Genomic DNA, 72089 nt, shown 5'->3' with positions numbered 1-72089 from the left:
CCTACTTTTGTTCCACACTTTGAACTGATAAAACTATGGGTTGCACCAGAATCAAAAAGTACAATCACGGGTTGATGGTTTATGGAGAAAGTACCCATCATTATTGGCGCACCCTCGGGAAGTTCGGAGAGAGTTGTGAAGTTCACCCTCCCCTGGCGGACTTGTACCATCTGCTTCTTGCCCTTGCCCTTGTTGTTCGGGTTGGATGTTTGCCCTTAGAAAGATCTTCTGGGTTGGGGGCAATCCTTAATGAAATGGGACGCGTTGCCGCAATTGAAACAACGATAGTTGTTGTTTCCTTGATTGGATGGTGGAAAGCTCGGCCACGGGCCTTGCTGCTGTTGTTGCTAGGGTTGTGGTGTCGGTGGCCGATTGAATCAAGCCTAATGGGGTGGCCTAGCTACCCATCTGCCTGGTAGATTGTTTTGGGGCGGTACTCGGGTAGCAGGGTTCTGGACCAACCGATACCTTGGCGGTTGCGCAGTTGAGGGTCTTGTGGGTGTCTTCCGTTTCTTTTCTGCCCTATGGGCTGATATGCAGTCTTCTTAGGTAATGGCCATATTGACCAATTCATTGAAGTTATCGGCCCTTACCAGGTTCAACCGTTCTTTAAGCTTTGTGTTTAGGCCTCGACGGAAGCGGTCTCGCTTACGAACTTCAGTGTCCGCATGATAACTCGCGTATTGGCACAGGTGATTGAAGACCTGTGCATATTGAGGAACCATGCAGGTTCCCTGAGTCAAGGTCAGGAATTCATTGAGCTTTCGCTCAATGAGTCCCTCTGGAATGTGGTGCGCTCTGAAAGCGGTCCGGAATTCATCCTAGGTAACAACATGACCAACCGGCTGCATGGCATGGTAATGGTCCCACCATATGCGGGCAGTGCCGTGAAGTTGTTGGGCTGCGAAAAGTGCCTTATTTGCATCTGAGCATGGTGCAGATAACAATGCGAACTTGGACTCTACAGTGCGGAGCCATGCATCAGCATCAAGGGGCTCGTCTGCTTTATGGAACAGTGGGGGCTGGGTGCTGAGAAAGTCTTGGTAACTAGCCGATGGGGGTTCATCACGACCTCGGGACTGGTGATGAAATTAGCCCATCTAAGCCTGTACTAGCTGGTTCAAAAGTTCCATCTGTCGGGCCATGACTTCCGCTAGATTTGGCGGGGCTGGTGGCGGTTGTTGGGAACCGCTAGCTTGGTCTGCCCGGAAACCTTCCGGGGTTCCACGAGTAGCTCCAACCATCTGAAACAAAGGATATGTCCATTATTAACACCATGTCCTTACTCCCATTTTTAGAAGATGTACTGCCGCTAACAGGTTTGTAAGGCACATATTCTGTTCAACCAACTCATCCCAGGTGCAAAGATATTGAAACAAGATAACAGAGCACAAGGCTTAGATTACAAAGCAGACACTGGTTGTCCTTAACATATTACATCCAGGTGGTTCGATTACTACGGGTCAAGCCATATGTACACATGCCACATATAGTACAACAAGTGGCTCTGGGTCCAATAGACTACCCACTACCTATGTCACAACAGTTTAAACTAGTTACATCTAAAAAGATTGACGATTTGGAGGGACTAGAAATCGTCGAGGTCGCCTACGGAGGACTGGCTGCCGGAAGAGGAATGATCTGGCTGAGGATTAGGCTCTAGGTTTCCGTGCTCGGAGTCGAGATCAGAAACTCCCTCGATTTCCTCTGGGTCTTCTTCTTCGCCTTCAGGTGCTACGGGTATAGCAGGAGGTACTGGTTGTTGCTGATGTTCATCGATGTGAGCATGGGCGTCGTCAACCTCAAGGATAAGGTCGTGGACTTGCTCCTGGAGGAACTCGATAATTGTGTCATGTTGAGTGATTATGGCATCACTCTCATTGATCTGATCCTCCCGGTGAATAATGGTCTCCTCTCGCTCTGCGATGATTTCCTCCTTCTCCGTGACCAATGCTTGAAGCTCTACTATTTGAGTGACCTGTCGATCCACATTTCGATAGTGATCTTGAGCTATACCAGTCAACTGACCCATACCGCGGCGTAGCAGAATCTGATAGTGGTGCTGAACATTCATGAATCTGATAGTACCACGGAGTGTTTCTTCGGCTAAATCTCCTAGAATATGATCATAATGGGCTATCCTAAAATTCCACTCAGGATCACTGGAATCTATTGCAGGGAATAGGCCGATAGGATGCCCTGCAACTTCCATGGGATGCTGGTTGCAGAAGATGTGGATGGCCTCAAGAGCTGCAGTCTCAATGGTGTAGACGAGATGATAACCAACCACATCAACCTTGATGGGCTGCCACTGAGAACGAAAAGGGTGCTGAGGAATAGTCATCTTGACTCTGCACCGGGGAACACCCTCCTCTCTATACTCCACTCCATCATACTAGGGAGGCTCGGTGTAGAAGAATAGACTAAGTGATTCCCATAAAAGACGGGAAAAACCCTCCCAGTGCAAGGCATTAGTATGGAGATGCCCTGCATGATCCCAAAAGATGTGTGAAGGAGCCGCCATCTGAAACAAGAATTCTGATGGTGAGATTTTGAAGGATGCTAAAAACCCAACTAAGACTACCACAAGAATCCTATTGAAACCACACTAATATAGACAACACTCTATTTGTCCTTAAAAGAACAACACATTTAATGCACTCATTTTAATTATGGATGGATTATGCATGCACGTACTATTCGACCTCACAACCAAAATAATTGTCGAATATCTTCAGACTTATGTGGTTAATTTTGGTGGCATAACACATACGTCTCTCACTAATAACTAATCGATAAGTCCTATCCATCTTAACTTCTTACTCGTGGTTAGTGTACCTGCAGAAGACCACATTTATATAATATGAACCTTTCATGGTAGCACGACATGAAAAGCGTTCCCAAACAGTACTGTTCACTATAGAAACAATATCCGTACAATTCCGCCATACGAACGACGTTAGCATACGTTACCTCTGCAACGTATTCACGGGGGTACCATTTGAAATGGGGGTATGAACAGCGATCACCATACCCTACGCCGAACTATATACTCCCAATATATTCAACCTAAGTTGATATATTGGCAGCATCTCAAGTATGCCACTACTTGAGAAACAGCGTTCGGTTCGCATCACCGACCGGAAGGCCAATCTCCCTCAGTTGGCTGAGGATCCTTACCTTCTTACCTTCTTGTCTCGACATTGAGGAACGGATAATACCAATAGATATCTAGGGTTGGTTGTGCTCGAAAGTAAGTTTTAACAGAAAGTAGTGCTGCAAGTTAGAACTGACTATATATATATATATATATATATATATATATATATATATATATACTAGTAGCCACCTGATTACTCCCATATAAACCCTTAGGGCTTTACGATCTAAGCACCATCCTTAACGAATCCAACGCGATTTGTAAACTCTTTTGTTAAGCCAATTTTATCCTGAAAACAGTTTTAGGAGCTGCTGCGGTGTAAGAGTAAACCTACAGCTCTGATACCAGCTGTGGCAGAACCGCCTGAATTATTCTGGCTCAAGTGCGCTAGTCATCGCTATCCAGACGATACTAACTCAATGCACTTCAGGCGGAACAACCCATTGGTCTGTCGAGTCTCCACCTGATACAACCACAGTTCAACAGGATCGAAGCAGGTTTACCTCGCACGAAGATGAGTTTACAAACGCACAATAGCTCAACAACTTTTAATTTACAGAATAGTAAACATTATTACAAATGTTTTAAACTTAAGTATACTTATACAAACATTGTTTGAAAACCATAAGCTATGCAAGCTTGTGTAGAGTCACAGCTGAAGAAATTAACACGCGAGTACTACGTCGTGAAGGTTGACACCATGTCCAGCCTGAAACCTGGTGTCATTCCGAAGGGTCACTGCCAGCCGGGGACGGATCCCATTCCACGGACTAGCCAAACGGAACAGAGGTTGGCCATGCTGGACCATCCGTGGGGTTCTCAAAGGTTATACCTGAAAAATAGACTAGCAAGACTGAGTATACTAATACTCAGCAAGACTTAACCAAAATCGGGTATACTTAGCCCATAACTAGACCATGAAGAATTTGAGAGGCTCTGGTTTTCTTTTGCTGAAAAGCAACAAAGAGTATGATCTAACTTTCATGTTTTAGCTTTCAAATTCTAGTTTCATAACCATTCTAGGTAAGCACCTATACTAGACAAACAAGGTAGAGATTAGCATCCATCAAGATTATTCCAACAATGGTTACTGTTCTTACTCTATGTGGCAGAAGGAATAAGAAGTCTCAATCTCCGCGAGAAATGAACGATTCTGAATCGAATTTTCAAAACCTTGCAAGGCAAACCTAACTCACACGCTTGGAACATCTAATGATCATTCCGAAGCAACCGTTTGCCTTTCATTCCGACTCGTGGAACAGGGCCACCACAAGAGACTGTAGGACCATACGCACATCCAATGTGCAGGACGTACGTCTGTAGCGTGACTACATGACCGTACTCCTGATCGCTATGCGGAACGTACTCCCGCACGTCGATGCGTGTGAAAAACCAAATTACGAGTGGTGGGAGGTATGTCCACTCCTCGGGCCGATTGGTTACTAGGCTTACCGCTTACTATATTTCACGGCATGTGGCTAGTACTTTCAAACGCTTAGCCACCACTACCACACACTGCGACCTTAGCAACTTTTATCAACACAGACGGGGTAATCTTCCAAGTGATGATACCGCACATGACCCCGTCCATCATTCTTATAGTGATTGCAGAATAGTAAGCATTCAACTCCTATATCGTGAGTGACAGGAAATCAGTCGACTTATGCCGGTCCTATTAGCAGAGCATCTATTCGATACGGACTCAGGCACGTTACATAGGTTCCTAGTATCAATGCATCTAGGGTTCCATTTCAACTCCTAGACTTAATGCAAGATATAATATATACATATAGGATTGCATAAATGTAGTAATTTGAAATACTGGGTTATACACCGGGGCTTGCCTTCTTGAGCGGGGCTGGGGGCAAGAGTGTCAAGGATTTCCGAACTTTGGCTCGGAGCTTCAGTTAGGGTCTCGATAATGCTCACTGGGTCTTCAGAAAATCCCTGTTCTCGTTCCGAGACTAGCTCGTAGTCTCCGTCGTCGAGTGTCGTTGATTCTATATGATATGCAATGATTCGACTTAGATGGTACTCGAGTTAAGAGTTTTACTTCACAATAAAGTTGCAATCTAATAGATTAAGACACACAATTTCATAAAGTAAGAGGTTCAAATATAAACCTACTATTGGTATCCTAACTCAATTATCCTAATTAGTTGAATTAATTGAATTAGGTTGGCAAGTTTGATTTTTAATTTGAAATCCCTAAAGGTTATGGTCTTGAATTTCTATGGACAAGCTTATTCCTAATGGATGAATTTACTATGAATTTCTCATAATTTTCTGAAAACAACTACTAAACCATTTGAATTTAGTTCAAACGTCCAGTTTAAATTCAAAGCTTAGGTAAAACAGTTCTATAAATTCTTGAAATATTTATTATGAGCTACTCAAATACAGATCATCACATGGTAAAAATATCTAAGAAACCTTAGCAACATGCTTAATTTAATTTAAACCCTTTCAAGCTTGGTTTGTATAAGTTTAGATTAATTCAAGCTAGGGTTCAGTATTATAGGTGAATTTTTCACACAAGATCAATTTTATTCTAAAAAATCTACTCACCAAAATTCATAGGAAATAAAGTTAATATGCAAAAGTTATACTCAAGATACCCTTTTGCTAGACTTTAAAATAACTCTAAAAGTATTTGGTTGCAAACGGAACTTCATTAATAACAGTTGTAGAGTTAGATTTCAGGAGTACAACAAAATTGGTTTGGCTATTTTTGGATTTTTCTACAATTTCCTATGGATTTTACAAGTTGACTGATTTGAATTGGGGGTATTGATTTTCTACAGAAAGGCCCCTGGAAAGATTTGAATCGTTACAAATAGGTCCTTGGCCGGGTTTTACAGAGGGGGCAGATCGACGGTGACCAAATCCGGCGAGGGGGCTCACCGGCGATGAGGGAAAAGTGGGGGAAAAGATTCAGGAGCTCACGGCGGTCACGGGGGTGGCCGGTGTTGAGGAAGAGAAGGGCCAAGGCGGCGTATCGACGGCGAACAGGGGTGGCGGCGGAGCTCTGAGGGATGGCGTCGGCGTTCCGGTGGCCGGAGGGCAGGAGAGCGGCGGAGGATTAGCTAGAAAGCTTCCCCAGGATGATGTGGTGCTGATGGTGGGCTTGGCCGGGGCTAGGGGCAGTGGATCACCGGGACGACGGCGAGGCCGAGCGGCGGCGGAAGCTCGAGCTCACCGGCGTAGTGGTCCGGTCATTCCGGTGCACGAGAGTGAAATTGGGCAGGCTGGGGAGCACCAGTGGGTCACCGGTGCTCTAGGAGCACTGGATCGGGGATGGGAGGCGGCAGCGGTGGCTGTCGACGGCGAGCAGAAGCTGCGGCGGAGGTCCGGCGAGGTGTGGTGCTCGGGAGAGGAAATGGCAGTGGAAATGCAGATGCGTGAAAGCAAGAGGGAGTGCGTGGGAAGCTCTAGGACGTGCTCGGGGTCCAGAAGAAGGTGTGGTCGCGCGGGAGCAGGATCTGGCAAGCCGGCGGGAGTCGTGGCGGCTCGGACGGCGGCGCGCGAGGTGGGAAGCGGTAGCACTGGTGCTGGGGCGGCACGTGGCACGAGGAAAGGCGGCGCGGGGGCGGCAGGTGCGTGGCACATGGCCAGCGAGGGCGGCGGGGTTGGGAAGAGAAGAAAACAGAGGAGGAGGACTGGAGGTAGATGAAGGGGGACTTAGTTGCAAATTTCCAAAAGTACAGGGACTCCACTGTAAAGCCTAGTTAACTTTCAAACCATAGCTCAAATGGAAATGTGCCCAAAAGCAAAAGTGTAGAGTCCAACAAGATCTACAACTTTGCTTAAGGTTCAGTGGCAAAAGAGCTAAGGTTTTGAATATACTTTAAAACTTGGCTAAGTTTTAAACTTTAATTAAATCCTATTTAAAATCTACACCACACTTGCATCCTTTGGGTAGTTTCACCTATATTTGTGGTTTAAAAGCAAGTTCTTGAATTTTGCAAAACAACCTTCGTATATTTTGATTTTAGCTCCCATTCTCACCCATTTAACACTAAAAGACCTAAATTTTCCAGAATTACACAAATACACTTTTCCCTTTGCATTCAAGTTTTAGCACACATACAAAAGATCAAACATACACACTTTATACTAGAATCTAGTGTGTTTTAACCCGAATGTCACAGGAGGTCCCCATCTCGTTCTCCTGCAACGATCAGTGGACGAGCTTCTCGGAGCCCAGTAAGTTCCCCCTGGTCTTGGATCCAGTCAGGCTCACCAAGGTGCTCATCGATGGTGGGAGTGGTCTCAACCTCATCTTCGCCAGCACTCTAAGGAAGATGGGTCTGGACTTCATGGACATGCTGGTTTCGAGCAAGTTCCCTTTCTATGGCATCGTCCCAGGTAACACGGCGCACCCACCTGGTACAGTAGTTCTTCCAGTCACCTTCGGCACGAGGGAGAACTACCGCACCGATTCATTAAATTTGAAGTGGCTAACTTCGAATCTTCTTATCATGCCATACTGGGCCATCCGGCACTCGCCAAATTCATGGCAGTGCCGCATTATGTTTATCTGCTTCTCAAGATGCCAGGACTAAGTGGAGTTCTCACTCTCCGAGGTGACTTGAAAAAGTCGTATGATTGCAATCAGGAGGCGATCCAGTATGCTTCGACTACTCGTGTGCCAGATGCTTCAGGGGAAGTACTCGCAGCCACGCAGCAGCTCTCTCAGTCTGGGCTGGAGATCCCTTCAAGAAAGGCCAGCAAGTCGAGCATCCAATCGACTGACGACGTGGCCCTCAAGTCGATCCAGCTCCAGGAGGGTGACTCATCTAAGACCACCGTCATCGGCGCGAGTTTCGGGCTAACCGAGACATATTCGCGTGGAAACCAGCGGACATGCCAGGGGTGCCCAGGGAACTGATCGAGCATAGTCTGAATGTACACCCATAGGCCATGCCCAAAAAGCAACGCCTGCGAAGGTTTGCTCACGACAAGCGTGAGGCAATTAAATGGGAAATAGCTAAACTCCTCGCGGCTGCATTCATTAAAGAAGTAATCCACCCAGAGTGGTTAGCTAATCCCGTCCTTGTAAAGAAAAAGAATAATGAATGGAGAATGTGCGTTGATTACACCGATCTCAACAAGCATTGCCCAAAGGATCACTTCGGGCTACCGCACATTGATCAAGTCGTCAACTCGACGGTGGGTTGTGTTCTCCTCTGCTTCCTCCATTGTTACTCAAGATATCACTAGATTGCGCTCAAGGAGGAAGATCAAATCAAGACTGCGTTCATCACCCCGTACGGGACATATGCTTACAAAACTATGTCCTTTGGGTTGAAAAATGCAAGAGCAACCTACCAGCACGCGATCCAGATGTGCTTTGCTGATCAGCTACATCAGAACGTTGAAGCCTACGTGGATGACGTGGTCATCAAGACTAGGAATTCCGATGACTTGATCGCAGACTTGGAAGAGACGTTTAGCAGCCTGCGTAGATTTCGGTGGAAGCTCAACCCAACTAAATGCATTTTCGGAGTACCATCAGGGAAATTGCTCGGGTTCATCATCAGCAATCGGGGAATTGAAGCCAATCCTGTGAAGATCACGGCCATCACTGATATGGAGGCTCCTGCCACAATCAAAGATGTGCAGAAGCTAACAGGATGTATGGCAACTCTGAACAGGTTCATCTCTCAACTCAGGAAGAGAGGACTACCCTTCTTCAAGCTCGTGAAATGCCAAGATAAGTTCCAATGGACAGAGGAGGCCGAGCAGGACCTGCAAGATCTGAAACATCACCTTCAGCCTCTGTCAGTCCTTACAGCACCATTGCCGGGGGAAGATCTGCTACTCTACATCACGGCAACAATTCATGTTGTTAGCAGTGCTATTGTAGTTGAGTGAGGCGAAGAAGGCCATGCATTTGGAATGCAGAGGCCTATATATTTCGTCAGCAAGGTACTCTCCAAATCCAAGGGATGATACCCAGCAGTTCAGAAACTTTTATATGCAATTCTGATTGCATTAAGAAAGTTGCGCCATTATTTCGATGAATACAAGATCACTGTGATTACGGATTTCCTTTTGGCGGATATTCTTTATAATCAAGACGCCACGGGGTGTATATCAAAGTGGGCAGTGGAACTGGGGCTTTGTCAATCGACTTTAAGCCACGTACTGTCGGTGTTTAACCGGCTGCCCACCGAGGGATAGACCCAAGGTGGTAAGTTTTGGGTGAGGGAACGCCGAGATCAGGAACTCGAAGGTGCAAGGAACACAAGACTTAGACAGGTTCGGGCCGCACGGAGCGTAACACCCTATGTCCTGTATGATGGTTTGTATTCCTTTTGGTGTAGAATGACCTAATGATCTCCCGTTTTGAAGGGGTCCCTGACCTCCCTTATATACCCGAGAGGTCAGAGTTACAAAGATGCTAACCACCCCCACCGAGGGATCACACCAGAACTAATCTCGAGTAGATCCTCTCCGTGTTGGTTAGCTCTATCTCCTATTTAAACGGGATAAACAAGAGATAAACAAAATGAATAAGAGATAAGACGGACTTAATCCCTTAAACCTCCGTAGACTACGCTACATGCCCAGCCCGGTAGCCCCGGGTCTGACAAGCCCCCGAGCTCTTCGTAGCTGAGTACTGCAGGCTTATCGAGTACTTTCGAAGCAGTCTTCGACTTCTTCTGAAGCTTCATCTTGAAGTCCTTCTTCGAGTACTTGCTTGGCTGCATCGAAGCTATGAGGTGCTCATGCCCCGAATTTTATTTTTGATATGGTGTGCGATTTGAAAAATCGCACTCCATATGGAGTAGCCCCCGAGCCTTAGGATGAATCGGAGAATCAGGCTGAGGGTCCCATTAGTCTGTAATCCTCCTTATCCTTTAAAGAAATTTGAAAAATAAGCAGTCGATGCCACGTACCCCGCAGCCCCCGAGCCTTAAATCGAAATCCCACAAATATGGAGATAAGGATCTAAAAACCGTGGCATTGGTATTACTCTGGAATTCTGAGAAAAACTCTTCGCCTCTGCATAGTGAAATTAAGCCTCCCGCTGGTTTATTTAACCGTGCGGTGGCTTAGAGTTTCTTCTGCACTCTCAGTCTTCATATGAGTCGTCTTCGAGTAGTTTTACGGCGTCCAGCCCCCGAGCTTACAAGCCAGGAGAGCCGAATGAGTCATGTCGAGTAGTGCGCATCGCCCGGCCCCCGAGCCTGGGAACTAGCGAAACTGCGATGGCACGCCGCGCTGCCTGGAGGGTTGTTGCTGAATCTTGACCTGAAAAAAATGCACACATTATGTAGCATAATGCGAAAATACCGAGTAGTACTCAGTAATAATATAAATATACCAAAATTTATTCGGTGTAAAAATTTCGCATCTTGCTCTTGCTAGGCCATGTAATTTCCCCGGTCAGTTAGCCTGTTACGTTTAAGCACCTGATCCCTGATGGCCGTAGACCATAGCGTAGGGAGCTTAGCCGCATGCACGCGTAGGAGCATAGGCTTACAGAAGAGTCGAGGTTTCACGGATTAAGGCGTGTGCTACCCGAGTACTTTAGCAACCGTTAAGAGAAGACAAAGAAGTCGTCATGCGACAAAGAGGATGCGCAGTGCGCAAAGATAGTCGGCGAAGTGTAGCTCTGGAGGGTTTCATGCCCATCGAGAGTCGTACACGGACAAGTAATCGATCATGGTGTAGCCCTCGAGGGTTTCATGCCCGTTGAGAGGCGTACCAAAAAAGGTAGCCGATCTTGTGAATAACAAGTCGGAAAAGGTATAAATCACTTAGCTTGATTCGTGGATGAATGTCGACGAAGCCGTGGAGCTCGTTGATGAAGCTGCGACGATTTGTTGATGAAGCTCGACTAGTTGGAACCGATTCCGACTAGTTTTCAAGTCGAGACGAGTAGTTGATGTAGTCGTCGGCGAGCTGCCGATCGTCCTCGCGAAGTCGAAGTAGTCGAACACGTTGCTGCCGCGCGCGGACATTGCGGCACAAGCCGAAGTTGAGCCGGGTCGTCGACGGACATTGCAATCAAGTCTCAAGCTCTAGTCGATTTTATGGCTGAGTGGAGAGAGAACCAGATTCCAACTCCAGTCGACAAGCCAGAGCATTGGACCATGTATTTCGATGGATCTCTCAAGCTCGATGGCGGTGGCGCTAGAGTCCTATTTATTTCTCCACGGGGCGAACAGTTGAACTATGTCCTTCAGATTCTTTGGGAGGTATCCAATAATGAAGCCGAGTACGAAGCCTTGCTTCACGGACTACGTTTGGCGATATCACTAGGGATGAAGCGACTACTTCTATATGGCGATTCTCTTCTTGTCATTCAGCAAGTCAACAAAGAATGGGACCACAATAAGAAGACGATGGACACCTATGTACAAGAAGTACGCAAGCTGGAGAATAAATTTTCCGGCCTAGAGGTTCATCATGTGGTACGGGAACATAACATTGGTGCGAGTATGCTGTCCAAGCTAGGATCTACCCGTGCACAAGTTCCAGCGGGAGTTTTCATCCAGGAGCTGAAACAGCCATCCATTAAGTCCTCACCTCAGGTAACCACTGATGCTGGCCCTCAACAGCCGGATCGGGAGATTATGATGCTTGGAGAGGACTGGAGAGAGGCTTATATTGACTTCATCCGGGATCAAAAACTTCCAGCGGGGATAGATGCCAGAAGCGCAGAGGTAGCTCGTGTCATGCGCAGAAGCAAGGGTTTCGTCCTAGTCGACAGCAAGCTCTACCGGCTTGGCGCACGATCAGGGGTGCTCATGAAGTGCATCACGAAAGAAGATGGCTACGACATACTGCAGGAGATACATAAGGGTGTTTGCGGCAACCACGCAGCTTCAAGAACACTGGTGGGGAAAGCATACAGGGCTGGTTTCTAGTGGCCCACCGCAGTGTCCGATGCTGAGGATCTCGTGCGGAGATGTCAAAACTGCCAATTCTTCGGCAAGCAGTCTCATGTCCCAGCCCACAGTCTCATCACCATACCGCCATCCTAGCCATTTGCTTGCTGGAGCCTCGATATGATTGGGCCCTTCACAATGGCGCCAGGCGGTTTCACCCATGTATTGGTAGCTATCGACAACTTCACCAAGTGGATTGAGTACAAGCCGATAGCCAATCTCACACCAGATCGAGTTGTTGATTTCATCTACGATATCTTGCATCAATTCGGCTTCCCGAATACCATCATCACGAACTTGGGATCAAACTTCACGGCCAACCAGTTCTGGGAGTTCTATGAAAATGTGTGCATTAAGGTTAAGTATGTCTCTGTTGCACACCCAAGGGCCAATGGTCAAGTCGAGAGGGCGAACGGCATGATAATTGACAGCCTCAAGAAAAGACTCTATGATGAAAATAGCAAGAAAGGAGGCAAGTGGATATACGAGTTGCCACATGTCGTCTGGGGGCTCTGGACTCAGCCATCCAAAGCCATAGGACAAACACCATTCTTCCTCGTATATGGTTCTGAAGCTATCTTGCCGGCCGACATCATGTGAAAATCCCCTCGGGTGGAAATGTGCGTTTGAAGAAGGAGAACATAACGGACGCACCGGTCACTCCCATCAGCTTATGAGCTGCTATGGTGTCTAGCAATTCCTCAACTTGATCCATGTCCCCCCTGGGAAGCTCAATATTCCACTCCAGCCTCACAACAGGTGGACTATTTGATTTCTCTAGGAGTTTGGGGGGTATGATTTTCGATATAAAACCAGTGATTTTTCCACCCGGGAATGTTGGAGGGGAATTTGTACGATAGGTACTTGTCGCCGGCTTGTTGCCTCAGTTGGATGCCAGCGCCCCCTACAACAGATGGATTTTTCGAGGTGGGTTGTGGTTTGATTCGGAAGAGGAAGCGGAAAAGATCCCAGTGGGGTTCAATTCCAAGAAATGCTTCGCAAAAGTGAATAAAGATGGAAATGTGGCAAATGGAGTTCAGGTTGAGGTGATGGAGCTCAAGCCTGTAATAGTAAAGAAGGCCATTGAAAAAAGAGCAAGAGGGGAGGGCCAAACCCCGTTCGGCAAAATGGTAAAATATGACGATTTCGTCAACATTTTCCATGGGGAAAGGTTCACGGAATGAGGGGCGCCAACTGAAAAGATTCTTGTCTTGGAGCAATGTGACGCCCTGAAAATTCACCAAATTAAATTACGCGCTAGAGTGCTTCGTTTAAAAACTGTTCGTCGTCAAAACCCTAGCCCTAACCCCTTCTGACCGACACCGAACTTGACCACTGTCCCATCCCGCACCACTCGGCGGCTGACGACCACGCGTGACCGCCTTTCCGCGATCAGCGCCGGCGCGATTCTTTTCTTCTCGCGCAGCGCGCGGATGACGCGCGCGCGTGGCCGACCGGCCGCGGTCGCCGCCGCTATCGGCGTCGACGCGACCCTCTCTCTCTCCCTCTCCTTCTTCTTTTCCCCTTTTCTTTTCCTTTTTTCCTTTTTCCTCTCTTTCTTTTCCTTCTTCCTTTTCTTTCTTCCTATCCCCTCTTCCCTCCTGCTTGGCTCCTGCACGCGCGCCTGGCCGCACCCCGCCGCGCCGGCCGCCGGCCGCCTCCCTCCCCTCACGCGCACGCGCGCCCCTGTGCTCAGCCGCCCGTACCCACGCGCGCGCCCGCGCGTGCACCACGTGCCGCGCCGCCCGCCGTGCCGCCCGTCGCTTACGCGCGCACGGCCGAGCCGCGACATCGCGCCGCCCGCTGCTGCCGCATCCCGCCCCGCCGCGCGCGCCGTCACATCCTCGCCCCTGTGCCGCGCAGCACCCGGCCCCTCGGCGCCCACGCCGCACGACGACGACCGAAGCAACTGGAGCGCCATTAATGGCGCCCCGCACTGCCCGCCGGCCGCCACCATCCCGTTCCCCTCCGCCCCACCGCCCTCTCCCTCTATAAATTGGCCCCCGCGCAGCTCACCCTCCCCACGGCCTCCACCACCGCTTCCAGCCCCTCCCACAGCTTGCAGCGCCGCCGCCGCCTGCGGTTCTACCGCCGCCCGCCGCTCGCCGCCCGCCGTGGGCACGCCTCCTCGCGCCGCCCCGGCCCGAGGTGAGGCCGGGGATCGAATCCCCTCCCCTCCCTCTCCCTTTTCCCCCCATCCCGAGCCACCGCCGCGCCCTGGGCCGCCAGAATCGGCCGGCGCAGGGGCTTCCCTCCCCCTCCTCTGTTTCCTGTGGGGAGAGGAGGAAGAAAGGGGATTTTTGCCCAAAGACCCCCCCTTCTCTCTAATTCCCATGAACACCCCCCTATTCACTCCCTTTTGCAAAAGAAGCCTCGCTCTTTCTATTATTTCAAACCGAACCCTCCATTACATAAACCTGGATACACTCGACACCCGTTAGCATGCCCCGAGTATTTCTAGGGTTCGCAAAAAGGTCCTTACTCCCTCCGGATAATTGCGAATGAGCCCCTGGACCCCTGTTTAGCCCCTGAAACCCCCTTTACCTCGTCATTTTATGCGCCAAACGGTCTCCGATCGACCGAAACTTTACCACGCCCTTTCTAGTATAGTTTTGACCATGCCATTAAGAAACCACCCAAAAATATTACCCCTACCTCCGTAACTAAATTATTTCCGATTCAAGCTCAACGATAAAAGCTTTTAGTTCCTTCGCTTGATTGTGTGCCTGTTTGCTTGCGTCGTAGGACACGGAGTGAATGAGGAAGGTCCCGACTATGACCAAGTGAACGAGGACCAGTTCTGCGACCCCGAACCTGAGGGACAGTGCTTCGATCAGGACCTCCCGCAAGGATTTGATGATGGCAAGTTCAATCCTGCCCTTTGATGCATGTCTCTGTCCTAGTTTTTATAAACACAACCCCGTGGCCTGTTTTATAAAATTGCATGATTTTGCTTGCTGAAAACATGGTAGGATAGCCATCCTTGTTTGTGATAACCATACCTTGACCACCTAGTTTTATAACGAAAATGTGTGTGTGTGGGACGGGATAAAATGTGGTTTTGAAAGACGAGTCAGACGGGATGGATGGCATTTCTGTGTGAATTGCCGTTGGTGTGCTCGTACCTGTGTGGTTGAGCGAGGAAGGGAGATATCCATCTTGTCACCCCTAAGGACCGAGTTGATGTGTCATCTCACCTAGCTTCCTGTCGTGCAAACCACTTGACCGTTGTATGGGCAACGGCTTAGCATAAATCCCACTAGTTAGTCTGATAGCCATCAGGAGAGTTGAGAGCAACGGGTGATCAAGGAGAAGGGATAAGCTCTGTGTGACTTATGCCCTGGTTAAACCTCGGAGATAGGTCGAATGACCCCTTGATGGATCCCGTGGTGGCTAGTCAGGTCTAGCTAAGGTGGGTAATGGCTTTGTTGGGATCTGCACTGACACTAAGGTGATCGTGCTGTGGTACCCCACCTGTGGGTAAAGTTGCACACCTCTGCAGAGTTAAAATCTATTCGAATAGCCGTGCCCACGGTATTGGGTAAGTTATGGTGTGGTCACATAACTAGTGTTTCTCTCTAGGAATGGTTGGACTGGTGTGGGTTGTTTGGAAAGTATCCGGCAGTTGTGCCATGTGCTACGGCGGACGGGGAGTCCGGTAGCAGCTTAAAACCTGGATCCTGTGTGGATCAACACCATGTGCTCCTTGATATTTGAAAACTTGTTTGAAAATTGTTTAAAACGAACCTGTGCATGTAACTGAGTTTTTCGTAAATAAACCCTAACCTTATCCTTGGACTGTCCTGTGCATTGATTTCTGATATACCCCCCCCCCCCCCGTGGGTGTGCTTGGACTTGCTGAGTACGTTGGTACTCACCCCATTCTTACTTTTTACAGCAGAAGACCCAGACTACCTCCCCGAAGACGTCGAGTAGGGTTTCGTCCTGCACCCAGTCTTGCCTGTGGTTAGGGCCACCGCCGGAGTTCCGCATGGCGCAAGACTCTGATGACTCTCTTTTCGTAGCCAGTGTAGTAGTGTGGGTTTTAGTTGTAATTCTCGCGATAGTGGCGCTTCACTGCCCATTACCGCGTAGAGTTGTACGGTGATGTACCATCTGATGTAATAAAAGTGTTATCAGCCTCCTGGGACTGATAAAGTAACACTTTTAAGTCTTCCCTGATGGGGGGACGCTTCAGGTGGTATCAGAGCCGTAGGCTGGCCGTAGGACGTGACCCTAGAATCGAGACCCTTTTTCAAGCCCCAGGACTTGTTTTGACTTAGCTCTTTTCCTGCACAAACACTCACCACTGGTCTTTGCCCTGTTCCAGATGGCTGACAATGGATGGGTTGACGGAATCTGCCACGCAGAGCCCGGCCTTCCTAAATTATTAATACTCAGCCTGGAACACATCGGAGTTATGTAACCACCGAAGTATGCCTACCGAGAATACACCTCCAAGGGCATCCTTCGGTGCGACATGATGGTCTTTGTGGGAAAAAGCATCGTTACCCTGATGTGGACCCTTGGTTCATCTCCACCTCTGACTTTCGCTTCCCTGACACCTACCGAAAGGCCGCCGATAAAGCCCTGCGACGACTGCGTGTAATCTATAGGCACCACCTTCAGCGGACTCCTATGGGATTTTTCCCGCCTACTGAAGGAAGAGGACGCACTTGGATTGCCCGGATGAGAGGGCTCGGAAGAGAAGAAGAAGACCTAGAAGATACGGTCTCCCATCTATCCATCTACCTTACTGGCTTGGATGCGCTCTACCGCGAACAGGCGGCACAACTGAAGCATCTAATCCATGGGGCAGAAAAGGCAACCCAGGAACTGGAAGAACAACAGATAAGAGCCGCACGCGCCGAGTATTCCTTAGCCGCCCTCCAAGCCCAGATGCAGGAATACGAAAACCGCAGAGGAATAGGTGGATGGATAGAGGAAGAAGAGGAACCCGAGGAAACCCATTGGGATAAAGGTACTCAGACCGAAGATGAGGTGATGGATCGGTGCCTCCCAATAAAGAAGCGCCCTATCAGAATCGAGGAAGAATCCCCATGATAGGAGTAGCACTTCAAGCTAGAACCCTACCCTAATAACCACGTATCCATGGAAACTGTACCCCCATGTTGCAATAATAAATGTTATCTACTCCTTTTTGTACCTGAGCTAGATTGTTTACTCTATCCTTGTTTCAGATGGCTGAGGAAGGATGGACCCAAGGCAATTGCCAAGCTGCACCTGGCTTTCCCAGCCTTTTGATCAACGCTCTGGAAAGCCTTGGCGTTACGGAACGCCCAAGGTACTACAGCAGAGAGTACGAACACCATGGTACCCTCCGCTGCAGGGTGATCCTGGTCATCGCCAAGAGCAACCGCTACCCCCACATCCAGCCATGGCAAGTGACTGCCATAGGGTTTAGGCACCAAGACACCTACCCCTTGACCGTTAGAAAAGCACTCCGTTATTTATGCCGGATTTTTGAAGGACACCTCGCCGCCACACCAGTAAGGTTCTTCCCGCCGGCCATCAGAACCCCAGTTTGGGAAGCACGCATGAGAAGCCTGGAACGTCGTCGCTAGGAAGAAGGCCCTCTGTACCAAGTGGCTACTTATCTAGCCGCCCTGGACCAACTCTTCGATGAGCAAGCCAACCTTCTGAGGGAGCAGACCCATCGGGCCGAGCAAGCGGAGCTCGCAGTGAGACTGCAGCAGATCCGAGCAGCCCAAGCCGAGGCAAGAGCCGCAGCCGCGGTCAGCAGCGAAGCGGTCGCCCAAGAGAGCCTCAGGCAGGCCCGAGACCGGCGTATGCAAGAATGGACCCGAAGTGGAACACCAGTCCCGGCAATTGGAGAAGACCATGTTTTACTCGGGACACCCGTCATAGGATGGGGACCACTCTTTGGAAACTCACCAGCCCCATCCGAGAACCCCGAAGGTTTTGCTACCGCTGTGGAAAGAGATGGTGCTGCACAACCTTTGGCAAATGGAAATCCAGAGAACGGCGAGCAAGGATTACTCACGCTCCCCACCCCAGAAGGAGGCACGCCCCGTGAGTAAAATAACCGTCGCCACCCTAGCGATGTGTCCCCAGCCGCTTTTGTTTAAGCCTCGCCCTTAGGCCTGACCCCGGACAAGTAGTACGAGACCTAGTCTTACCCCAAGCTGTACCCCCTTGCAGTAATGAAGTTGTTTGTGCTTGTTGTTTGTGATGTTGTGTGCTGGTTTGTTGCGTGCTGCTTGTTTATGTGACTACTGGCAGGAGATAGATTCTGCCTTATATACGAATTAAACAACTTAAACATCACATAATTGTAACCCCACTCTACCCAATCAACAGATGGCTCCCCGGAGCGTCGCGAGGGCCTCCCGTAGCCGGAACCCCGCCGCCGCTGGTGCCGAAGCGTAGCCGGTTGGACAAAATCTTCCTCAAGGAGAATAGGAAGTAAGCCAGAACCGAGGAGAAAATCAAGGAGGAGAGCAACTACCACCACCCCCACCCCTCGGAGACCTGCAGCCTTTTTGAGGACCAAGCCGCCCACCTTTGCCAGATCCTGCAACCCTTTGGATGCAGACGACTGGTTATGAGTAATACAGAGGAAACTCGAACCATTCGAATGCCAGGACCGAGACAAAGTCCTTCTGGCAGCCCACCAACTCACCGGAACAGCATTATCCTGGTGGGAAAATTATTGTGCCGCAGCCGAGGATGCCTCTACCATCACTTGGGAGGAATTCGTGAAGGAGTTCCGCCGTTATCACATCCCTTCGGCCACCATGAAGCGCAAGGCGGATGAATTCCGCGCACTGCAGCAGGGAAGCATGACGGTGGAAGAGTACACCCACCGGTTCATTGAGTTGGCCCGATATGCACCGGAGGAAGTGAACGACGATGACAAGAAACAAGACATGTTCAAGAAGGGGCTAAACCCAGAACTCCGGACCCTGCTTACCCCTCAGATCTACCCTGACTTCAATACCCTGATGAACAAGGCCATCCTTACGGAAAGGGCCAAAGTCGAAGAGAGGAAGGACAACAAACGCAAATTCCTGGAAAGTAAGGCCCGCCAACAGGACCGTTTCCAAAAGCCGAGAAACTTCAGCTATACTGCACCAAGATCCCAGGCCCCAATGCAGTATAGGACTCAGTCCCAAGTGACAGGACCACGGGCCCCTAACACACAGCCTAGGAGCCAGAGTACCATGAAGGCCCCGCAGAGTAATGCCAGCCTAGTCGCATCCGACAACACCAATGTTAGGGCCTGTTTCAACTGTCGTGAGACAGGGCATTTCATTGCCAATTGCCCTTATGCCAAGAATAAGCCGGCCACATCAGCCTTCTCCAACATGGTGAATGGACCCAGACCAGCCCTGACCGGCGCCAACCGAGTACCCATCCGCAACAATGACAACAGTCAGCAGACGAAGCAGCCCCAGCAATCATTTGGACGAGCCCGCGTCAATCACATCGACGCGCAGGAAGCTCAAGGAGCTCAGGGCGTAGGACTTGGTGAGTACCTAGTCAACTTAGCTCTAGCAACAGTATTATTTGATTCTGGAGCATCACACTCGTTCATATCCTCAAGTTTTGTGGAACAACACCGAATACCTATAGTACTACTGAAAACACCCCTATTAACCCGGACGCCTGGAGGCGACATCAAATGTCAACTAGGTTGTCCACGGGTAAGGATCAATTTAGGTGGGGTAGAATTTCTAGCAGATTTGGTAGTACTTAAGTCTAGGGGGATAGACGTGATCCTTGGAATGGACTGGTTAAGCCGACACAATGGCCTCATAGGCTGTGCTGACAAAGTGGTACACTTAACAAACCCCGAAGGAGTACGAGTAACCTACCATACCAAGGAAAGTGGGTCTAGCCCAATGGTTCTTAGAAGAAGTCCCGGTAGTAAATGAATACCCAGATGTCTTCCCTGAAGAACTTCCCGATATGCCACCGGATAGGGATATAGAGTTCGTCATAGACCTTATCCCTGGAACCTCCCCTATAGCCAAGAGACCTTATAGGATGGCAGCCTCTGAGTTGATGGAGTTAAAGAAGCAACTAGAAGAACTGCAACGGATTGGCTTCATCAGACCAAGCTCGTCACCTTGAGGAGCCCCAGTTCTGTTTGTCAAGAAGAAAGATGGGAGTATGAGGTTGTGTGTAGATTACCGGGCATTGAACGAGGTTACCATTAAAAATAAGTACCCCCTCCCTAGGATTGATGACCTTTTCGATCAGCTAAAAGGAGCCAAGTACTTTTCCAAGATCGATCTAAGGTCAGGATATTTTTAGCTCAAGATTAGGGAAAGTGACATCCCTAAGACAGCTTTTGTCACCCGCTACGGGCAGTTTGAGTTCACCGTAATGTCCTTCGGACTAACCAATGCCCCTGCCTATTTTATGAACCTCATGAACAAAGTATTTATGGATGAGCTGGATAAGTTTGTCGTAGTCTTTATCGACGACATACTTATCTACTCCAAGAGTATTCAGGAACATGAGCAACATCTGCGGGTAGTATTGGAAAAGCCGGGGCACTACGCCAACGTCTGTCCCCGGAAGGCGTAGGCAGGACAGCAGGGCCATGCAGCACCGCCCAAGGCCCCAGCTCAGGGCAGGGTGAACCACGTGACGGCCGAGTCAGCGGCCGAGGCTCCCAACGTGGTTATTGGTACGTTCATGGTCAATACCCACCCTGCTACAGTGCTTTTCGATACTGGTGCTACGCATTCTTTCATCACTCAGTCTTTTGTTGAGCATCATGGCATTCCTACTAGCACATTAAAGAGGTGCATGTTAGTATCTTCACCGGGAGGACAGTTGAGGTCTCATGTCTTCTGTCCCAGAGTCAGTGTGGCCATAAGGGGGGTAGAGTTCAGTGCTAATCTAATGGTGCTAGACAGCAAGGGTATTGATGTGATCCTCGGGATGGAGACTCTTGCTAAGTGGGGAGTCCGGATTGATTGTGCTCAGAGGACGGTTCTTCTGTCAGCACCGGATGGTCAGGAGGTCACTGTTGGAGCTACAGGACCTTCTGGATTTCTTCATCAGATGGAGGCTAGACCCACGGATGGTATTCGCGTGGTGTCTGAATTCCCGGATGTCTTTCCGGATGATTTGCCAGGTATGCCGCCTGATCGTGACATTGAGTTTTCTATTGATCTCTTGCCTGGCACAGCTCCTATTGCTAAGCGGCCCTATCGTATGGCTCCCGTTGAGCATGAGGAAGTTAAGAAGACCATCGACGAGTTGCTAGCCAAGGGCTATATCCGTCGCAGTTTCTCTCCTTGGGTGAAGCGTCCCCCCATCAGGGAAGACTTAAAAGTGTTGATTTATCAGTCCCAGGAGGCTGATAACACTTTTATTACATCAGATGGTACATCACCGTACAACTCTACGCGGTAATGGGCAGTGAAGCGCCACTATCGCGAGGATTACAACCAGAACCCACACAACTACACTAGCTACGAACAAAGGGTCATCAGAGTCTTGCGCCATGCGGAATCCAACGGTGGCCTCAACCACAGGCAAGACTGGGTGCAGGACGAAACCCTAGTCGTTGTCTTCGGGGATGTAGTCTGGGTCTTCCACTGTAAAAGTAAGAGAGGGGTGAGTACGAACGTACTCAGCAAGTCCAATCACACCCACGGAGGGGGTATAACAGTAATCGTATGCACAGGACAATCCAAGGATAGGTTATGGTTCATTTGTGAAAAACTCACTGTATGCAAGGGTTCGTTTAAAAACGATTTCCAAAATGAGTTTTCTAATACCAAGGAGCACACGATTTTGATCCACACAGGATCCAAGTTTTAAACTGCTACCGGACTCCCCGTCCGCCGTAGCACACGGCACAACTGCCGGACACTTTCCAAACAACTCACGCCAGCCCATTCATTCCCAGAGAGAATCACTAGTTATGTGACCACACCGTAACTTGCCCAATACCGTGGGCACGGCTATTCGAATAGATTTTAACTCTGCAGAGGTGTGCAACTTTACCCACAGGTGGGGTACCACAGCACGAACACCTTAGTGCCGGTGCAGATCCCAACAAAGCCATTACCCACCTTAGCTAGACCTGACTAGCCACCACGGGATCCATCAAGGGGTCATTCGACCTATCTCCGAGGTTTAACCGGGGCATAAGTCACACAGAGCTTATCCCTTCTCCTTGATCACCCGTTGCTCTTAGCTCTCCTGGTGGCTATCAGACCAACTAGTGGGATTTATGCTAAGCCGTTGCCCATACAACGGTCAAGTGGTTCGCACGACAAGAAGCTAGGTGAGATGTCACATCAACTCGGTCCTTAGGGGTGACAGGATGGATATCTCCCTTCCTCGCTCAACCACATAGGTACGAGCACACCAACGGCAATTCACACAGAAATGCCATCCATCCCGTCCGACTCGTTTCTCAAATCCACACTTTACCCTTTCCCACACCCACGCATTTTTCTTTATAAAATCAGGTATTCAAGGTATGGCTATCACGGCAAGGGTGGCTATCCTACCATGTTTTCAACACACAAAACAATGCAATTTTATAAAACAGGCCACTGGGTTGTGTTTAAAAAAACTAGGACAGAAACATGCATCAAAGGGCGGAATTGAACTTGCCATCGTCGAACTTTTGCGAGAAGTCCTGGTCGAAGCACTGTCCCTCGGGTTCGGGGTCGCAGTACTGATCCTCGTTTGCTTGGTCACGCTCGGGTCCTTCCTCGTTCACTCCGTGTCCTACGACGCAATCAAACAGGCACACAATCAAGCACAAGAAGTAAAAGCTTTTATCGTCGAGCTTGAATCGGAAATAATTTAGTTACGGAGGTCGGGGCAATATCTCTGGGTGGTTTCCTAATGGCATGGCTAAAACTATACTAGAAATGGCGTGGTAGAGTTTCGGGTCAATCGGAGGTCGTTTCGCACATAAAATGACGAGCTAAAGGGGTTCGGGGGGTTAAACAGGGCTCTCGGGGTTTATCTGTAAGTATCCGGAAAGAGCGAGGGCCTTTTTGTAAATCTTATAAATTCTCGGGGCATGCTAAAGAGCGTCAAGTGTATCTAGGCTCAAGTATTAGAGGGTCCTTTTTGAATTAATGGGACAACACGGGGTTTCTTTTGTAAAAGGGAAGTGAATAAGGGCATGCTCATAGGAAGGAGGGGGTTTTTGGGAAAAATCAGAAAGGGGAGGGGGTTTGGGTAAGAACACCCTTCTCCTTCCTCTCCCCCGTGCAAAACAGAGGAGGGGGGGAAGGCAGGGCGCCGGCGGTGGCCTGACCCGGCCGGCCGGGGCACGGCGGCGGCCCGGGAGTGGGGGGAAAGCGGGAGGGGGGCGCGGGGAACCCATCCCCGGCCTTACCTCGGGCCGAGGTGGAGCGAGGGAAGCTGCCCACGGGGGCGTGCGGCGGCGGGCACAGGGGCTCGTGGAGGCGGCGCCGGGCTGGGGAGGGCGAGGGGCCGGGTGGGCGGTGGCGGTCGTGGGGGTGCCGGGGTGCTCCCCGACCCCCTTTTATAGGCGGCCAAGGTAGGTGGCGGCGGTGGCCGGTGAGGAGGGGCAGGCGGGCGGTGCGGGGCACCTTAATGGTGCCCGTGTCGTGGAGCGGCGGCGCGGGCGGCGAGGCCGGGACTACGCGACGGCTCGGCACGCGCGGGCACAGTGCGGCGTCAGCGGCCGGGCACAGCGAGCGCGCGCGGGGGAAGGGCTGCGGCGGCGCGTGTCGCGGCGTCCGTGCGCGTGCGGCGCGGCTCGGTTCGGGCCAGGGCGATGGCGTGGCGACGGGCGGCGCGGCGGGGTGTGCGGCCACGCGGGGCACGCGCGGGCGCGCGCGTGGGCTCGGGTGCGTGCGCGGTAAGGCCGGGCAGAGCGCGTGCGCGGCGCCCAGGGCCGGCGCACAGCCGTGCAGCATTCGGGAGCAGGGGAAGGGGGAAACAGGGAGAAGAGGAGGAACAGGAAGAAAAGGAGAAAGGAAAGGGAGGAAAAAAGAAAAGGGAGGAAAAGAAAAAGGAAAAGGGGGAAAGGAAAAGAAATAGAGAGAAGGAGAGAAAAGAAAAAGAGGGGGGGAGGAGTGCCGGCGCCGGTCGCGGCGGCGACCGCGGCCGATCGGCCACGCGCGCGCAGGATTCGCGCGCCGCGCGAGAAAGGACTTACGCCAGCGCTAATTGCGGAGAGTGGTCGCGCGGGTCGGCACGCGCGCGGTATTCGCGCGAGAGGAGAAAGAAAAGGAAGGGAGTCGCGTCTGCGTTAATCACGGCGGACGGTCGCGCGTGGGCGAGCGATGCGGAACGGAACAGCGCTCCGGTTAGGGTTAGGGTTTTGACGTCGAACCGTTTTTACGAATCACTCTAGCGCAGGATTTTATTAAGTGAATTTTCAGGGCGTTACAAACCTACCCCACTTAAATGAATCTCGTCCTCGAGATTCGGCTGGCTCCTAAACAGATGGGGAAATTCTTTCTTTAGGGCCTCCTCGCGCTCCCAGGTTGCTTCTTCTACTCCGTGTCTGCTCCATTGAACCCTGCATATCCGCACCTCAGAGTTTCTTGTCCTCCTAGTGACAGTGTCCAGAATTTTGACCGGCACTTCCTGGTACCGCAGATCCGGTTGCAGGTCTATTGTTTCCACCGGCACGTGTTCTTCCTCGGGTACTCTCAGACATCTCCTTAATTGCGAGACGTGAAACACTGAATGTATATCTGACATTCCTTCCGGTAACTCCAGTCGGTATGCCACTGCTCCTATCTTCTTTAGAACCCGATACGGCCCAATGTATCGAGGGGCTAATTTTCCTTGTACCTGAAATCTTCGTGTCCCTCGAATGGGTGAGACCTTGAGATAGACAAAATCTCCCGGATTGAAGCTTATCTCCCGCCTCTTCTTGTCTGCATAGCTCTTTTGCCGGGACTGGGCTGCTTTTAATTTCTCGCGGATTTCCGCCACTTTCTCTTCCGCTTCTTTTATGAGCGCGGGTCCTACTAGCGCACGTTCTCCGACTTCCGACCACATTAAGGGAGTTTTGCACTTTCTTCCGTAGAGGGCTTCGAATGGCGACATACCCAGGCTGGCTTGGTAGCCATTATTGTACGAGAATTCCGCATAGGGCAGACTCTGTTCCCAATCATTCCCATAGGTTAGTACACATGCTCTCAGCATATCTTCCATGATCTGATTCACCCTTTCGGTTTGACCATCCGTCTGTGGGTGGTATGCGGAGCTAAAATCTAACTTTGTGCCCATGGCTTTGTGCAGGCTTTTCCAAAACCTAGATGTAAATTGGGTCCCTCTATCCGAGACAATTCTGCTAGGCACTCCATGTAACTTTACTATATTTTCCACGTAGAGTTTTGCCAGCTTTTCTCCACCATAAGTGGTTCTTACGGGTATGAAATGTGCCGATTTAGTGAGTCGATCCACGATTACCCATATGGAATCGTGTCCCTTCTGTGTTCTGGGTAGACCCACTACAAAGTCCATTCCTATTTCATCCCATTTCCAAACCGGAATGGGTAGGGGTTGCAATAACCCTGCTGGCTTTCGATGTTCGGCCTTGATCCTTTGACAAGTATCACAATGTGCCACAAATCGTGCAATGTCTGCTTTCATCCCACTCCACCAATATTTTTGCCTTAAGTCCATATACATTTTGGTGGATCCTGGGTGGATGGAGTAGGCCGAGTTGTGGGCTTCGTCCATGATCATCTGCCGGAAGTCTCCATTCTGGGGCACACACATCCTATCCTCGTACCATAATGTCCCCTTATCGTCCACTCTAAAACCTGGCGCTTTGTTTTCTCCAGTTTGCTTGCAGATCTTTACTAACTCCTGATCCGAGCTTTGAGCCTCTCTAATTCTATCCTCTAGGGTTGATTGGACGCTTAACACATGGCTGGAACCTCGAGGAACAATGTGCACATTTAATCGTGCCATTTCCTCGCGCAGGTTGTCATCCTTGGGTCCATAGGATTTCCGGCTCAAGGCGTCGGCTACCACATTTGCTTTCCCGGGGTGATAATGGATTTCCAAATTATAGTCCTTGACTAACTCTAACCACCTCCTTTGTCTTAAGTTCAAATCTGGCTGGGTGAAGATGTATTTCAAACTCTTATGGTCAGTGTAAATTTCACACTTATTCCCAATCAAGTAATGCCTCCAAATCTTGAGAGCATGTACTACGGCCGCTAATTCCAAGTCATGGGTCGGGTAATTCTGCTCATGAGTCCTGAGTTGGCGGGAAGCATACGCAACGACTTTCCCATCTTGCATCAGAACACACCCTAATCCTTGTCGGGATGCGTCACAATAAATGACAAAATCCCGATGAATGTCCGGTAGGGTTAACACTGGGGCGGTTGTCAACTTTTGCTTTAGTTCCTGAAAGCTTCTCTCACAAGATTCCGTCCAAGCGAACTTCTTCTCCTTTTTAAGGAGTTCTGTCATGGGTCGAGCCATCTTAGAGAATCCCTCGATAAATCTCCGATAGTATCCGGCTAACCCGAGAAAACTTCTGATCTCACTAACGTTAGTTGGCTGCTGCCAATTGGATACGGCTTCGACCTTCTCTGGGTCCACTGCTACGCCTTCCGCAGTCAGAATGTGACCAAGAAAAGCTACTCTCTCCAGCCAGAAGTCGCACTTGCTGAACTTGGCATATAACCTATGTGCCCTCAGCTTTTCCAATACTACCCGCAGATGTTGCTCATGTTCCTGAATATTCTTAGAGTAGATAAGTATGTCGTCGATAAAGACTACGACAAACTTATCCAGCTCGTCCATAAACACTTTGTTCATGAGATTCATAAAATAGGCAGGGGCATTGGTTAGTCCGAAGGACATTACGGTGAACTCAAACTGCCCATAGCGGGTGACAAAAGCTGTCTTAGGGATGTCACTTTCCCTAATCTTGAGCTGAAAATATCCTGACCTTAGATCGATCTTGGAAAAGTACTTAGCTCCTTTTAGCTGATCGAAAAGGTCATCAATCCTAGGGAGGGGGTACTTATTCTTAATGGTGACTTCATTCAGTGCCCGGTAATCTACACACATCCTCATACTCCCGTCTTTCTTTTTGACAAACAGGACTGTGGCTCCCCAAGGCGACGAGCTTGGTCTGATGAAACCAATCCGTTGCAGTTCTTCTAGTTGCTTCTTTAATTCCGTCAATTCCGAGGCCGCCATCCTATAGGGCCTCTTGGCTATCGGAGAGGTTCCGGGAATAAGGTCTATGACGAATTCTATATCCCTGTCCGGCGGCATACCGGGAAGCTCTTCAGGAAATACATCTGGGTATTCGTTTACTACCGGGACTCCTTCTAAGGGCTTGGCTTCCATGCTAAATACCATTGGGTCATATTTACTATCCCGGGTACGGCAGATCACTTGTACTCCTTCGTGGTTGGTTAGGTGTACCACTTTATCAGTGCAGCCTATGAGACCATTGTGTCGGCTTAACCAATCCATCCCAAGGATCACATCTATTCCCCCAGGCTTAAGTACTACTAAATCTGCTAGAAAGTCTACCCCACTTAAATTGATCTTTACCCGTGGACAGCCTAATTGACAATTGATGTCGCCTCCGGGCGTCCGGGTTAATAGGGGTGTCTTTAGTAGTACTGTAGGTATTTTGTGTTTCTCCACATAGCTCGAGGATATAAACGAGTGCGATGCTCCAGAATCAAATAATACTGTCGCCAGAGCTGAGTTGACTAAGTACTCACCGAGCACTACGCCCTGAGCTTCCTGAGCCTCCTGCGCGTTGATGTGATTGACGCGGGCTCGTCCAAACGATTGCTGCTTCACCTGCTGGCCGCTGTCGTTGTTGCGGACGGGCACTCGGTTGGCACCGGTCAGGGCTGGTCTGGGCCCATTCACTGTGTTGGAGAAGGTCGACGTTGCCGGCTTATTCTTGGCGTAGGGGCAATTGGCGATGAAGTGCCCTGTCTCTCGGCAGTTGAAACAAGCTCTAACATTGTTGTTGTCGGGGGTGGCCTGACTTGCACTGCTTTGCGGGGCCCTCGAGGTATTCTGGCTTCTAGGCGGGGCCTGTGATCCTGTCACCTGGGACTGAGTTCTATACTGCATTGGGGCCTGCGATCTTGGTGCAGTGTAGTTGGAGTTCCTCGGCTTTTGGAAGCGGTCCTGCTGGCGAGCCTTACTTTCCAAGAATTTGCGTTTATTGTCCTTTCTTTCTTCGGCCTTGGCCCTTTCTGTGAGGATGGCCTTGTTCATCAGGGTGTTGAAGTCTGGATAGATCTGGGGAGTAAGCAAGGTTCGAAGCTCTGGGCTTAATCCCTTCTTGAACATGTCTTGCTTTTTGTCGTCGTCGTTTACTTCTTCCGGCGCATATCGGGCCAATTCTATAAACCGGTGGGTGTATTCTTCCACCGTCATGCTCCCTTGTTGTAGTGCACGGAATTCATCCGCCTTGCGCTTCATGGTGGCCGAAGGGATGTGGTAGCGGCGGAACTCCCTTACAAATTCTCCCCAGGTGATGGTAGAGGCGTCTTCGGCTGCAGCACAATAGTTTTCCCACCAGGATAATGCCGTTCCGGTGAGCTGGTGGGCCGCCAGAAGGACTTTATCCCGGTCCTGGCATTCGAATGGTTCGAGCTTCCTCTGAATTACTCGCAACCAGTCGTCAGCATCCAACGGGTTGCAGGATCCGGCGAAGGTTGGTGGCTTGGTCCTTAGAAAGGCCGTCAGCTTGTCGTTCATATTCTGCCCTCGCGGCTGCCGGTTAATGAGGGCGTTCGCCAGAGTCTCCAGTATGAGGGTCTGGTTATGGATGATTTGTGCCAGGTCTCCGAGGGGTGGGGGTGGTGGTAGTTGTTCTCCTTCTTGACTTCCCCCTCGGTTCTGGCTTACTTCTTGCTCTCCTTGGGGAAGATCTTGTTCAACGGGGTGTGCTCCGACACTAGCGGCTACGGGGTTCCGGCCACGGGAGGCCCTCGCGACGTTCCGGGGGGTCACCTGTTGATTGGGTAAATCGGGGTTACGTTTATGTGATGTTTAAGTTGTTTAATACGTATATGCGGCGGAATCTACTTCCTGCCAGTAGTTATATAAACAAGCAGCACACAACAACACAACACACAATCATCACAAACAACAGGCACAAACACTTTATTACTGCGGAAAGGGGGTACAGCTTGGGGTAGGGCTAGGTCTCGCACTACTCGTCCAGGGTCATGCCCGAGGGCACGATTTAAACAAAAGGGGCTGGGGTGTACACCGCTAGGGTGGCGTCGGTCATTCTACTCGCGGGGCAGGCCTTCCTCTGGGGCGGAAAGCGTGAGTGATCCTTGGTCGCCATCCTCTGGATTTCCATCGGTCGAGGGTTGCGCCGCCGCATTTTCTTTAGCGGCAGCAGCGGAACTTTCAGGGTTCTCGGGTGGGGCTTGTGTGTTTCTGAAGAGTGTCCCCCATCCTATGACGGGTGTCCCGAGTAAAACATGGTCTTCCCCAATTGCCGGGACTGGTGTTCCACTTTGGGTCCAATCTTGCATACGCCGGTCTCGGGCCTGCCTGAGGCTCTCTTGAGCGACTGCTTCGTTACTGACCGCGGCTGCGGCTCTTGCCTCGGCATGGGCGGCTCGGATCTGCTGTATCCTCACCGCGAGCTCTGCTTGCTCGGCTCGATGGGTCTGCTCCCTTAGAAGGTTGGCTTGCTCATCAAAGAGTTGGTCCAGGGCGGCTAGGTAAGTGGCCACTTGGTACAGGGGGCCTTCTTCGTGGCGTCGTCGCTCCAGGTTTCTCATTCGTGCTTCCCAGACTGGGGTCCTGATGGGCGGCGGGAAGAACTTCGCTGGCGTGGGGGCGAGGTGTTCTTCAAAAATCCGGCACAAATAACGGAGTGCTTTTCTGATGGCCAGGGGGTAGGTATCTTGGTGTCTAAACCCTGTGGCGGTCGCGCGCCAGGGCTGGATGTCGGGGTAGCGGTTGCTCCTGGCGATGACCAGGATCACCCTGCAGCGGAGGGTACCATGGTGCTCGTACCCTCGGCTGTAGTACCTTGGGCGCTCCGTAACGCCAAGGTCTTCCAGGGTGTTGATCAAGAGGCTGGGGAATCCAGGTGCAGCTTGGCAATCGCCCTGGGTCCATCCTTCCTCAGCCATCTGAAACAGAAACAGGGTAAACAATCTGGTACAGGTGCAAAAGCGAGTAGATGATATTTATTATTACAACAAGGGTGGTACAGTTTTCATGGATACGTGGTCATTAGGGTCGGGTTTTTGCTAGGGGTGCTAATCCTATCATGGGGATTCTTCCTCGGTCCTGATAGAGCGCTTCTTTATCGGAAGGAACCGATCCATCTCGTTTTCGGTCTGAGTACCCTTGTCCCAATGGGTCTCCATGGGTTCTTCTTCTTCTTCTTCGATCCATCCACCTATCCCGTTGCGGGTCTCGTATTCTTGCATCTGGGCTCGGAGGGCGGCTAAGGAATACTCGGCGGTTGCAGCTCTTGTCCGTTGTTGCTCCAGCTCCTGGGTTATCTTTTCAATCCCCTGGATTAGCTTCTTCAGTTGTGCCGACTGTTCGCGGCAGAGTGCATCCAAGCCAGTAAGGTAGATGGATAGGTGGGAGACCGCATCTTCTAAGTCTTCTTCTTCTCGTCCAAGTCTCCTCATCCGGGCAATCCAAGTGCGTCCACTTCCTTCAGCGGGTGGGAAAAATCCCATAGAAGTCCGCTGAAGGTGGTGCCTGTAGAGCACACGCAATCGCCGTAGGGCTTTACGGGCGGCCTTTCGGTAGGTGTCAGGGAAACGGAAGCCAGTTGTGGAGATAAACCAAGGGTCCACAACAGGGTAGCGGGTGCTCCTCTCCACAAAAATCATCGTGTCGCACCGAAGGGTGCCACCGGAGGTATATTCTCGGTAGGCGTACTCCGGCGTCTCCATAACTCCAACGCGTTCCAGGCTGAGCAACAATAACTTAGGAAGGCCAGGCTCTGCGTAGCAGACTCCGTTGACCCATCCATTGTCAGCCATCTGGAACAGGGTAAAAACCAGTGGTGAGTGTTTGTGTGAGAAAAGAGCTAAGCCAGCGCAAATCCTAGGGCTTAAAAAGGGTTTCGCTCCTAGGGTCACATCCTACGGCCAGCCTACGGCTCTGATACCACCTGAAGCGTCCCCCCATCAGGGAAGACTTAAAAGTGTTGATTTATCAGTCCCAGGAGGCTGATAACACTTTTATTACATCAGATGGTACATCACCGTACAACTCTACGCGGTAATGGGCAGTGAAGCGCCACTATCGCGAGGATTACAACCAGAACCCACACAACTACACTAGCTACGAACAAAGGGTCATCAGAGTCTTGCGCCATGCGGAATCCAACGGTGGCCTCAACCACAGGCAAGACTGGGTGCAGGACGAAACCCTAGTCGTTGTCTTCGGGGATGTAGTCTGGGTCTTCCACTGTAAAAGTAAGAGAGGGGTGAGTACGAACGTACTCAGCAAGTCCAATCACACCCACGGAGGGGGTATAACAGTAATCGTATGCACAGGACAATCCAAGGATAGGTTATGGTTCATTTGTGAAAAACTCACTGTATGCAAGGGTTCGTTTAAAAACGATTTCCAAAATGAGTTTTCTAATACCAAGGAGCACACGATTTTGATCCACACAGGATCCAAGTTTTAAACTGCTACCGGACTCCCCGTCCGCCGTAGCACACGGCACAACTGCCGGACACTTTCCAAACAACTCACGCCAGCCCATTCATTCCCAGAGAGAATCACTAGTTATGTGACCACACCGTAACTTGCCCAATACCGTGGGCACGGCTATTCGAATAGATTTTAACTCTGCAGAGGTGTGCAACTTTACCCACAGGTGGGGTACCACAGCACGAACACCTTAGTGCCGGTGCAGATCCCAACAAAGCCATTACCCACCTTAGCTAGACCTGACTAGCCACCACGGGATCCATCAAGGGGTCATTCGACCTATCTCCGAGGTTTAACCGGGGCATAAGTCACACAGAGCTTATCCCTTCTCCTTGATCACCCGTTGCTCTTAGCTCTCCTGGTGGCTATCAGACCAACTAGTGGGATTTATGCTAAGCCGTTGCCCATACAACGGTCAAGTGGTTCGCACGACAAGAAGCTAGGTGAGATGTCACATCAACTCGGTCCTTAGGGGTGACAGGATGGATATCTCCCTTCCTCGCTCAACCACATAGGTACGAGCACACCAACGGCAATTCACACAGAAATGCCATCCATCCCGTCCGACTCGTTTCTCAAATCCACACTTTACCCTTTCCCACACCCACGCATTTTTCTTTATAAAATCAGGTATTCAAGGTATGGCTATCACGGCAAGGGTGGCTATCCTACCATGTTTTCAACACACAAAACAATGCAATTTTATAAAACAGGCCACTGGGTTGTGTTTAAAAAAACTAGGACAGAAACATGCATCAAAGGGCGGAATTGAACTTGCCATCGTCGAACTTTTGCGAGAAGTCCTGGTCGAAGCACTGTCCCTCGGGTTCGGGGTCGCAGTACTGATCCTCGTTTGCTTGGTCACGCTCGGGTCCTTCCTCGTTCACTCCGTGTCCTACGACGCAATCAAACAGGCACACAATCAAGCACAAGAAGTAAAAGCTTTTATCGTCGAGCTTGAATCGGAAATAATTTAGTTACGGAGGTCGGGGCAATATCTCTGGGTGGTTTCCTAATGGCATGGCTAAAACTATACTAGAAATGGCGTGGTAGAGTTTCGGGTCAATCGGAGGTCGTTTCGCACATAAAATGACGAGCTAAAGGGGTTCGGGGGGTTAAACAGGGCTCTCGGGGTTTATCTGTAAGTATCCGGAAAGAGCGAGGGCCTTTTTGTAAATCTTATAAATTCTCGGGGCATGCTAAAGAGCGTCAAGTGTATCTAGGCTCAAGTATTAGAGGGTCCTTTTTGAATTAATGGGACAACACGGGGTTTCTTTTGTAAAAGGGAAGTGAATAAGGGCATGCTCATAGGAAGGAGGGGGTTTTTGGGAAAAATCAGAAAGGGGAGGGGGTTTGGGTAAGAACACCCTTCTCCTTCCTCTCCCCCGTGCAAAACAGAGGAGGGGGGGAAGGCAGGGCGCCGGCGGTGGCCTGACCCGGCCGGCCGGGGCACGGCGGCGGCCCGGGAGTGGGGGGAAAGCGGGAGGGGGGCGCGGGGAACCCATCCCCGGCCTTACCTCGGGCCGAGGTGGAGCGAGGGAAGCTGCCCACGGGGGCGTGCGGCGGCGGGCACAGGGGCTCGTGGAGGCGGCGCCGGGCTGGGGAGGGCGAGGGGCCGGGTGGGCGGTGGCGGTCGTGGGGGTGCCGGGGTGCTCCCCGACCCCCTTTTATAGGCGGCCAAGGTAGGTGGCGGCGGTGGCCGGTGAGGAGGGGCAGGCGGGCGGTGCGGGGCACCTTAATGGTGCCCGTGTCGTGGAGCGGCGGCGCGGGCGGCGAGGCCGGGACGACGCGACGGCTCGGCACGCGCGGGCACAGTGCGGCGTCAGCGGCCGGGCACAGCTGTGGCAGAACCAACCTGAATTATACCGGCTCAAGTACGCGAGTCCACTTCCGAGGGCTTCAGCGTCCTTCAAACGGTATAATCCCTTGGCCTGTCGGGTAACGTCCCGATAAACCACCGATACACAGGATCAATAAGGTTACCTCACACGAAGGTGAGTCCAGAGATACAATCACCATCACATTTTACATCATAGAGAATTACATTACAAGAATTTCCAAAAGAAGTATGAAGTTTCAAATCTAGAGAAAAGATTACCAACCATTAAAGCTATGGTTTTTGGCAGCGGAAAACATACGCGACGATTACAACACGTCGTCAAGACGGATGTCATGCTAAGCCCGGGCACGACATCACTCGAGATCATCAGTGTTGGCCGAGGACGGATCCCTTTCCATGGACCAATCTTCTGGAAGAGCATAGGGCCAAGACAGGGAAGAGTAGGATCTTCAAAGGCTTTACCTGAAAAACATAAAACTAGCAAGGCTGAGTATACTAATACTCAGCAAGGCTTACCCGGGATTGGGTATACTTTAGCCCATAGCTAGACTCATGAAGGCTTTGCAAAGGCTCTGGGTTCATTTTCAGCTGAAAAGCAACAAAGAGTATGAACTACTTTCAAGTTTTAGCTTTTTTTCTTCTAGTTGAGTATTTATTCTAGATTAGCACCTACACTAAGCAAGCAAGGTAGTGATTCTCATCCATCAAGATTATCCATCATTAGTTCCACTTCTTACTCAATGTGGTAAAAGGGATAAGCAGTCTCAAGCATCGTGAGAGGCGGACGATTCGAATCGAATTTAACCTTGCAAGGTAAACCTAACACACACGCCTGGAATACCAACAAGGTGAACCAAGCAACCGTTTCCCTCATATTCCGGGTTGTGGATCAGGGCCACCACAAGCGACTGCAGGACCGTACGCACACCCTATATGTGCAGGACATACGTCTGTAGCGCGACTACAAAACCCGTATTCCTGTCTGCCTTGCAGAACGTACTCCCACACGTCGGTGTGTGTGAACATAAAATAAAAGTCGAGTGGTGGAGACAAGTCCACTTGCCGGGCCAATCGGGTACTAGGCTTACCGCTTACCATATTTCGCGGCATGTGGCTAGTACTTTCAAAAGCTTAGCCACCACTACCAAACATTTCGGCCTTAAAACTTTTCATCGAAACAGACAGGGTAAACTTCCAGGTCATGACACAATACATGACCCTGTCCGTCATCCTTATAGTGGTTGCAATAATGTAAACATTCAACTCCTATATCGCGCGAGTGACAGGAAATCACCCGACTTCTACCGGTCCTATTAGCGGAGCATCTATCCGATAAGGACTCGGGAGCATTACATGGGATTCCTAGGATTCATGCATCTAGGGTTTCACTTCAACTCCTAGACTTAATGCAAGATATAATATAGATAGACATAGATTGCAGTGTAAATAAAGTAGTGGGATATGTCCGGGGCTTGCCTTTACTGGTGGGTCTGAAGTCAGTAAGTCAACATCTTCCGAACTTTGATTCGGGGCTTCAGTTAATCTCTTGGTGATGTTCATTTGGTCTTCAGGAATATTCGCCGTAGACTTCTGGGAGATCTCGTAGTTACCATTTGCAGAAGTAGACGTATCTACATGCAATGCAACATTTCATTTAAAATGTGCGCATAACACTACCTTACTTCACAATACAATTGTAACTTAGCATTCATATAACACACTATTCACATATCAACCGAAAGATCTGAAACTAAACTTAGATAGAGCTTTAGGGGAACAACTAACTAGAATCGGCTACTCGTTGAAGATTACAACAGAGCCGATTGGAAACCATAGAGGTTTAGCCGATGGAAAGGTGCATCGGGTTTCTAGATGATCGATGAAAGCATCGATTACCTTGGCAGAAGGATGATTCCTAAAGCAGTTGTGTCTTAACTGAGATGTGCTTAAGTGTTATTCTAGGCAACTAAGTGTGGTTGTATCGGCTCGATTACGTCAGCACAACAATTGAGTGACGTATAGTCGATAGAAGTGTGGTTAAGGGTATATGGCCGATAGATATAGATAGCCGATCTTTCAGTCGATAAATCGACTGATAGAAGTGTATAGATAAAGGTGGGAAAACTAAGGATCGATCGGCCGTGTTTGACCGATATGGAAAAGCAACCAAAATTGGCTTGGGTCGGCCGATAGCAAGAACCCTAAGATTGTGGGTGTCTTTTCGATACATCGTCTTTGTGCAGTCGATGTAGGACAGAACAAAAGAATTGTATCGGCAATAGCCGATACTAGAAAGATAACAATCGTATCAGTTAACCAGCCGATGGTAGAAGCATACCGAAAGAAATGCATCGGCCGATAACTGTTACACAGAAGTATTCTAAACTCAAAGGAAACGGATGCTTAGCAGCTGAACTGATAGCCAACGCTGAAGCATAGCCGTAGAGATGTATAAGTTAAGCAGCAAAACACATAAATTAATAGGGATCTTTTTACGAGAAGGATCTTAAGGAAACGGCAATCAAGACAAGGATAACATCTTGACGGTAAGGAGATGAGCACCAGGGTGATAGGATTAACTAACCGTCAACTTTCTCCACCTAAAACATATATCCTATACTTTATCTTCCAGCTATAACATATGCATACAATATAAGGTACAAACAAAGCATTCATTCCCTGACATTTAACCTAGACCGCAAATCAAAGACTTTCACTCAAGATCATAACATAAAATTTGTAGATTTCGACCTAGGGTTTCAAACAAAACTGATTTTGCATTTTTATGAACTTCCTACGAAAATCTATGAAATGTAGAAGTTCATCGATTTGAAATACAGAAAGCTTTAGAAATTTTACAAAGAACACCCTAGAACTTTCTAAAACATAGCAATCAAGTCCCTGGTTCGGGAAAATAGATAACAGGAAGCTAACGACGATATTCCGGCAAAGGAATCGCCGGCATTAAGAAGATTTAGTAGGTTAGGGCAAACCTTGAGGTAATTTCGGATGTGGAGGAAGAACGGGTAAAAGGTGAATTCCCGTGGCGAACAGGATCGGCGAAGAGAAAAACTCGACGATGACGAGATTCCATGGATGACGAAGAAGTTTGCCGGGGATTGCAGTGGGTAGAGAATGGCCGAAGAGGTAATCCCCTCGGTGATTTGCGGTCTTGCTCGGCGATCGACGAGGAATAGGAGCTGCTGGATGTCATGGACTCCTGGGACGAGACGATGGAGCCGAATGGGTTCGCTAGGTCAACTCCTCCGCGAACCTCCAGGGTCCATCCGCTCACGAGCTAAACCTTCTTTTGCTCCCGCATCACTAGCTCTCCACCTGTTTGCGCGTAGCCTGTTGCTTTGCATACGCACGTGCCTGCGTCGCGCGTCGGACCCGCGTCGCGTTGCTCCTGCTTCGACCTCCACACGGATAAAGGGAGCTCGCCATGCGTGCCTCCTCCGAGCTCGTCACGCCTGACCACCGCCTTCGCTCCGCAACTTCTTCTTCCGACTTGCCGCACTATAAGCGCTTCTCCGCTTCTTGCTGCCGAACCCGCGTTCGCCCGGCCTTGCCGCGTCACTCCCGCGCATCCACGCACCAGCGCCCACTCTGCTCCGCCGTGCACGTGCTACTCGATCCGTGCGCCCGCACCACCAGCTTTCGCTCCTGTCCGCGCAACTCTGCGCGTTACTGCTTGCTCCGGCTGCTCGCCTCCGCGCGAGTGCGGGTCCCGCACTTGCCGCGCTCGCGCGCGTTCCGCACGCCTTGCCTGCCTCTGCATCCGAGCCAGCGCGTTCCCGTTCCAGCGCTGCGCGTGCTTACACCGCCTGCACCACATACGCCATCGCGCGCACGCTCGCGCCACTCGCTCGGCGTCGCTCAATTCACTCTTGCACTGCCAGCCGTGCCGCTCACGAGTTCGCGTCCACTTCCTGCGCGACATGCGCCTTCACTCGCCCGCGTGCATGCACTCCCGCGCGCCCGCATCTGCGCGCTCCACATTCGCGCTTGCGCCACTCCGGCCGAGCCAGCGCCGTCTGCGACGTTCTGCTCTTGGGCTCTCCGTGCACACACCTGCCCAGCCCCGCATGCTAGCTCGCGCCCGCGGTGCACGCCTGCATCAGCTCGCCCGGCCGCCTGGAGCCGCTCACGCCACTGGCTCTCACGCACGCCCAGCATCCAGCATCCAGCCGAGCCGCCGTTTCTCCCGCGCTACTGGCCTCCACGCCCTCTGCCTGCTGCAGCCGCGCCGTTCCTCTTCTGCCTGGGCCTGCTCGCGCCGACCGCTCGCCTCCGCCTGCCACGCGCCGTGCGCCGCTCGGCCCAAGCCGCCCGCCGCTCGGGCCGCTGCGCCGGCCCCGAGCGCCCGCCAGCCCGCGCGTCCGCGCGCGCCCCAGCGCCTGCTGCTGCGCTTGCCCGGGCCCGCCGCTGCCAGCCGCCGAGCGCCGGCCCGCTCCGCTTCGCGCGCGCGCGCCTGGGCGCCGCGGCCGCTCGCCCGAGCGCTCGCTCACCCGCGCCCCGCGCCGAGCCACCGCCTGGGCGCCGCTGGCCCGCTGCTGCCGTGAGCTGTCCGAGCCAGAGGAAGAGGAGAAAGAGAGGTGGAGGAAGGGTAGATGGAAGAGAGAGACAGAGATAAGCACTGCCGGTGGAGAAGATAAGACAGACGCCAGGGGAGGATAAGTCAGAGAGAGAACAGAAAAGAAAGAGGAATGGTTTTCTCCAAGGGCATATACGCAAAATCAGAGAATTGCAGGGGCTTATTTGTAAAACAAAATTTCCCGTCAACCCAAAGCCCAAATGAAGAAATGCCCAAAATGAAAGTTGGAGAGTTTTTCAAACTCTACAACATTGATTTAGGGCTCAAGTTCGAAAACTCAAAATTTGTATATTTACACGTAAATCTTTGAACAAAAGTCAGATTTGAATTGCTTTTGTCCTAAAAGTATAATTTTATAAAATTCAGGACTTAAATGCAAGCATTTATGACTCGTCATAATGACGGGATAGACTCGTCATAATGGTTGGATAGACATGTCATGATGACTTGCACTTTTACATTTTAGTCCTGAGTAAATTTTGAAAGTTACTTTTGTAAATCAAACATTTGCATAAAAAGACTCGTACTTTTATAAAATTACATAAACACTCTCATTTTTACCATTTTACCCAAACTTTTTACCCACTTCAACACATGCATTTCAAATGCAACTTTTGGATAAATATATATTTTTACAGGGAATAAAATATGAAAAACACGTTTGCAAAACCACCCTTTACTTATTTCGAAATTACCTCTCATCCAAACACATTTTGCAAAAACAACCCTAGGTTTTCTGTAATTACAAAAATACCCTTTTTATTAGCACTTTTAAATTTTCAAAAGTTTCACATAGACATACACAAGCTTTACACTTAACAAACACATATTTCATACTAACAAAATATATGCCTAGCATTACAAATACACGAACTGTCACATCCTCCCCCCCTAAAAAGAATCTCGTCCCGAGATTCGGACGAAAGACTCTAAAGGGAAGAGAAGCAAATCACCATCAGAAGTAGCAGGAAACAATCACACCGGAAGAGATTAATGTTGATGGTAAAAGTCATTGGAGTATGACGAGAAAAGCCTTTACTTTTGATGGGTGATTTAAGCGTAAATAGATTATACGTGGATGAGTATAACGAGAAAAGAGAAAGAAAAGTGATCAAGTTTTCATAGAGTTGAGATCACAATATGAGATCAGAACATGAGGACGATAAATGTCGGTGACATTCATCACAAAGTTCATGAATAACAAGTAAGAATAGTACAAGAGATTGACAAAGTGATGTTTGAAATATTTTTGCTCAGAGTTTACTACCTGAATAATTTTAGATGATGTTATTGCAAAACATGCCTATTTAGACCGATGCAATTAAGGGATAATGACAAAATGCTCTATTTAGAGTGCAATGCTCGATATATAACCATGAATGTGATGCACTGTTGAGATGTATGATTGCGATGATGGTGTAACATGAGGATGGAGGACTCCATGCACGACCGAGATGGTGCATATGATACAATGCATTACCATGATGCTGACCAAATGATGCATACACCATGATGCAAGAATGATGATACTTGCAATGTATGCACGCATGAAATGCATAAAGTAAGATGCATACCCTCATGAGTTGATGATGCACGTAACTTACGCCCTACAACCGTTCTCTCGTAACGAACACCTGGGTAGCTCTATATCCTTAGACAAGCATTAGAAGTTAGGACACTGATAAGGGTGCATAAGAAGAGTTTGCAGTGGGGTTACGTCACATGTACCTAGTCACCAGTGCGCTCCTAATGGCTCAATCATGTGACTGCAGTGCACATGAGGCCTTAGGTTCCGACACGGCATCTTGGTCATGTGATTAAACACCACCACAAAAGAGGAATAGCAACCCTGTAGTGCCAACAGCAACAAGAAAGACTTAAGAAACCGAAGACAACCTAAGGTTATACTAGAGGCATACCCGTTAGTCGATCTACGGATTCTGATGATGATGCAACATCATGCACTGACCAAAGATGGTATGGGTTATGATGCATGACTGTTGCCATAAGTCTTTTTATTTTATTTAAGATCATCTGAGCAAAAATTGAAGGTACAAATTTTCAGATGTTGTAACTAGAATGGCCAACAACACAAGGTACAACATCAAGAGAGGATAGATGAATCACTGAATGATGGATTGAAGGGTTTGATGATAATTATCAAGGTTTAACCATCAAAGGAAAAGCTCAATGCTTCTGCCGAAACAGATTCAAAGCAAAATCAAGGATTTGATTTGGCTGTCAAGCTAAGATTGGTGATAGGGTTCAAACAAAGCCCAATTCACCTGATTCACAAAAGGCGTTCTCAACTCTAAATTAGCCTATCAGATTACGTTGGCTTCTACCGCACAGAGTCAAAACAGACATTCAGTACAAGCACATATTTCAGTACATCAACGTAACAACCAAGGCAATCAGGTCAATCCAAGATGTCATGATGTATGCACGTTCTACACGTCCTCACAAATAAAAATAACTGCCAAGTAATCTTGGTCTTACGTGGTTAGTTACGGTGGCATCATGTAATTACGTCTCTCCCTATATATATACTAGTCGTTCTTACGTTCAAGCTTACGTAACGAGGTTAGCATACCTGCAGGAAACCACAATATGTACATACTGAACCTTTCATGCCAGCATGTCATGAAAGCGTCCCCAATCATTACTGTTCACTATAGAAACAGCATCTGTACAATTACCGCCGTACAGACAACGTTAACATACGTTATCGAGATAACGTATTCACGGGGGTACCGCAAAATGCGGGGATGTTGCTATTCATACCCCCTTACCTAACTATATACTCCCAATGTAGTCAACCGAAGTTGGTACATTGGCAGCATCTCAAGTAGGCCACTGCTTGAGAAACAGCGTTCGGTTCGCATCACCGACGGGAAGGCCAAGCTCCCTCAGTTGGCTGAGGATCCTTACCTCCTTACCTCACCATCGAAGATGTCGTTACAGAATATAAGGTTGAGTTGTGCATGAATTTAAGTTTTGACAGAAAAGTAATGCTGGTAGTTAGGGTTATATATATATATTATAGCCACCTCTAGTTCCCTTATAAGCATTACCCTAGGGCTTTACGTACTAAGCTCAATCCTTAACGAATCCTACGTAGTTTTGTCAAATACTTTGTTGGTCAAACTTTTATACTGAAAGCAGTTTTAAGGTAAAATGTATCTTCAGGGTAACCTTATAGCTCTGATACCAGCTGTGGCAGAACCAACCTGAATTATACCGGCTCAAGTACGCGAGTCCACTTCCGAGGGCTTCAGCGTCCTTCAAACGGTATAATCCCTTGGCCTGTCGGGTAACGTCCCGATAAACCACCGATACACAGGATCAATAAGGTTACCTCACACGAAGGTGAGTCCAGAGATACAATCACCATCACATTTTACATCATAGAGAATTACATTACAAGAATTTCCAAAAGAAGTATGAAGTTTCAAATCTAGAGAAAAGATTACCAACCATTAAAGCTATGGTTTTTGGCAGCGGAAAACATACGCGACGATTACAACACGTCGTCAAGACGGATGTCATGCTAAGCCCGGGCACGACATCACTCGAGATCATCAGTGTTGGCCGAGGACGGATCCCTTTCCATGGACCAATCTTCTGGAAGAGCATAGGGCCAAGACAGGGAAGAGTAGGATCTTCAAAGGCTTTACCTGAAAAACATAAAACTAGCAAGGCTGAGTATACTAATACTCAGCAAGGCTTACCCGGGATTGGGTATACTTTAGCCCATAGCTAGACTCATGAAGGCTTTGCAAAGGCTCTGGGTTCATTTTCAGCTGAAAAGCAACAAAGAGTATGAACTACTTTCAAGTTTTAGCTTTTTTTCTTCTAGTTGAGTATTTATTCTAGATTAGCACCTACACTAAGCAAGCAAGGTAGTGATTCTCATCCATCAAGATTATCCATCATTAGTTCCACTTCTTACTCAATGTGGTAAAAGGGATAAGCAGTCTCAAGCATCGTGAGAGGCGGACGATTCGAATCGAATTTAACCTTGCAAGGTAAACCTAACACACACGCCTGGAATACCAACAAGGTGAACCAAGCAACCGTTTCCCTCATATTCCGGGTTGTGGATCAGGGCCACCACAAGCGACTGCAGGACCGTACGCACACCCTATATGTGCAGGACATACGTCTGTAGCGCGACTACAAAACCCGTATTCCTGTCTGCCTTGCAGAACGTACTCCCACACGTCGGTGTGTGTGAACATAAAATAAAAGTCGAGTGGTGGAGACAAGTCCACTTGCCGGGCCAATCGGGTACTAGGCTTACCGCTTACCATATTTCGCGGCATGTGGCTAGTACTTTCAAAAGCTTAGCCACCACTACCAAACATTTCGGCCTTAAAACTTTTCATCGAAACAGACAGGGTAAACTTCCAGGTCATGACACAATACATGACCCTGTCCGTCATCCTTATAGTGGTTGCAATAATGTAAACATTCAACTCCTATATCGCGCGAGTGACAGGAAATCACCCGACTTCTACCGGTCCTATTAGCGGAGCATCTATCCGATAAGGACTCGGGAGCATTACATGGGATTCCTAGGATTCATGCATCTAGGGTTTCACTTCAACTCCTAGACTTAATGCAAGATATAATATAGATAGACATAGATTGCAGTGTAAATAAAGTAGTGGGATATGTCCGGGGCTTGCCTTTACTGGTGGGTCTGAAGTCAGTAAGTCAACATCTTCCGAACTTTGATTCGGGGCTTCAGTTAATCTCTTGGTGATGTTCATTTGGTCTTCAGGAATATTCGCCGTAGACTTCTGGGAGATCTCGTAGTTACCATTTGCAGAAGTAGACGTATCTACATGCAATGCAACATTTCATTTAAAATGTGCGCATAACACTACCTTACTTCACAATACAATTGTAACTTAGCATTCATATAACACACTATTCACATATCAACCGAAAGATCTGAAACTAAACTTAGATAGAGCTTTAGGGGAACAACTAACTAGAATCGGCTACTCGTTGAAGATTACAACAGAGCCGATTGGAAACCATAGAGGTTTAGCCGATGGAAAGGTGCATCGGGTTTCTAGATGATCGATGAAAGCATCGATTACCTTGGCAGAAGGATGATTCCTAAAGCAGTTGTGTCTTAACTGAGATGTGCTTAAGTGTTATTCTAGGCAACTAAGTGTGGTTGTATCGGCTCGATTACGTCAGCACAACAATTGAGTGACGTATAGTCGATAGAAGTGTGGTTAAGGGTATATGGCCGATAGATATAGATAGCCGATCTTTCAGTCGATAAATCGACTGATAGAAGTGTATAGATAAAGGTGGGAAAACTAAGGATCGATCGGCCGTGTTTGACCGATATGGAAAAGCAACCAAAATTGGCTTGGGTCGGCCGATAGCAAGAACCCTAAGATTGTGGGTGTCTTTTCGATACATCGTCTTTGTGCAGTCGATGTAGGACAGAACAAAAGAATTGTATCGGCAATAGCCGATACTAGAAAGATAACAATCGTATCAGTTAACCAGCCGATGGTAGAAGCATACCGAAAGAAATGCATCGGCCGATAACTGTTACACAGAAGTATTCTAAACTCAAAGGAAACGGATGCTTAGCAGCTGAACTGATAGCCAACGCTGAAGCATAGCCGTAGAGATGTATAAGTTAAGCAGCAAAACACATAAATTAATAGGGATCTTTTTACGAGAAGGATCTTAAGGAAACGGCAATCAAGACAAGGATAACATCTTGACGGTAAGGAGATGAGCACCAGGGTGATAGGATTAACTAACCGTCAACTTTCTCCACCTAAAACATATATCCTATACTTTATCTTCCAGCTATAACATATGCATACAATATAAGGTACAAACAAAGCATTCATTCCCTGACATTTAACCTAGACCGCAAATCAAAGACTTTCACTCAAGATCATAACATAAAATTTGTAGATTTCGACCTAGGGTTTCAAACAAAACTGATTTTGCATTTTTATGAACTTCCTACGAAAATCTATGAAATGTAGAAGTTCATCGATTTGAAATACAGAAAGCTTTAGAAATTTTACAAAGAACACCCTAGAACTTTCTAAAACATAGCAATCAAGTCCCTGGTTCGGGAAAATAGATAACAGGAAGCTAACGACGATATTCCGGCAAAGGAATCGCCGGCATTAAGAAGATTTAGTAGGTTAGGGCAAACCTTGAGGTAATTTCGGATGTGGAGGAAGAACGGGTAAAAGGTGAATTCCCGTGGCGAACAGGATCGGCGAAGAGAAAAACTCGACGATGACGAGATTCCATGGATGACGAAGAAGTTTGCCGGGGATTGCAGTGGGTAGAGAATGGCCGAAGAGGTAATCCCCTCGGTGATTTGCGGTCTTGCTCGGCGATCGACGAGGAATAGGAGCTGCTGGATGTCATGGACTCCTGGGACGAGACGATGGAGCCGAATGGGTTCGCTAGGTCAACTCCTCCGCGAACCTCCAGGGTCCATCCGCTCACGAGCTAAACCTTCTTTTGCTCCCGCATCACTAGCTCTCCACCTGTTTGCGCGTAGCCTGTTGCTTTGCATACGCACGTGCCTGCGTCGCGCGTCGGACCCGCGTCGCGTTGCTCCTGCTTCGACCTCCACACGGATAAAGGGAGCTCGCCATGCGTGCCTCCTCCGAGCTCGTCACGCCTGACCACCGCCTTCGCTCCGCAACTTCTTCTTCCGACTTGCCGCACTATAAGCGCTTCTCCGCTTCTTGCTGCCGAACCCGCGTTCGCCCGGCCTTGCCGCGTCACTCCCGCGCATCCACGCACCAGCGCCCACTCTGCTCCGCCGTGCACGTGCTACTCGATCCGTGCGCCCGCACCACCAGCTTTCGCTCCTGTCCGCGCAACTCTGCGCGTTACTGCTTGCTCCGGCTGCTCGCCTCCGCGCGAGTGCGGGTCCCGCACTTGCCGCGCTCGCGCGCGTTCCGCACGCCTTGCCTGCCTCTGCATCCGAGCCAGCGCGTTCCCGTTCCAGCGCTGCGCGTGCTTACACCGCCTGCACCACATACGCCATCGCGCGCACGCTCGCGCCACTCGCTCGGCGTCGCTCAATTCACTCTTGCACTGCCAGCCGTGCCGCTCACGAGTTCGCGTCCACTTCCTGCGCGACATGCGCCTTCACTCGCCCGCGTGCATGCACTCCCGCGCGCCCGCATCTGCGCGCTCCACATTCGCGCTTGCGCCACTCCGGCCGAGCCAGCGCCGTCTGCGACGTTCTGCTCTTGGGCTCTCCGTGCACACACCTGCCCAGCCCCGCATGCTAGCTCGCGCCCGCGGTGCACGCCTGCATCAGCTCGCCCGGCCGCCTGGAGCCGCTCACGCCACTGGCTCTCACGCACGCCCAGCATCCAGCATCCAGCCGAGCCGCCGTTTCTCCCGCGCTACTGGCCTCCACGCCCTCTGCCTGCTGCAGCCGCGCCGTTCCTCTTCTGCCTGGGCCTGCTCGCGCCGACCGCTCGCCTCCGCCTGCCACGCGCCGTGCGCCGCTCGGCCCAAGCCGCCCGCCGCTCGGGCCGCTGCGCCGGCCCCGAGCGCCCGCCAGCCCGCGCGTCCGCGCGCGCCCCAGCGCCTGCTGCTGCGCTTGCCCGGGCCCGCCGCTGCCAGCCGCCGAGCGCCGGCCCGCTCCGCTTCGCGCGCGCGCGCCTGGGCGCCGCGGCCGCTCGCCCGAGCGCTCGCTCACCCGCGCCCCGCGCCGAGCCACCGCCTGGGCGCCGCTGGCCCGCTGCTGCCGTGAGCTGTCCGAGCCAGAGGAAGAGGAGAAAGAGAGGTGGAGGAAGGGTAGATGGAAGAGAGAGACAGAGATAAGCACTGCCGGTGGAGAAGATAAGACAGACGCCAGGGGAGGATAAGTCAGAGAGAGAACAGAAAAGAAAGAGGAATGGTTTTCTCCAAGGGCATATACGCAAAATCAGAGAATTGCAGGGGCTTATTTGTAAAACAAAATTTCCCGTCAACCCAAAGCCCAAATGAAGAAATGCCCAAAATGAAAGTTGGAGAGTTTTTCAAACTCTACAACATTGATTTAGGGCTCAAGTTCGAAAACTCAAAATTTGTATATTTACACGTAAATCTTTGAACAAAAGTCAGATTTGAATTGCTTTTGTCCTAAAAGTATAATTTTATAAAATTCAGGACTTAAATGCAAGCATTTATGACTCGTCATAATGACGGGATAGACTCGTCATAATGGTTGGATAGACATGTCATGATGACTTGCACTTTTACATTTTAGTCCTGAGTAAATTTTGAAAGTTACTTTTGTAAATCAAACATTTGCATAAAAAGACTCGTACTTTTATAAAATTACATAAACACTCTCATTTTTACCATTTTACCCAAACTTTTTACCCACTTCAACACATGCATTTCAAATGCAACTTTTGGATAAATATATATTTTTACAGGGAATAAAATATGAAAAACACGTTTGCAAAACCACCCTTTACTTATTTCGAAATTACCTCTCATCCAAACACATTTTGCAAAAACAACCCTAGGTTTTCTGTAATTACAAAAATACCCTTTTTATTAGCACTTTTAAATTTTCAAAAGTTTCACATAGACATACACAAGCTTTACACTTAACAAACACATATTTCATACTAACAAAATATATGCCTAGCATTACAAATACACGAACTGTCACAACAGCGAGCGCGCGCGGGGGAAGGGCTGCGGCGGCGCGTGTCGCGGCGTCCGTGCGCGTGCGGCGCGGCTCGGTTCGGGCCAGGGCGATGGCGTGGCGACGGGCGGCGCGGCGGGGTGTGCGGCCACGCGGGGCACGCGCGGGCGCGCTCGTGGGCTCGGGTGCGTGCGCGGTAAGGCCGGGCAGAGCGCGTGCGCGGCGCCCAGGGCCGGCGCACAGCCGTGCAGCATTCGGGAGCAGGGGAAGGGGGAAACAGGGAGAAGAGGAGGAACAGGAAGAAAAGGAGAAAGGAAAGGGAGGAAAAAAGAAAAGGGAGGAAAAGAAAAAGGAAAAGGGGGAAAGGAAAAGAAATAGAGAGAAGGAGAGAAAAGAAAAAGAGGGGGGGAGGAGTGCCGGCGCCGGTCGCGGCGGCGACCGCGGCCGATCGGCCACGCGCGCGCAGGATTCGCGCGCCGCGCGAGAAAGGACTTACGCCAGCGCTAATTGCGGAGAGTGGTCGCGCGGGTCGGCACGCGCGCGGTATTCGCGCGAGAGGAGAAAGAAAAGGAAGGGAGTCGCGTCTGCGTTAATCACGGCGGACGGTCGCGCGTGGGCGAGCGATGCGGAACGGAACAGCGCTCCGGTTAGGGTTAGGGTTTTGACGTCGAACCGTTTTTACGAATCACTCTAGCGCAGGATTTTATTAAGTGAATTTTCAGGGCGTTACATTGGGCTTTTCCTGTATTGCTTGTAGAGAGGAAGGATGGCGCGAAGAGAATGTGCGTCGATTATCGGGAACTGAATGCAGTCACCATCAAGAACAAGCATCCATTGCCGCGTATTGAGGATCTCTTCGATCAGCTTCAGGGCGCTTGTTTGTTCTCGAAGATTGATCTGCATTCGAGTTATCATCAGCTGAAGATTCATTCCGAGGATATCCCGAAGACGGCATTCACCTGTAAGTATGGGCTATACGAGTATACGGTCATGTCCTTTGGCTTGACCAATGCTCCGGCTTTCTTCATGCATCTGATGAATAAGGTTTTCATGGATTATCTGGACACCTTTGTGGTGATATTCATTGATGATATCCTGATATATTCCAAGTCAGAAGCAGAGCATGAGAAGCATCTGAGGCTTGTGTTGCAGAGGCTCAGAGAGCATAAGCTGTATGCCAAGCTCAGCAAGTGCGAATTCTGGATTGACGAGGTCCCATTCCTCGGTCATGTTATCTCCAAGGGAGGTATTGCTGTGGACCCCGGGAAGGTGAAGGATGCGCTTGACTGGGTTGTACCGCAGACAGTGAAGGAAGTCCGCTCTTTCTTGGGCTTAGCGGGATATTATCGGAGGTTCATCGAGAATTTCTCCAAGATTGCGAAGCCTTTGACTTCCTTGCTAGAGAAGGGTGTGGATTTCTCTTGGACTGATGAGCGTCAGAAGGCCTTCGAGGAGTTGAAGAAGAGGCTGACTACGGCGCCAGTCCTTACTCTGCCAGACCAGAGCAAGAGGTTCACAGTGTATTGTGATGCTTCGAGGGATGGTCTTGGTTGCGTTCTGATGCAGGAAGGCAGAGTGATAGCTTATGCCTCGCGGCAGTTGCGCCGGCACGAGCTAAATTATCCCACTCATGATCTGGAGTTAGCCGCAGTTGTGCATGCTCTGAAGATATGGAGGCATTACTTGTTTGGGCAAAGGTGTGACATTTACACCGATCACAAGAGCCTCAAGTATATTTTCACTCAGAGTGAGCTGAACATGCGGCAGAGAAGATGGCTAGAGTTGGTCAAGGATTATGACCTGGAGATTCACTATCATCCGGGCAAGGCTAATGTTGTAGCAGATGCTCTGAGCAGGAAGAGCTATGTTAACATGGCCGTGGCTTTTCAAATGCCTCAGGAGTTATGCGTGGAGTTTGAGCAGTTAAGTCTGGGTTTCTTGCATCACACCTCGGGTACATCATTCGAGGCAGAACCCACTCTAGAGGCCGAGATCAGGCAGCATCAGAAAGATGACAAGAAGCTGCAGGAGATCCGTGAATTGCATAAGATTGGTAAAGCCCCTCATTTCAGAGAGGATGATCAGGGTACCTTGTGGTACAAGGGCCGGATATGTGTGCCGGATGTGGAAGATCTCAGGAAGTTGATTCTGAGTGAGGCTCATGATACAGCATATTCTATTCATCCGGGCAGCACGAAGATGTATTATGATCTCAAGGAACGATTCTGGTGGTATGGAATGAAACGTTCCGTTGCGGAGTACGTGGCTATCTGTGACACTTGTCAGCGTGTCAAGGCAGAGCATCAGAGGCCAGCAGGTCTATTGCAGCCGTTGAAGATTCCAGAGTGGAAATGGGAGGAGATCACTACGGACTTCATTGTTGGTTTGCCTTGTACTCAGAAGGGGTACAACTCTATATGGGTAGTAGTGGATCGGTTGACGAAGGTTGCCCATTTCATTCCGGTGAACACTACTTACTCCGGCGCTAGACTCGCAGAGTTGTACATCTCCAGGATTGTTTGTCTGCATGGTGTTCCGAAGAAGATCATATCTGATCGAGGATCTCAGTTCACTTCACGGTTCTGGGAGCAGTTGCATGATTCGTTGGATACGAAGCTGCGTTTCAGTACCGCCTATCATCCTCATACAGATGGGCAGACAGAAAGAACCAACCAAGTGTTGGAGGATATGCTTCGAGCCTGTGCTATTCAGTATGGTACCAGCTGGGATAAATGCCTGCCGTATGCGGAGTTCTCGTATAACAATAGTTATCAGGCCAGTCTGAAGAAATCCCCTTTCGAGGCTCTGTATGGTCATAAGTGCAGGACTCCACTGTATTGGGATCAGATTGGCGAGAGGCAGGTATTTGGTCCAGATATTGTTGAAGAGGCAGAGCAGTTGGTACAGCAGGTGCGAGAGAACCTGAGGGTCGCACAGACTCGTCAGAAGAGCTACGCGGATGTTTGTCGTCGAGATCTGACCTTTGCAGTGGGTGACCATGTGTACCTGAAGGTTTCGCCGATGAGAGGAATCCGCAGGTTTAACGTAAGAGGGAAGCTAGCTCCTCGATACATTGGCCCGTTCAAGGTGTTGGAACGAAAAGGTGGGGTGGCATATCGTTTGGAGTTGCCTCTCAGTCTCTCAGGAGTGCACGATGTGTTCCACGTGTCTCAGCTGAAGAAGTGCTTAAGAGTGCTAGAAGAGCAAGCACCGCTGGAAGGGTTAGATGTGCAGGAAGATTTGATTTACATCGAGCATCCGGTGAAGATTCTGGAGACATCTGAGAGAGTTACACGGAACAAGAAAATCAAGATGTGCCGTGTTCAGTGGAGTCATCACACAGAGGACGAAGCTACTTGGGAGCGAGAAGATGAGCTAAGGAAGACATATCCCGATCTCTTTGCTAGCTAGCCTATCTGAATCTCGGGACGAGATTCCTGTAAGGGGGGTAGGTTTGTAACACCCTAAGGTAAAATTTCGAGATTTATAATGAATTTAATTGGGCTCCAGTAATTTTCTAAGGATTTATTTTGCCTAGCTTGCATTTATTTATAATTCAATTCACAAAGAATTAAAATTTATTTTAGGTTCAACATGTTTGTGCATTCATGCTGGTGCATAAGTTTTATCTGGTTGAGTGCATAGGGGTTGAATTCAAATAGTTTTGAGTTGGTGCGGGAAAAGAAAAGGAAGGAAACGGAAAAGTAGGTCAGTCATTCCTTCTTTTCTCAGTCATTCCTTCTTTTCTCAGTCATTCCTTTTTTTTCTCTCAGTCATTCCTTCTTTCTCAATCATTTCCCCAGCTCGACCCCACCTGTCGGCCCCTTCTTCCTTCTTCCTCTACCGGCCGCGCAACGGCCCCCGAAACTTCCGGCGAGCTCTCTCGCTTCGGGCCCGCACGCCAATGTGGGCCGCTGCCCTACAAGAAGGTTCCGCGCCCTAGAACCCTAAACCTAGCCGCAGCAGCACCTCTGGAGACCCGCAGCGCCGCCGCCTCCTTCTTCCCTCCGCCGCGCAGGCGCCTCGGCCTCACCGCCGACCGGCCGTTCCGCTGCACCCCGGACCACCACAACCCCGGGTCCGCTCCCTCTCGCCATCCCGAAGCTCTGCTAGCCCAGCATCGAAGCCCTACGCCTCGGCATCGACCGAATTTCCCGAAGGAACCTTCGACGGTGAGCCGCTCCGCCGTCGGAATTCCTCATCGTTGTTGCATCCTGATCCGTCTTAACCCCCTGGTTACCTCCGCAGGGAGTTCCCCGACCGATCCGCGCGTCCAAGGGACCTCGAGCCTCTCTGCAGCAGCCTTCCCCACGAGCGCCGCCTGTTCCGCCGCTCGGACCTCGTCGCCGACCATCTTCCGCTGCAGCTCCGGCCACCACGAGACCTGGGTGAGCTTTCCCGCCATTCCTTGGTCCTTTTTGCACTAGATGTCGTAGATCTTTAGCCCTCTCTTAGACTGGAACGCGCGCGCCAGCGATGCGCCGCCGTGCCTATCCGCCCCGTCGTCGTGCACGCCGCCTGAGACCTCCCCAAGCCCTGCAGTAACCCTAGGTGGATTACCCATGTCGCGTAGGCCATGCCAGATCCGAGCTCAAGTAGTTTTGACCCTCGGAGCATCAAATTTGAGGAACTCTGGCGAGCCCGAGCCTCGCGCCGCCGCGGGAGTCAAATTCCGGCGACCGTTCCGCCGTCGCCGCGAGCCAGCCAGATCGGACCGGTCTGATCCAGATCGGACCGTCCGAACCACGCTGTTCAGATCGGACCATCCGAACCGGAATGCGCCGAACCGTTTGATCCAGATCCGACGGCCCAGATTAGAAGCCGCGTACCCCTTCGCTCTGCCAGTTTTGCTAAAGAGCCCCTGAGTTTTTCGAAAACCAACCCGTAGTCCACCCTTAGTTCAAAACTAATTGCAGATAGGTCCTGTTTTTATCGCTTAGACCCCTGAGCTTTCTGGTTTTCGTGTCCGCCGTTCAGCCCTGGTAGTTTTACAGGCTAGCCCCTGTGTCTACCCTTTAATTAGGTTTAGGTCCCTGGTTGTTGTCCAGAACCCCCCCTGTGGCCCAGTTTTTCTTGCAGAAAGGTCCCTGGATCTTGTTTCAAGCGTAGATTTCGCGTTTCAGCTCCGTTTTAGGTGTTCTTTATGTCCACATGATCATTGTAACGCGTAGAATAGTTCTAGGCCAGTTTTGTGTGCTGTTCTATTGTATTGGTGTACTTTTTTATAGTTTGCTATTGTCTGTGCATGTGTGTATGTGTGGACCATGCTTGGTGATCGTGAGTAGTCGCGGAGCCTTTGGACGAGTACCAGGAGCCACCATCTTCTGAAGCTTTTGAGCAGCAGCAGGACAACTTTGAGGAAGGCAAGTATAACATGAATGTCCTACCACTTTTAAATACAATTTCATACTGCATTTTAATACTGTATACCTATAAGGATTTCCTAGCCACCTTTATCCTTATATTTATATCCTTTGGGTTGCATTTTGGTTAGTTGTGCTAGGTTGCTGCGCTATAACGTATCTTGGTCCTTTTTAATTAAATTTGATTAATAGTCTTATGCAACTTAATCCTGAGCGTGGCCCTCTGTGCTGTGTGCTTGAGTGGCTCACGTCTCCGTAAAAAAAAAATGTTTTGTTAGAAACTTGGTTTAGGGGGCCAGCACGGTGCTTAGTGCTTGGTTGGCCACTCTCCATAAGGACCGGTTCATAGAGCGACAACCTGGGACAACCGCGCAACCACAAGACTGGAATGGGACGGTCTTGACTTACTAATTAGGTCGTGTTAGTAAGTCAAGTTTAATTAGGTCTTGTGGCTGCGCGGTTGTTCCAGGTTGTCGCTCTATGAACCGGTCCTTATGGAGAGTGGCCAACCAAGCACTAAGCACCGTGCTGGCCCCCTAAACCAAGTTTCTAACAAAACATTTTTTTTTACGGAGACGTGAGCCACTCAAGCACACAGCACAGAGGGCCACGCTCAGGATTAAGTTGCATAAGACTATTAATCAAATTTAATTAAAAAGGACCAAGATACGTTATAGCGCAGCAACCTAGCACAACTAACCAAAATGCAACCCAAAGGATATAAATATAAGGATAAAGGTGGCTAGGAAATCCTTATAGGTATACAGTATTAAAATGCAGTATGAAATTGTATTTAAAAGTGGTAGGACATTCATGTTATACTTGCCTTCCTCAAAGTTGTCCTGCTGCTGCTCAAAAGCTTCAGAAGATGGTGGCTCCTGGTACTCGTCCAAAGGCTCCGCGTCTACTCACGATCACCAAGCATGGTCCACACATACACACATGCACAGACAATAGCAAACTATAAAAAAAGTACACCAATACAATAGAACAGCACACAAAACTGGCCTAGAACTATTCTACGCGTTACAACGATCACGTGGACATAAAGAACACCTAAAACAGAGCTGAAACGCGAAATCTACGCTTGAAACAAGATCCAGGGACCTTTCTGCAAGAAAAACTGGGCCACAGGGGGGTTCTGGACAACAACCAGGGACCTAAACCTAATTAAAGGGTAGACATAGGGGCTAGCCTGTAAAACTACCGGGGCTGAACGGCGGACACGAAAACCAGAAAGCTCAGGGGTCTAAGCGATAAAAACAGGACCTATCTGCAATTAGTTTTGAACTAAGGGTGGACTACGGGTTGGTTTTTGAAAAACTCAGGGGCTCTTTAGCAAAACTGGCAGAGCGAAGGGGTACGCGGCTTCTAATCTGGGCCGTCGGATCTGGATCGAACGGTTCGGCGCATTCCGATTCGGACGGTCCGATCTGAACAGCGTGGTTCGGACGGTCCGATCTGGATCAGACCGGTCTGATCTGGCTGGCTCGCGGGGACGGCGGAACGGTCGCCGGAATTTGACTCCCGCGGCGGCGCGCAGCTCGGGCTCGCCGGAGTTCCTCAAATTTGATGCTCCGAGGGTCAAAACTACTCGAGCTCGGATCTGGCATGGCCTACGCGACATGGGTAATCCACCTAGGGTTACTGCAAGGCTCGGGGAGGTCTTAGGCGGCGCGCACGATGACGGGGCGGATCGGCATGGCGGCGCATCACCGGCGCGCACGTTCCAGTCTAAGAGAGGGCTAAAGATCTACGACATCTAGTGCAAAAAGGACTAAGGAATGGCGGGAAAGCTCACCCAGGTCTCGTGGTGGCCGGAGCTGCAGCGGAAGATGGTCGGCGACGAGGTCCGAGCGGCGGAACAGGCGGCGCTCGTAGGGAAGGCTGCTGCAGAGAGGCTCGAGGTCCCTTGGACGAGCGGATCGGTCAGGGAACTCCCTGCGGAGGTAACCAGGGGGTTAAGACGGATCAGGATGCAACGACGATGAGGAATTCCGATGGTGGAGCGGCTCACCGTCGAAGGTTCCTTCGGGAAATTCAGTCGATGCCGAGGCGTAGGGCTTCGATGCTGGGCTAGCGGAGCTTCGGGATGGCGAGAGGGAGCGGACCCGGGGTTGTGGTGGTCCGGGGTGCAGCGGAACGGCCGGTCGGCGGTGAGGCCGAGGCGTCTGCGCGGCGGAGGGAAGAAGGAGGTGGCGGCGCTGCGGGTCTCCAGAGGTGCTGCTGCGGCTAGGTTAGGGTTCTAGGGTGCGGAACCTTCTTGTAGGGCAGCGGCCCACATTGGCGTGCGGGCCCGAAGCGAGAGAGCTCGCCGGAAGTTTCGGGGGCCGTTGCGCGGCCGGTAGAGGAAGAAGGAAGAAGGGGCCGACAGGTGGGGTCGAGCTGGGGAAATGACTGAGAAAGAAGGAATGACTGAGAGAAAAAAAGGAATGACTGAGAAAAGAAGGAATGACTGAGAAAAGAAGGAATGACTGACCTACTTTTCCGTTTCCTTCCTTTTCTTTTCCCGCACCAACTCAAAACTATTTGAATTCATCACCTATGCACTCAACCAGATAAAACTTATGCGCCAGCATGAATGCACAAACATGTTGAACCTAAAATAAATTTTAATTCTTTGTGAATTGAATTATAAATAAATTCAAGCTAGGCAAAATAAATCCTTAGAAAATTACTGGAGCCCAATTAAATTCATTATAAATCTTGAAATTTTACCTTAGGGTGTTACACATAGGCTATATGCCAAGTTTAGCAAGTGTGAATTCTGGTTGGAGAGAGTAGCTTTCCTTGGTCACATTCTGACCGCGAAAGGCGTAGCAGTGGACCCAGAGAAGGTCGAAGCAGTTTCCAACTGGCAGCGACCGACTAATGTTAGTGAAATCAGAAGTTTTCTTGGATTAGCTGGGTACTATCGGAGATTTATTGAGGGATTCTCTAAGATAGCCCGACCCATGACGGAACTTCTTAAGAAGGAGAAGAAGTTCGCCTGGACGGAATCTTGTGAAAGAAGTTTTCAAGAATTGAAGCAGAGGTTGACAACCGCCCCAGTGCTGACCCTACCGGACATTCATCGGGATTTTGTCATTTATTGTGACGCATCCCGACAAGGATTAGGGTGTGTTCTGATGCAGGACGGGAAAGTCGTTGCATATGCTTCCCGCCAACTCAGGACTCATGAGCAGAACTATCCGACCCATGATTTGGAATTTGCAGCCGTAGTGCATGCCCTTAAAATTTGGAGACATTACCTGATTGGAAATAAGTGTGAGATTTACACTGACCATAAGAGTCTGAAGTATATCTTCACCCAGCCGGATTTGAACATAAGACAAAGAAGATGGTTGGAGTTGGTCAAGGACTATAATTTGGAAATTCATTATCACCCCGGAAAAGTGAACGTGGTAGCCGATGCCTTAAGTCGGAAATCCTATGGACCCAAAGACAACCATCTGCGCGAGGAAATGGCACGATTAAATGTGCACATTGTTCCTCGAGGTTCCAGCCATGTGCTGAACGTCCAATCAACACTAGAGGATAGAATTAGAGAGGCTCAAAGCTCGGATCAAGAGTTAATAAAGATCTGCAAACAAACTGGAGAAAACAAAGCACCAGGTTTCAAAGTGGATGATAAGGGAATGCTATGGTACGAGAATAGGATTTGTGTACCCCAAAAGGGAGACTTTCGGCGGATAATCATGGACGAAGCCCATAACTCGGCCTACTCCATCCACCCAGGATCCACCAAAATGTATATGGACATAAGGCAAACATATTGGTGGAATGGGATGAAGGCGGATATTGCACGGTTTGTGGCTCATTGTGATACTTGTCAGAGGATCAAGGCCGAACATCAAAAACCAGCCGGATTATTGCAACCCTTACCCATTCCGGTTTGGAAATGGGATGAGATAGGAATGGACTTTGTAGTGGGTCTACCTAGAACACCGAAGGGACATGATTCCATATGGGTAATAGTGGACCGACTCACCAAATCGGCTCATTTCATACCCGTACGAACTAATTACGGTGGAGAAAAGCTGGTAAAGCTTTATGTGGAAAACATAGTAAAGTTACATGGAGTGCCTAGCAGAATTGTCTCAGATAGAGGAACCCAATTTACCTCTAGATTTTGGAAAAGCTTGCATCAAGCCATGGGCACCAAGTTAGATTTCAGCTCCGCATATCACCCACAGACGGACGGTCAAACCGAGAGGGTAAATCAGATAATGGAAGATATGCTGAGAGCTTGCGTCATGACCTATGGAAAGGATTGGGAGCAGAGTCTGCCTTATGCAGAATTCTCGTACAACAATAGTTACCAAGCCAGCTTAGGCATGTCGCCATTCGAAGCTCTCTATGGAAGGAAGTGCAAAACTCCCCTAATGTGGTCAGAAGTTGGAGAACATGCCCTAGTAGGACCCGCACTCATAAAAGAAGCAGAAGAAAAAGTAGCGGAGATCCGCGAGAAATTGAAAGCAGCGCAGTCCCGACAAAAGAACTACGCAGACAAGAAAAGGCGAGAAATAGGTTTCAACCCAGGACATTTCGTTTATCTCAAAGTCTCACCCATTCGAGGAACGCGAAGGTTTCAGGTACAAGGAAAATTGGCCGCTCGATACATTGGACCGTATCGGGTTCTGAAGAGAGTCGGAGCAGTGGCATACCGACTGGAGTTACCAGAAGAAATGTCGGATATACACCCAGTGTTTCATGTTTCGCAATTAAGAAGGTGTTTGAGAGTACCTGAGGGAGAACATGTGCCGGTGGAAACAATAGATCTGCAGCTGGATCTGCGATACCAGGAAGTAGCGGTCAAAATTCTGGACACTGTCACTAGGAGGACAAGGAACTCCGAAGTGCGGATATGCAGGGTTCGATGGAGCAGACACGGAGTAGAGGAAGCAACTTGGGAACATGAAGAGGCCCTAAAGAAGGAGTTTCCCCATCTGTTTAGGAGCCAGCCGAATCTCGAGGACGAGATTCATTTTAAGTGGGGTAGGTTTGTGACGCCCTGAAAATTCACCAAATTAAATCACGCGCTACAGTGCTACGTTTAAAAACTGTTCGTCGTCAAAACCCTAGCCATAACCCCTTCTGACCGACACCGAACTTGACCACTGTCCCATCCCGCACCGCTCGGCGGCTGACAACCACGCGCGACCGCCTTTCCGCGATCAGCGCCAGCGCGATTCTTTTCTTCTCGCGCAGCGCGCGGATGACGCGCGCGCGTGGCCGACCGGCCACGGTCGCCGCCGCGATCGGCGCCGACGCGACCCTCTCTCTCTCCCTCTCCTTCTTCTTTTCCCCTTTTCTTTTCCTTTTTTTCCTTTTTCCTCTCTTTCTTTTCCTTCTTCCTTTTCTTTCTTCCTTTCCCCTCTTCCCTCCTGCTTGGCTCCTGCACGCGCGCCTGGCCGCACCCCGCCGCGCCAGCCGCCGGCCGCCTCCCTCCCCTCGCACGCACGCGTGCCCCTGTGCTCGGCCGCCCGCCCACGCGCGCGCCCGCGCGTGCACCACGTGCCGCGCCACCCACCGTGCCGCCCGTCGCTTACGCGCGCACGGCCGAGCCGCGACGTCGCGCCGCCCGCCGCTGCCGCATCCCGTCCCGCCGCGCGCGCCGTCACATCCTCGCCCCTGTGCCGCACAGCACCCGGCCCCTCGGCGCCCACGCCGCACGATGACGACCGCAAGCAGCCGGAGCGCCATTAATGGCGCCCCGCACTGCCCACCGGCCGCCAGCATCCCGTTCCCCTCCGCCCCACCGCCCTCTCCCTCTATAAATTGGCCCCCGCGCAGCTCACCCTCCCCACGGCCTCCACCACCGCTTCCAGCCCCTCCCAAAGCTTGCAGCGCCGCCGCAGCCCGTGGTTCTGCTGCCGCCCGCCGCCCGCCGTGGGCACGCCTCCTCGTGCCGCCCCGGCCCGAGGTGAGGCCGGGGATCGATTCCCCTCCCCTCCCTCTCCCTTTTCCCCCCATCCCGAGCCACCGCCGCGCCCTGGGCCGCTGGAATCGGCCGGCGCAGGGGCTTCCCTCCCCCTCCTCTGTTTCCTGTGGGGAGAGGAGGAAGAAAGGGGATTTTTGCCCAAAGACCCCCCCTTCTCTCTAATTCCCATGAACACCCCCCTATTCACTCCCTTTTGCAAAAGAAGCCTCGCTCTTTCTATTATTTCAAACCGAACCCTCCATTACATAAACCTGGATACACTCGACACCCGTTAGCATGCCCTGAGTATTTCTAGGGTTCGCAAAAAGGTCCTTACTCCCTCCGGATAATTGCGAATGAGCCCCTGGACCCCTGTTTAGCCCCTGAAACCCCCTTTACCTCGTCATTTTATGCGCCAAACGGTCTCCGATCGACCCGAAACTTTACCACGCCCTTTCTAGTATAGTTTTAACCATGCCATTAAGAAACCACCCAAAAATATTACCCCTACCTCCGTAACTAAATTATTTCCGATTCAAGCTCAACGATAAAAGCTTTTAGTTCCTTCGCTTGATTGTGTGCCTGTTTGCTTGCGTCGTAGGACACGGAGTGAACGAGGAAGGTCCCGACTGTGACCAAGCGAACGAGGACCAGTTCTGCGACCCCGAACCCGAGGGACAGTGCTTCGATCAGGACCTCCCGCAAGGATTTGATGATGGCAAGTTCAATCCTGCCCTTTGATGCATGTCTCTGTCCTAGTTTTTATAAACACAACCCCGTGGCCTGTTTTATAAAATTGCATGATTTTGCTTGCTAAAAATATGGTAGGATAGCCATCCTTGTTTGTGATAACCATACCTTGACCACCTAGTTTTATAAAGAAAATGTGTGTGTGTGGGACGGGATAAAATGTGGTTTTGAAAGACGAGTCTGACGGGATGGATGGCATTTCTGTGTGAATTGCCGTTGGTGTGCTCGTACCTGTGTGGTTGAGCGAGGAAGGGAGATATCCATCTTGTCACCCCTAAGGACCGAGTTGATGTGTCATCTCACCTAGCTTCCTGTCGTGCAAACCACTTGACCGTTGTATGGGCAACGGCTTAGCATAAATCCCACTAGTTAGTCTGATAGCCATCAGGAGAGTTGAGAGCAACGGGTGATCAAGGAGAAGGGATAAGCTCTGTGTGACTTATGCCCCGGTTAAACCTCGGAGATAGGTCGAATGACCCCTTGATGGATCCCGTGGTGGCTAGTCAGGTCTAGCTAAGGTGGGTAATGGCTTTGTTGGGATCTGCACCGACACTAAGGTGATCGTGCTGCGGTACCCCACCTGTGGGTAAAGTTGCACACCTCTGCAGAGTTAAAATCTATTCGAATAGCCGTGCCCACGGTATTGGGTAAGTTATGGTGTGGTCACATAACTAGTGTTTCTCTCTAGGAATGGTTGGACTGGTGTGGGTTGTTTGGAAAGTATCCGGCAGTTGTGCCCTGTGCTACGGCGGACGGGGAGTCCGGTAGCAGCTTAAAACCTGGATCCTGTGTGGATCAACACCATGTGCTCCTTGATATTTGAAAACTTGTTTGAAAATTGTTTAAAACGAACCTGTGCATGTAACTGAGTTTTTCGTAAATAAACCCTAACCTTATCCTTGGACTGTCCTGTGCATTGATTTCTGATATACCCCCCCCCCCCCCGTGGGTGTGCTTGGACTTGCTGAGTACGTTGGTACTCACCCCATTCTTACTTTTTACAGCAGAAGACCCAGACTACCTCCCCGAAGACGTCGAGTAGGGTTTCGTCCTGCACCCAGTCTTGCCTGTGGTTAGGGCCACCGCCAGAGTTCCGCATGGCGCAAGACTCTGATGACTCTCTTTTCGTAGCCAGTGTAGTAGTGTGGGTTTTAGTTGTAATTCTCGCGATAGTGGCGCTTCACTGCCCATTACCGCGTAGAGTTGTACGGTGATGTACCATCTGATGTAATAAAAGTGTTATCAGCCTCCTGGGACTGATAAAGTAACACTTTTAAGTCTTCCCTGATGGTGGGACGCTTCAAGCAACCCCTTGGAAACAAGCCTATTAAGATCGTTGAGGGAGCACTTACTGTGTGTCCACTCCCCGGATGGCGGCTGCGCCTCCTTTTTCTTCCCATCCTTCTCCGATTTCTTGGGCGCCATCTCTGGATCCGCTCACCACGAGTTGCTCGGGGGCTGCGGGGAGAGGGGTGGGGAGATTTGGGAGGATTGAGGTTCTTTAGGAGGATGAAGGCGGAGCGCGGTTCTGTTTGGGGGATTTTGGCGGCTCTTGGCAAATTGCAGATTGGAAGCACAGTTTTTACTTAATGTTACCACGGGGTTAAATAACCAGCGGTTGGGTGCAATTTTACTATTTCGAAGCTGAAGAGTCGTTTCAAGGAATGTTTGGAAGTTGAGGAGTCATTTGATGGATTGTTTAGATAAAATATTTGATTAATCATTTTTCAGGGTTAATTGTTCCGGAAAAAGGGGTTTTTGAATTCCAGATCTAACTTCCATCATTTGTGCCATCACACCAGTTCTTTACCATATGGACATTTTTACACTGCATGCTATGACTTTTGGATCCTTATTTCCAAACTTGAGAGATTTGGATTCAAGGCTCCGGTTTGCGGGATACGTGGCATCGACTACTTATTTTTTCGAATTTATTTGGGGCATGAGCACTTCATAGCTTCGATGCAGCCAAGTGAGTACTTGAAGAAGGACTTCAAGACAGAGCTTCAAAGAAGCCAAAGACTACTTCGAAAAGTACTCGATAAGTCTGCAGTACTCAGCTACGAAGAGCTCGGGGGCTTGTCAGACCCAGGGCCACAGGATTGTGTACATAACATAGTTTAGACAGGTTTTAGAGATTAAGTCCTTCTTATCTCTTATTCATCTCGTTTATCTCTTATTTATCCCGTATGAGTAGGAGATAAAACTAGTTGGTACAGAGGGAATCTACTTGAGATATGTTCTGGTACGATTCCTTGGCTAGTATCGGTTAGGATTCTTGTAACCCTGTCCTCCCGGATATATAAGGGGGGACAGGGACCCTCTCAAAACAAGATCATCAGATCATTCTACATCTAAGGCAATACAAACCACCATACAGGACGTAGGGTATTACGCACCTCGCGGCCCGAACGTGTCTAACTTTTGTGTTCCTTGCACCTTCGAGTTCCTGATCTCCATGTCTCCTCACCTAAAGCTTACCACCTTGGGCATACCCCTCGGTGGGCAGCCAGTAAAACACCGACATGTGCCATGGTTAACAAGTCCGAAAATTTCTCGGCATGTGCCTTCCACCAAGCTAAAATGTCAAAATTTTCAATATCGTTAATACAGACTTCTTCAAAATAGATGCCAATTTCTGATTTTGGTGCACGAGTCTTTCTCCAACTTGACTTGAAATTTGCGAACTCTCGTCCCAGCTGTCCTTTCGCAAGCACCGGTGAGGCCACGGTGCTGCTAGCCTCACTTGAATATGCCATAGAGTATGCATCAACTCTCCTCACATGGTGCTCATACTCTTCACAATATTTGTTCATCCAAACAAGAGCAGCATTGACATATGTATGAATCTGATCCGTATTCCTACAAATCTTCTGATAGAAGAACTCCACGTATTCCTCTTTTCCTCTTGGATCTAATAGTGTAGCAATAACAATACCAAGGTTTATATTATAGTCGTTTTTCTTTCTTGGAGCATTGTGCTGATTAGAATCATCAACATCTGAGCCCCAATACTTTTCAAACTTGATCTTCATGGCTGCTGCCAACTCTTCTAGCACTACGCTTGTTTGCCAAGCAGGGTCATCCAAGGCCTGCTTAATCGAAAGAATCAAAGGCAAGAACATATCTGAAGTTGGTTTCCTATCAACCGATACTGCCTTTGTAGCCTCTTCAAAGGTTTTAAGAAAACCACAAATTAACTCAGCTTTTATCCACTCTTGTTCATTCAGGAAATTTCAGCATTTTGATTTGCATAGCTATTGTGGACAACCTTGTATTTGAGTGCTTCTATAATCATTCTGAAGGTGAAATTCCAACGGTTGGGTATGTCAAGAGCAATACCACATTTTGTAGGAAGAGCATTCACCATTGCAATTTGATTGAAAGCTTGAATTTGTGGGGGTGAAGAGTCAATGTGCTTCAAAAGGTCCCAAATCTTCTTTATCCCCTCATGAATAATTTTCATCCCATCCTGAACTAAAATATTTAGAATATGTGCACAACATATTACATGCAAATGTTCATCCTCAAACATCCACTCATGCTTGTGAGTATCTACAAACTCCTCACATGCGCTAGTGTTGTTACTAGCATTATCCACAGTTAGAGTAAACAACTTGTTTCATATGCCCATTCGTTAGGCAACTCACAAGTGTTTCATCAATCGCAAAACCTGTGTGTGGATATTTGACCTCCTTGGAACTTATTATCTTCTTCTTGATCTTGAAGTCAGGAGTGATATAATGAGCTGTTATAAACATGTAGCCTAAGTTCTGTATGGATGTCCACATATCTGATGTTAGGCACACACGGGAGTTTAGGTTTTGAAGTTCATTTTGAAGATCTTGCTTCATTCTCTGATATTTTTTTAGACAATCATTACGAATTGTTTGCCAGCCCACACAAATGAGAGTTGGTTGCATAGTCTGAACCCATGGCTCAAAGTATGGATCTTCAAACTTGTTAAATGGGATTTCAGCATATATGAAAAACTCAATCATATGCTGACGGGAAAGCTGAATGTTAAATACAAAGTTCTCTATAGGTTACTTCAAGGTTGCTACAAACCTTTTCCTCTCAGCTTTCCCAATTGCATGACAATAATGAGAAATATGGGTTCTAAGGCTGCTGGTTCCTGACTTAGTGCTTAAATGGATTTGACAATACTTGCACATAGCTTTAAAACCATCATCAGCTTCAACTAAATTCTGATCAAAGTATTCCCAAACCTTGGACCTTCTAACACGCGTTTGGGTTGAATGAGAATCATTAGAGCTTTCCGATGTGTTTGCAGACATGTTGAGGTAACATGCTAGATAACAAAGCTCCCTAGGTAACAACAACATATAAGAAAGAAGGTTCAAACTAGAGTAGAATTATTTTCTTGACATAAATAATAATGAGAGCTATCAACTTCCATGTGCAAGAATACGCCAATAGCATTTTCTCGACATAATTATTTTACTGCAGTGATAATAATCGACAAATTAGGGGAAGTAAGAGAACAGTTCGAAGGTGCTCACTTCCAGGGGACGTCGACGGCGAGCATCCATGCAAATCACCCTCATCAGCTGGAATGCTCAACCAAATAGAGCAAAGTGCTGCTACAGTGATCAGAAGCAAGTGAGGCGGAGGGGTGGTACTTACGGATGGTGAAGTGGGAGAAGAACTTGTCCTGGAGCGCACGGAGGAGGTGGTTGTATCCGGCATAGGCCTCGAGATCGACCTTCCAGGCAGGAGCGGTGGTGTCGGCAGGCGGAGGAGGATGAGGACGTGGAGCCTGGTAGGCCCGAGGAGGATGAGGACGCAGAGCCCAGCAGGCCCAACGCAGTACAAGAAGTTGCAATGAGCGGCTGTGGCGGCGGCAGCTGCAAGCGAGCGCCCAAATGCAGTCCGGTTAGCAGCAGCGAGGCGGAGGGGGCGGGCGCGGCGGCAGCGGCGGGAACTAGAGGCTGAGGCCGTGAGGGCAGAATCGAATCATGAGTGCAAGTCAGCCCCATGTGAGGAACAACGACACAACCCACGGTTACAACCCGTAACAAATCGAATTGTTACCCATCCACAACAGATGCGCACCAAACTACTAGAGACTGAAGCCCAAATCGAATCAATTCATTTATACTGTTGGCCCATTAGCACCCTGTCTAAAGAAGCCCAAAGCAAAATCCAAACCATTAAAACTGTTACAGCCCAAACCATTTGCAGGATTTTACATGCTGACAAGCATGTGAAAATAGAAATTGGTGATACCATTTTTATGTAACAAAAAATTATTCAAGTGGAACGGCGGCGTAAATAAGCCAAACAAACAAATATAAAAGAATAATAGGGCTATGTTCTTTGAATGTGAGGAAAAGATCCTCACAATGACCCACGAACTATTACATTTTAACTGTCCATTAGAGTTTGTCTAGTATTACAAACATCTTCAAGCAGAGAATTGTCATCCCACCACTACCAAGGAGTAAACTTTACTTGCTACCATCAGAAGAAATAATTGCAAATGAACTTATATTTTTGCAATAGAAAACAAGAAATCACGCCTATGATAACAAACCATGGGTGGATACCGACATCCCTTGTGATGAAGTTGATCGTCAACTATTCGATGCGAACACAACAGTCACTAGTGGAGATGGAAACAAAGCCCAATTCTGACAATCATCTTGGATTCAATACTGCAAAACAGCACATCCCAAACACCTTATCACCACCGGTTTGAAACGAACCAGCGGTGATGTACTGTCACCGCCGACTCCATCTGGAACCTGCGGTGATAGTCGTCATTACCGCCGGTTCATAATACGACCCGATCGTGGTAGGTACGATGGGCATCACCACCAGTTTGTAATACGACCCGGTGATGATAGATGTCTATCACCGCCGGATCCTATTACGAACCGGCGGTCATGCGATCACCACCAAAATATATTACATCCTTTTCTTACTTCACTTTTTTTGAAAAGATTCCTTATCTTACTTCTCACCCATCCATTCCTTCTCTCTCCCACCGGCCACTCCTTCCCCTGTAGGCATCTTCCCCCACAACTCCTTGTTCCTCCCCTTCCCACGGCACCTCCGCTTTGCTCCGCGCCTAGCCCCACTTGCCTTGCTTTCGGATCCGTCGATTCCGACCTCGGCGACCCCGACATCTTCCCCCCGCCGTGGCACCATCCCTCCACGTCCGAGGGTGGGGAGCGGTGGCGGCATGGAGCAGGGCGACGACGGCGCAGAGCAAAGCGGACGGCGATGGCGCGCGGAGCCTATTTTTCTTTTTTTGTTTCGTAAAAGGGGCAACACCGCCGGTTGTGGAACCGGCTGTGATGGTTTGGACCATCACCACCGGGTCTAGAACCGGTGGTAATGGCCCTCCCATCACCGTCGAATTAAATCCAACGCCTCCAAAATCAACGGTGATGGCCATTTTGAACCGGCGGTGATGGGGGCACCGGAGTAGTGATTGATAGTCAGACTCCAAAGGACTTTGCCCTAATTTATTTACCTGCAGCAAAAAGAAAAGACTGACGGTCAGAAGGGCACTTCTGGACAATGCTTGGATACGGATCATTAGAATACTTCTGCTCATCTCCCCACAACACTTCACCGAGTTTGTTGATCTTTGGATAAGGCTACAATAAGTGGAACTAAGGGCATGGATCGAAGACACAACCCCTTCGAACCTAAGCACTGATGGCGAATATTCCACCAAGTCGGCCTATGTGTTGCAATTAAATAGAGCGTCATCGACCGCTGATTTGGACACTTTAAATTGAAGACTTGGGCACCGTGCTAAAGCATATGTTCTTAACCTGGCTGGCCTATCAAAATTGCTTCTGGGCAGTGGATCGTTTGGAACGATGAGGATGGCCAAACCAAACAAAGTGCCCACTGTGTGGGCACATGGACCAATTGGCGGTACATCTGAGTGCCAAATGTTGTTCTAAGGGTCTTAATGCACTGGTTCTAGAACCGGTACTACGAGACCGAGACTAAAAATCAGAGTCTTCGTCACCAGGTAAAAGAACCAGTGCCTAAGCCTCTCTTCAGTATCGGGTGAACGATCCACCCGATACCAAAGCATTTTTCTTATAAGTCATGCGATTTTTTAAGGCAAAATATGCGCGCGTGCGGTGGCCAGGATTTGAACCCGCGACCCCTTGCCTCGCGCGTACCTCCTATCATACCCAGGGCCATGGGATTGCGCACATGGTGTACATCTTATAGGATAAAGGGTGGGACATGGCCCACGCCCTACATCAGTTGTAGAACTACTCGAGCAGTAGTAGAACTAGTCGGAGCAGAAGAAAACTACCCGAATAGTACTCGGGTAAGACTCCTGAGCTCGTATCTGGCTAGAATTTCCATGTAACTCTGTCCCCCAAGACTATATAAGGGTGGGCAGGGACCCTCCTCGAATACGACCATGAAGGACAACTCGTGCCTCATGCAAGATCACCCAAGATCACCCTGATCAACACCTAAGACAATACAAACCATACACAAGACGTAGGGTATTACGCTCTCGGTGGCCGAAACCTATCTAAACTTTGTGTTCCTTGCACCTTCGAGTTCCTGATCTTAGCGTCACCCTACTTACAAACTCACCACCTCAGGGGTATCCCTCAGTGGGTGTGGCCGTAAAACACCGACATCTGGTGCGCTAGGTAGGGGTGTTCATCGAGCATCCACCGGAGAACTCGATGGCATCTTTCAGCTTCACTAGCACCATGCTCGATGAGGGCACAACCTTGGTTTCAGCTCCTGGATCTGTGTAGCCAATGGCTCGGGTGGCTTCAACAGCCACCTAGCCGACTCTAAGAAGCCGGAGGCCTTTGCAACAAGTCGACGGAGCAACCTCGATGAGTTGCTGCTCCCCAATCTCGCCGGGGGGGGGGGGGGTCGAGAGAATATTTGTTTTCAATGCAACTTCAACTCGCGCTGCACCAGGACTACTCGGATCAGATTCAAACCGATCTGAGGAGGCTACACGGTCTGAGTCCCTCTCTGACTTGGAGGAGGACTTAGATCATCTTCTCAAGCTTGGAGACGAGGGAGCCACCGCCTGTCGGGGGGGGGGGGCATTTTCGATAACTACTCGGACTCGGATGAAAAGTACTCGTTAACTAGTACTATACCTTCAAGTTGGAGCTTCGGAGGACTCCGGGACAAGGGAGCCACCACCTGTCAGGAGGCCCCTGTTCTCGACAACCACTCAGAATCAGATGATGATCCCGAATCCTTTTCGGGTAATCACCTGGGTTTGACCATAACATCTGCGCCACAAGGCCGTTTCGTGTACTGGAAGGGCTTAGAGCGCTCTGAACTACTCGAGTACAACTCCCACCTTGTAGCCTTCAAGCAGGAACTACCTTTCTAGGAAGATAAAGGTATTGAAGATTGCATTACTCTGGCAGAATCCATCCTTTAGTGTATCAACCCCAGGGAGCCGGAAGATTTCGACTACTCCGCTCAACTTCAGCTCGCGTCACAACATCGACGCGCTTCAGCAATGACCTCGACTACTCATCTTGCGCCGCAGTTATGATTGCTTTGACAAATCAACAGCGCTATCGACTACTTCAACAACTCGTCTCGACTAGAAACTAGTCGGGGACGAGTCTTAAACTACTCGGCGACTAGCTCGACACAGTAAACAACTAGTCGGAATCAGCTCCAACTAGTCGGCTTCGTTGACAAATCACCCACAAATCAAAGCTACACATCGCCGCCTACTTTTTGCGCAACGCACATTCCCTCCATCAGCAAACTTGAAATCCCCAAGCCATGTCTAGTTTGGTCTGAGGCAGTTCAACCTAGGACCCTCTCTGCATTGGAAGAGAATTTGGATCATCTACTACCACACGGAGAAGGAGAAGCCACCATGCGTCAGAGGGCTACTATTTCCAACAACTACATGGATTCAACTGCTCATATGACACCTATAAAAAGTAACCTCCAGGATCTAGTAAGAGGATCAGATTGGTCGGGCAGGTTTGGGCATCGGAAGGCCATAAAACCCTCCAGGTTTCTCAAATCAAGTCCACCACAATCCATTACCACACCCGATGAACTCCCTTTTCAAGAAGGCAGACCTCTCCCTCCTTCCGACAATGAAGACAAGGGCCAGGTGGCACAGAGTGCCAAATGCTTCGTGCCCAATTGAGAAGTGTTCATGATTCATGCCGGTGAGGACTGTGAAGGCATAGAGTGGGTCTAGCTAGACGACTACAATAACTATCTCCTTGATCCACTCGATGAAGACGTGGACGTAACAATGGGTATTGAATTCCCAGAAGACATCAAGATAGAAGACGCAGATGACATCCAGAAGGAACACCGTAAGCTCATCAATGAGAAGCGCGGTGAAAGCAGGCACCGCGCGGTCGAGACAAACCAGCGGGGGGGAGGCAACCTCTACGACTCCTCCATGGACGACCTTCGCACCATCATCGATGTTGGCCGGGACGCTCACAATGTCATCATTGCCAAGTAGCAGGAGCATGAAGAAGTGGAAGCCTGCAGCCCCACCCATTATCAAGTCCCTCTCAACTACCTAGAGACAACTCGGAAGCGCAAGCAAGAAGCTAGGGAACAATCCACCCGTAGAAAGAAGACTCTCAGTTCGAAGGAACGATTCGAGGAAACCCTCCATGGGCGATGCCCGTGACACCCGAAGAGCAAGCATTCCATGTTTGAATGCCAAACTCTCCGGAGGGCCTTAGAAGCTCTGCCACTCAACAAAGACTACGAAGAAAGGTGACAGGACTACCCAAATAATACTTTATTCATAAATTAAGTACCCAATTCAAGGAGGTTTTCTGAGGGTCTTTTAGGTGTTTTATTTGTTTAAACCATTTTTTTGGGACTACATTCGAAACAAGGGGTTCCTAAACCTAAAAGCACCCCTTTTTACCACTTAGTCAGGGTCGCCATTTATGTTTATTATTCAGGTTAATCATGACTTCCTTGCTATACTACTTTGAGAAGTGCCCAATGAACATCCAGCCTAATTAGTGCAACCTTTTTCCAGCCGATCTCTTGTCACCTATTCCTCGTATCACGAGCCTTTTTTACCAAATGCTCGGGGGCTAAGGATAGGGCCAGTGGGGATGTGCTCGGGAAAGAAGAAAATGATTCAATTTCTTCAAGGCTAAGCTTAGGGAACATTGTCATAGCTGAGCCATGCGACTGCCAAAAGTGGTCACCTCTTTTGGCAATGACCAGTGGAACTCGTTAATTAGCCAAATAAAGCACCTATGTGATTATCTATCAAATATTTCCAGTAACGCTCAGATTACTAGTTCCCGACTAGTTTTCTATGTTACTAAAGCGGCCTTGCTCCCAAAGTTCCAATAACACTCAATTTAATAGTTTTCGACTAGTATTATGTGTACTTTACTGAAGGGCCCTCACTCCCATAATTCCAGTAACACTCCTTTTACTAGTTTACGACTAGTACTACATGTAGTTTACAGCATGGGCCTCGCTCCCAACTTCCAATACTACTCCGTTTACTGGTTCCTCACTGGTACTACGTGCAAGTTTACTGAAGGGGCTCGCTCCCATACTCCCAGTAATACTCCATTTACTAGTTTATGACTAGTACTATATGTAGTTTACTGCATGGACCTCGCTCCCATACTTCCAATACTACTCCGTTTACTGGTTCACGACTGGTATTACGTGCAAGTTTACTGAAGGGGCCTCGCTCTCATACTTCTAGTAACACTTTGTTTACTAGTTTACGACTAGTGCTACGTGTTGTTTATTGCATGGGCCTCGCTCCCATACTTCCAGTACTACTCCGTATACTGGTTCACGACTGATACTACGTGAAAGTTTACTGAAGGGGCATTGCTCCCATGCTTACAATAACACTCTGTTTACTATTTTACGACTAGTACTATGTGCAAGTTTACTGCATGGGCCTCACTCCCATACTTCCAGTACTACTCCATTTACTAGTTTACAACTAGTACTACGTGTAGTTTACTGCATGGGCCTCCCATACTTCCAGTACTACTCCATTTACTGGTTCACGACTGGTATTATGTGCAAGTTTACTGAAGGGGCCTCGCTCCCATACTTACTGTAACACTCTGTTTAGTAGTTTACGACTAGTACTACGTGCAAGTTTACTGCATGGGCCTCGCTCCCATACTTGCAATACTACTCCGTTTACTGGTTCACGACTGGTATTACATGCAAGTTTACTAAAGGGGCCTCGCTCCCATATTTCCAGTAACACTCCGTTTACTAGTTCACGACTAGTATTACATGTAGATTACTGAAGGGGACTCGCTCCCATACTTCCAGTACTACTCTGTTTACTAGTTCACGACTAGTACTACATGAAGTTTACTGAAGGGGTATCGCTAGTTCCTGACTAGTTTTACGCGTCGTCAGCTACTTTGACTACTCTTCTCGCCTACAAATCTAGTCGGAATCGACTCCGACTAGTTGGCTTCATCGACAGTTCAAGATCCAGCATTAACTTGGCCAATGCCTAGGCTTGGGAGCTGGTGCCACTGACCACTAGGTGTATCTCGTGCGACTCATCTAGCTTCCAAGCTCGGGGACTGGAGGCGACACGGCACTCAAGGAACAAGGTTTGATTTGAGCGGTAATTTAGGGGCGCTTTTTGGAGAAGTTATTTGTTTAACCATTTTTAGGGAATTCATTCTAAAAAAATGGTGTTCAAATTTTTGAACCAATTTGCCCATCTTAACCATCAAATCTTTACCGGCATATATTGCATGCCACGATTCTTTGGATCCTTTATTCCAAACCTTGGAGATTTGGATTCCAAGCTTGGGGGCTGCGGAATACATGTCATCAGCGACTTATTTTTTAAATCTTTTGGAAGATAATAACAGAAGATTCAAGACTAATTTGATTCTCAGTTTGATTCTTCGAGTCAACCTAAGGCTCGGGGGCTACTCCATATGGAGTGCAAGTTCAATCGCACCCCATATAAAAGAAGTCTTGACAACTACTCGCTGCATGAGCACCTCACAGCCTCAATGCAGCTAAGAAAATACTCGGAAGACACCTTCAAGATGGAGTTCGGGATAACTCGAAGACGCCTTCAGAAGTACTTGAAAGCCTGCAGTACTCAACTAAAAGGAACTCGAGGGCTTGTCAGACCCGGGGCCACGGGGCTACGCACATGGCGTACATCTTACAGGATAAAGGGTGGGACATGACCCATGCCCTACATCAATTGTAACTACTCGTACCATAGTAGAACTACTCGAGCAGTAGTAGAACTAGTCGGAGTAGAAGGAAACTACCATAGTACTCGGGTTGGACTCTTCAGTTCGTATCTGGCTAAGATTTCCATGTAACCAAGTCCCCCCAGGCTATATAAGGGCGGGCACGGACCGCCCTCGAATAGGACCAAGTGGGACAACTCGTGCCTCATGCAGGATCACCCAAGATCACCCTAATCTACACCTAAGGCAATACAAACCACACACAGGACGTAGGGTATTACGCTCTTGGCGACCCAAACCTGTCTAAACTTTGTGTTCCTTGCACCTTCGAGTTCCTGATCTCAGCGACACCCTACCTTCAAACTCACCAACTCAGGGTATCCCTCAGTGGGTGTGGCGGTAAAACACTGACACCTCCCTTACCATCTCACCTACCCAGCAGTTGTGATTGAATGGGAGATATTGCATGTTTTCTAGTTACACTAGATGCTTATGGTATGAATTGGGTGCGTGGCTCTCAACAGCCATCTTTGATACATGGAGCTGGGACACCTGCCATACAACAGCTCATTGATGTTAGATTGCAAATAAATCCAAAAGCTTGTTAATCAAGACAACTCGCACGCTATTGATCTTGGTTTCTTTGGAGGTTTTGAAGGAGAGGAATGGGACAATTTTTTGGCAAAAAGAGTCATCCATTCAAACTTTGCTTATGAAGGTCAAGGAGGAGATCCATGCTTGGTCCTTAGTGGCGATGTATGATGGAAGTCTTTCTAGATGGCTAAGCCTTGTTTAGGAGATCTTGATTTTTACTTTTATTTTTGAGAGCGTACCTGAGCACGTATTTCATTAACAAGAAGAGAATTATAATGACATAACTTCAAGAGAGTTCTCAAAGCGCAAAGTTACAAGAAATATAAAATGCAACATAGAAGAAAACCACATCACCACCACACACCAAAACGACTAAAACCTGAATAGACAGAGAAAAATATTATG

The sequence above is a fragment of the Panicum hallii genome, chromosome 3 (assembly GCF_002211085.1).
Source record: "Panicum hallii strain FIL2 chromosome 3, PHallii_v3.1, whole genome shotgun sequence".
Classification (NCBI taxonomy): Eukaryota; Viridiplantae; Streptophyta; class Magnoliopsida; order Poales; family Poaceae; genus Panicum; species Panicum hallii.
The sequence above is the reverse complement of the archived record's forward strand: the minus strand, read 5'-3'. Positions refer to the sequence as shown.